Source organism: Nelusetta ayraudi, unplaced genomic scaffold (genome assembly GCF_046127955.1).
Source record: "Nelusetta ayraudi isolate G7.1 ecotype Tasmania unplaced genomic scaffold, CSIRO-AGI_Nayr_v1 ptg000022l, whole genome shotgun sequence".
Classification (NCBI taxonomy): Eukaryota; Metazoa; Chordata; class Actinopteri; order Tetraodontiformes; family Monacanthidae; genus Nelusetta; species Nelusetta ayraudi.
Window position 1 is genome coordinate 212,379 of NW_027466072.1, and position 60,948 is coordinate 273,326.

The 60,948-nt window shown below is 43.1% G+C and overlaps 4 protein-coding genes across 6 annotated transcripts; all 4 read left to right on the top strand.

Moving 5' to 3' along the window:
* The first annotated feature begins 17,637 nt into the window (after nucleotides 1–17,637).
* On the top strand, nucleotides 17,638–32,746 carry kcnj10a (potassium inwardly rectifying channel subfamily J member 10a). The gene is made up of 7 exons (XM_076027901.1): nucleotides 17,638–18,104; nucleotides 18,214–18,265; nucleotides 25,410–25,825; nucleotides 26,713–26,924; nucleotides 27,479–27,610; nucleotides 27,832–28,009; nucleotides 32,072–32,746. The coding sequence occupies exons 3-7, from the start codon at nucleotides 25,438–25,440 to the stop codon at nucleotides 32,458–32,460; spliced, it is 1,299 nt and encodes a 432-aa protein (XP_075884016.1). The 5' UTR covers nucleotides 17,638–18,104; nucleotides 18,214–18,265; nucleotides 25,410–25,437; the 3' UTR covers nucleotides 32,461–32,746.
* Nucleotides 32,747–34,098: 1,352 nt separating this feature from the next.
* Nucleotides 34,099–37,939, top strand: LOC142889274 (uncharacterized). 2 transcript variants are annotated; one of them, XM_076027903.1, is made up of 5 exons: nucleotides 34,099–34,271; nucleotides 34,500–34,787; nucleotides 36,173–36,433; nucleotides 36,547–36,668; nucleotides 37,136–37,939. In XM_076027903.1, exons 1-5 carry the CDS (start codon nucleotides 34,232–34,234, stop codon nucleotides 37,490–37,492), a joined length of 1,068 nt encoding a protein of 355 aa, XP_075884018.1. In that variant the 5' UTR covers nucleotides 34,099–34,231; the 3' UTR covers nucleotides 37,493–37,939. The 2 variants fall into 2 exon arrangements, with proteins under 2 accessions (XP_075884018.1, XP_075884017.1); XM_076027902.1 differs by having other exon boundaries at nucleotides 34,099–34,265; nucleotides 34,488–34,787; nucleotides 37,136–37,938.
* Nucleotides 37,940–45,683: 7,744 nt separating this feature from the next.
* LOC142889275 (SLAM family member 9-like) lies at nucleotides 45,684–53,286 on the top strand. The gene is made up of 7 exons (XM_076027904.1): nucleotides 45,684–45,799; nucleotides 47,982–48,278; nucleotides 48,696–48,959; nucleotides 49,822–49,941; nucleotides 50,027–50,088; nucleotides 50,485–50,550; nucleotides 52,316–53,286. Exons 1-7 carry the CDS (start codon nucleotides 45,733–45,735, stop codon nucleotides 52,391–52,393), a joined length of 954 nt encoding a protein of 317 aa, XP_075884019.1. The 5' UTR covers nucleotides 45,684–45,732; the 3' UTR covers nucleotides 52,394–53,286.
* Nucleotides 53,287–53,957: 671 nt separating this feature from the next.
* On the top strand, nucleotides 53,958–60,680 carry LOC142889276 (SLAM family member 9-like). 2 transcript variants are annotated; one of them, XM_076027907.1, is made up of 7 exons: nucleotides 53,958–54,065; nucleotides 55,438–55,734; nucleotides 56,154–56,417; nucleotides 58,164–58,283; nucleotides 58,369–58,427; nucleotides 59,465–59,543; nucleotides 60,542–60,680. In XM_076027907.1, exons 1-6 carry the CDS (start codon nucleotides 53,999–54,001, stop codon nucleotides 59,504–59,506), a joined length of 849 nt encoding a protein of 282 aa, XP_075884022.1. In that variant the 5' UTR covers nucleotides 53,958–53,998; the 3' UTR covers nucleotides 59,507–59,543; nucleotides 60,542–60,680. The 2 variants fall into 2 exon arrangements, with proteins under 2 accessions (XP_075884022.1, XP_075884021.1); XM_076027906.1 differs by lacking the exon at nucleotides 59,465–59,543 and having other exon boundaries at nucleotides 60,542–60,641.
* Nucleotides 60,681–60,948: the final 268 nt, after the last annotated feature.

Here is a 60,948-nt window from a genome sequence, read left to right on the forward strand (position 1 = left end):
CTGTTGAACAAACACTGCAGTCGCAGAGTCAACATTACCAGGAAATCTGCAATGTTGTGCGTGTGTGCGTGTGTACGTTTTTGTGTGTGTGGTTGTTGGGGGTGAGGATGGATTTGTTCATTTTCAAGAAGTCGTTTAGTCATTCATCTCAAACAGAGTGATTCACTCGCAATCCCGAGTTTCCGCCACTGACACTCGTTGAAATGCAACTGAATGGCAGTAAGTCAAAGGCAAACACTGCATTTCTGACCCTGCATTGTACCCGTACACTGCGCTCCTGACATGTTGAGTGCTGAACAAAAAAATGTGCCTGACAGTTTGAAAGTCAAACAGACGCGTGTGCACACGGACACACGCGCACACAGATCACGAGGAACTCCTGAACTCCTTCCTTAATTGATGTGCCATACTAAATATAAAACAGAACAGCACATTAAGATGTGAATGAGAAACATTCAGCAGAAAACACCAGTCACCTGTGCTGGAGGATCAACTCGGGCTGACCGCCTGTCTAATGACCTGGGTCTTGAGTCTTGAACCCGGCCACTGAGGTGGAGTCCTCCTGTGTTCACTGGCTGCTGAAGTCAGAGACTGAGGCAGAAACCTACAGGTGCTGCACAAGAGCAGCATTGTGTGAATAAACAATGTTCAGGTGGAGACTAACAACAGAGGGAAAGTGTTTGTGGCTCCAAATGCATTTGGTAGAACTCCTTTAACGTAGGCTTCCGAAGTGCCATAGGACCATTGGATCAGCGCTTCTGGTTCTGGCTGGAGCATCTCCTCTTGTGACTGTAGAGTCCAATATGGGAGCGGCAGTCTTTCTGACAGCCTGGTTTGTTCTTCTGCGGAACCTCTTCTCATCCCACTGAAGCAGAAGGTGTTCTTCAAATCTCTGAAGACCCTTGTGGGTCTGGTTTTAGGTCTGGCTTGCATAGATCTTTGTGTCGTAGCTGTGGCCGCCCTCGTGGCCTCTTTCCCAAACGAGCTCCGCATGTAGGAGGTCTGTAGGATTTCTGCCACCTTCCATACGGCACACATGACCCAGCCAGTGAAGACGTCTCTGTTTAAGGAGTGTTTACATGGAGGGTTATTTTTGCCCGGGCCAGAACCTCCCTGTTGGGTAGTGTAAACAGTAGTGCAAAGTCTGCACCAGGCATGGGCAAACTACAGTCCGGGGGACACATGCAGCCCGTTAAGCTTCTTAATACGGTCTGCCAAACTCAAAGAAATATTATTAATAGTCAGTAAGTCATAAAATAGCTGTATTTCATCAATTTTGTTCAGTGCTTTAAGTCATTTCAATAAAGAGCTAAATAACGTGGGGCTTCAAAGACACTGATTTTGTTTAAAATGCTTTTTGCTCATTCTCATTTCACATTACATATATACATATCATAACATATCCCATGATATATTTTTTCCTCCTAGGAGGTGGCTCACCAAACACTCCATCCATCTGCTGCTGCTCCAGCTCCTTCTGTCAAATTTTAAAACCCATTGTGACCCACCAGCCCATAGCAGCTTAACTACAGCACAGAAAAAAATGCCACAACTTGTTTTCTACTTGTTCCACTTTCCCACGATTCATTGCTATTGGCTTTTTTTTTCTTGTTTATGCTGCAAATATCCAAGTCCATTTGCAAGGGTTATGTAACACTGTCCCTTCTTTTTTGTTTTTTTCAAAAGGTGGCACAAGTGTGATCCCAAATGACACAACAGTAACACATGAAAGGTCCAGTGTGTAAACTTTTATTTATTTATATATATATTTATATATATTTATATATATTTATATATATGTATATATACATATATATATATATATATATATATATATATATATATATATAACCTGCCTGACAGCGCTTTTCGTATTGAGTTCACTGTCAGACTGCAAACATTAACCATAAGACCATAAAGCACCCAGATCATCTATCGTGGCTGAGATCTAAAAAAAGTTCCAGTGTGTGAAAATGTTTAAGGGAGCCCGTCTGACAGTTCCGTTCATATTTAGTTCACTGTCAGATGAGCTTCCTAAAACAATAGCAGCGCAAGATGTCAACAAACGAGGAGCTAGGCAAGGGGTGTGCAATCTGTTTGACTGGTGGGTCACAATAAGTTGCAAAATGTGACAGAGGGGCCGGAGCAGCAGCAGATGGATGGAGTGTTTTGGTGAGCCACCTCATAGGAGGAATAAATATACATCATGGGATCTGTAGAAAACATGTTGCTTTAATGTCAACTGAAAATGAACCAAAGCAAAGTTGCAATAAAATGAGTCTCTTTGAAGCCCCAAGGTGTTTAGCTCTATGTTGACATTACTTACTTACTATTGATTTCATTTCTTCACGTTCGGCGGGCCGGATTAAAAAGCTCAACGGGCCCCATTTGGCCCCTGGGCCATAGTTTGCCCATGCCTTAGCCAGAACCTTCTTTCTCGATGTATATTCTTATATATATGAGAACCATTCATAGGATAGGGGAACCAAATGACTTCTATTGTTCTGTGAGTATACACTTTTATTAATGTATTTGTAGACAGTATATTGAGCTTTTACCAACATAAAAATCATCAAAAAAAAGATTTTCCACACTGGGCCTTTCAGTAAGGTCCAGTGTGACAACACAGTGAGTTGTCACCATTGCGCAAAGCAGACAAGAGAGCATTAATTGACTCTCCTGCTTCGCTGCTCTCCTTCCGGAGGATTGCACAGGTCAACCTCAGCTCTGTCAAACTTTAACGCCAGTCAAAACACAGATAGCGTGTGCCAAAATAGGACAGAGTGACTGGATTGGTGGGCCTTGAGTTGTTTGGCACATGAAGAAGGAAGCCATCAGCCTTCAACTATGATTTGTGACGGAGTGAATTACCTCTGTGTTTGGGGTCTGGCACCTGTGTTTGATTACACACTACAGGTTATTGACACTGTGGTATCTCTCCTGGGTAATAGCTGACACTCCTTTGGCTCAGCCAATCAGCAGGGGCCGTCTCAGTGGAGCACAACAAACCAAAGTGGGACATCAGTAACGCACTGGACACCTCAAATAGGCTGACACGTGTTTTTGAAGGAGACGTTTCCCAGATGAATGTTATATTTAATAGCATGTTTTGGCCATTTTGAATTCGAGACTAGTAAGTAGATTTCCCTCAGATGTTTATTTCTCACCCTTTTCGTGTAATAATAGGAAACAACAAACCTCAAACACAAAACTCTATTATTAGATTCATATTATTTTTACACTTGAAGCTGGGCCATACATTTCTGCAACCAGATACACAAATAGTCTCCATCATTGCCATAGAGTGTTTTAACATTTGTTCCGTTCAAAAACAAGGAAGCATGCAAAAGTCATTTAGAAATAAATAAATATGTGAACCATGATTTTTATCCAAGTAATACCAATACAAAGGTGCAGCCACAGATATCTGCCCCCCCCCCTCCACCCCCCCAGCCTGCCGGAATCAGATGACGGTCAGGCACGGGATACAACGTCAGCAGACTCATCAAAGCCGGAGCCACTCGCCACATTTTCACACTAATCCAATTTGACGCAACAAGCAGAGCTAAATGAGGGCTGGGCTTGTTCACACATACTGTGGAGTCAAAGGCCGGAATCATGGCCTTTAGAGATGAAAGGCTCCCTTCACTTCCTCCTGGAGCTCCACTAACTGGTTGAGTCTTTAACAGACCGGTCCAGGCTCTTACCCACTTTACATTAGTTTAAACAGATTTAAAAAGCTCCAATTGAAAAGGAAACTGAATGACCTGTGGAATCTGTGATGATCTGTGAAAGGAGGAGAACCTATGCACACACACACACACACACACACACTTACACACAGAATATAGATATAAGATTTTCATTGATTTTTGCAAAATTATATTTTAATGCGCCCCACACAAGTTTTTATTTTTTAAATATCTAGGACCTGTATGTGGCAACAGAAAACCCAGGTACACACAGATAACATCCATAATATTGTGGCAGCTTGAGCAAGGGCTTATGGGGGTGGGGGTTACATTACAATGCCTTTGTTTGTGTTTATATTTGTGCTGGCTGTGTTGCGGGGGTGTTTGAATTGAGTGCTTGATTGTTTTTTTTTTTGTCATGTTATGTATGTGGCACCTGTGAGTAAAGTTGGCTCTGTCTGTTAGTTCTGGGCCAGTCTGATCAAATGTTGCGTAATATTGTGTTGACCACCTAAAGCTTTACTTACATTGCATGACGTCTAGTTGGCCCAACAAACCAAAGCACTTTGGCCTTAGTGTGGTACTCTCGAAAATTTCCACTACATATAAGTGTGTGTGTGTGTGTGTGTGTGTGTATAATGTATGTATGTATGATGTATGTATGTATGTATGTACTGTAGGTGTGATGCTGCCTGTACAATCAGCCAGTACTGGCTAACATTATGTCACTTTTCCTTTGAACTATGACTTCTCTGTAAAGATTAAACTATCGACGGTATTTTTATGACTTCCACTGGCCCTTTTTCATCAGAGCGTAACCTGTTGTGTATTGACTGATAACGCACTGTTATGACCTGCTAGTTTGTAAACAGTCTCGGGCTACTTGGTGTTATGGGCAAAATAACAGTTCAAACCTGTCATCCTGCCTGGATGTATTTTATGTTGTGTACTCTGCTCAGCACATGTTCGTTTGAACAAAGATTTTTTTTTTTTTCCCAAGTTTCAGTGAAAGACCTGAAACCAACTCTGATATGGCCTTGACATCATCGAGGTCGACTGACAAATGTATGTTTTGCTCTCAGCATTCCAGCAAACGTACCTTGATCTTCTGGGGTTGACCTCAGAAAGCTCAATGGCCCATTTTCAAAGTAATGGAGTGACCAGTTTGAATAGGCTAATCTCACATTTCCTGTGCACAATCAGTCTAACTACCAAGCTGGACCCAGAGGACAGAGAGACAGGGAGGAAGAGTCCGTGCATTGCTGGGAGGGATGGTGAGTAGGCCCAAATCAGACAATCTAAGGTTCCGTGATGGAGAGTGATCCTCGAGGAGGTCTGACAGGTACTGTGGGGCCTGGACATGTTTTTGAGATGGAAAAGGCAGATTGGGTAAGGGATTTGATGTGTGATTGATGAGGGAGGGTAGAGTCCAGGATGACACCCAGGTTGTGAACCTTGGTGTTTGGAGAGATGGAAAAACCATCCACATGGAGGAGAAAATCTCCAACCTTCTGAAGCTGCACCCTGGAACCCATGACCTTGAGCTCTGTTTTCTTGCTGTTGGGTTTGAGTAGGTTGATGGTCATCCAGATCTTTATTTCTACTAGTAAGTAACGCACTGCGTCTACAACTCTTTTATTCACTGTTTTCGTACTGCTTTTAACCTTGTTTTAACTTGTTTTTATGTTTCTTTTGGTTTTAATCTCTGTACAGCACTTTGGTCAACTTTGTCGTTTTAAAATGTGCTTTATAGATAAAATTGAAATTGAAATTGAAATAGTAAGTAACGCACTGAGTCCCTCTATCACTTTTGGCTTAATCGATATGTATATACCAGAGTTTCTGACAAAATAAGGTCTGGCATTGCTCGATCTGCCGCAACGGTCCGTAGCCTCACTTGGTCCAGTTGAGTTTAATGTCACTGCTTCAACTTGGCCGACTGCACCCGTGACTGGCAGAGAGCTACGGAACGCTCCGCACTCCAAAAGAACCTTTGAACACCCGAGGAACTAATTTCCTCGAAAACGTGTTTGTTGCGTCTTACTAAGAATTGCCCAACATCCAATGATCCTTTTATGATCGGACGTTGGACGCAAACTGTCGCTTATCGCTTTCAGAGCAACAGAGCTGAATTTTGTTCCTCCTCATCCACCAACTTTAGGTCAAGTGTCAGAAGAAGCTTCTACATATCCTTTGGCACATTTGCTGTTACAAATGAGTTTCAATGTTTTTTGTGCCATTTTTGTGTTCATGAGTTGAGTTAGAAAACATGCTGACCTTATAAAATATGAGTTCAAGAAACGTTGCTCGACAACCTTTATTTTAAATGCTCTTGGACAATAAAAACTTGTTTACATCATGTATGTCCTGGAGTCACAAGTCAAGGTTACATAAAACTACGGCACAGCTTCTCCTTGGAAGGTCAAAAGCTATTTAATGCATACATTTCTTATTTATTTAACCTTGACACAGGAAGTCCCTTTAGCTGACTTTGTGGCTCCATTAGCGTTAGCAGGAAGAACAATAAACAACAACAAAGGACAAAGGGACCTGACAGAAAACTAAACGGATGGAAACGCAGTCAAACATAAGGTAGGTTGTGGGTTTGATTCCGCGGTCTCCTGGGGTCCTTCTGCCTGGAGTTTGCATGTTCTCCCTGTGTCTGCGTGGGTTCTCTCCAGGTTCTCCAGCTTCCTCCCGCAGTGCAAATACATGCATGAGAGTTCTCGAGAGAATTACAGCTTCTGCGCTTTACACCATTCAGTGGAAACACCTGCAAATCGCATTTATTTTGCGAAAAACTGTCATGGAAACGCAGTTTATGTGGGCCCCGTGCTGCACTGGCCACTTGTCCAAGGTGTCGCCCTGTCTCCTCTAACTGGAGTCCATCCCAACTGTCATAGGGTGAAGGCAGGTTGACACCCTGGACCAGTGGCCACTTCATTACAGGGCCACACAGACAGACAAACAAAGACACAGCCATTCACGCCAACACACACCTCTGGACAGTTTAGAGTTCCCGATAGACTTCAACCCTCCGTAGAAACACAGGATAGAATAGTTGAACGTCAATGATTCCAAATTGGGAAACTACACATTGCACGTTCTCAGTTTTGCCCCACATAAATGACAAAAGCCATTAGAGTGTCTTTGTTAAGACGTCACAATCCTCGACCACTCCCACTGTTACATGTGCCGCAATACGGAGGAAAGACAACCTCATAACTCTTGTTCAAGATTACACATCAACTCACTTACGCAAGCACACAAACCATCAAGGGTGGTAAAATGTGAGCGAGGGGCCGCAGCAGCAGCAGATGGATGGAGTATTTTGCTGAGCCACCTCATGGGAGGGAAAAACATATCATGGGATATGTAGAACACGTGATTTAATGTCAATTGAAAAGGAAGCAAAGCAAAGTTAGAACAAAATCAGTCTTTGAAGCCCCACAGTGTTTAGCTCTTTATTGACATGACTCTGAAAACACTGGGAAACATGGATGAAATACAGCTATGTTATGACTGACTGACTGACTGACTATTGATATTACTTCTACAAGTTTGGCGCGCCGGATTAAAAAGATGAGCAGGCCACATATGGGCCCTCAAGTTACTTTCAAATATAACAGTCTCGCAAGTGCATCACTGAAAAGCTCAGCTCAAACGTCAAAAGTACATACTGGAGTAATATTATATCATGAAAGCAGTTTAATTAAGTAGACACAGTCTACTTTTTTTTTAATAAAGATAATCACATAGGTGGCCCAGTATCGCCACAATCCAACTCATATCAGCTCATTACTAAAATGATATAATAAAATAGAATAAATACCTGAACATGTTAAGGTAACATTTTAATAAAATAAAATAAAACCCAAGCATTTCATGTTCCAGAGAAAAACTGTGAACCTTTTGCAGGTCAAACTCATGAAAATTGTTGCAAGCAACAAAAGACCAGAAAACAAAAGCTCAAGTCAAACAAGGTTTGGCAGCATTTGTTCTGTCCTGCAACAGAAACAACGGCGGCTGCATCAAAGTTCAGTGTTCAGGCTGCTGACGGTCGTCTGTCTGCAAAAAGAAGCTTCAGTCTGACCAAAAAACATCATTATTCACCATTTCATACCACATTTTTTTTCAAATGAAAGAGTACAGACCAATAATTACTTTTAATAACTCATGAAATAAATAAGTGGATGAATAACTAAACAGGATAAATAAAGGTGGACTCTGGGAAAGCGGCAGATCTTTGCCCAACGGTGACAAACATGACATGACACGAGCTCGGCTCTCCGGTCGCCCTCTCCAAATGGATATTTTCCTAATCAGGTGGAAAAAATGGTTATGTAACGCGCACCTTATGTAAACGGTACGATTGTGAAAACCGTCATGGGAACAAACTGGTGGCAAATGCCAGATGGTGATTTTTTCCCCCCTCTTTGAACGTTTGGGGGGGGGGGGACACACAAAAGCAGTTAGAAGGCGAGGCGTCGTCAAACTCACACAACTTTTATTTTCCTGCTTTATCTTTAATTGTGGTGTTTTTATTTATTGTTTTGTGGTCTTTTCAGTTTGAGCTTTTAAATTGCACTTTTTTTTTACAAATTGTTTGAATGTGTTTCTTTTGATTTCCGTTGCTCTTCCAAGGTCTCTCTTCTTTTTTGAATCACTTTATCTTGCTTTTAATGCAAAGCACTTTGAGTTGCATTGCATGTGCAATGTGCTATACAGATAAACTTGCCTTGGTGCTTTGCCTCCTCTGAGTGTCAGCTGTGCTTGTGCTTATAGCGACGCTCTCAATCAGCTCGGAAATCCCAGCATCTCAGGGCCAAATTAAGGAATGTTTGATTTTACTGGACCTTATTGCACCACTATAGTGCACTGAAGTAATGTTTATATATGTACAGTATGTGTGCAAAATAATTTGCAAAGAATTTCTTCCTCACCCTGACACGCAAAAGGCAGCAGAGGTCAGTGGAATGTTGCAGCTCCATGTGAAAAGTCACTCGTGTTCACCGTCAAGGTCCCTGAAGAGGCAGCACACTGACCTCGTTGACACGATAGTAGCGATGCGACATTTACATGAAACTGTATTCAGTTACAGTCTGCATTTTTTTCTTTTTTTTGGAATAGACGATTTTCTGTGAAATACCGAAAAAATGCTGTTCAAGACAATTCCTGATTTCTTTTGGGTTTTAGTGGGAGATGGCATGACGGTGAACCCAACTGTGCCAAATACCAATGACACACTAATGATGAGGGCGTGCAGGTGAACTCCAGGTCGTTCCGTCTGGATTACGCAACAGCTGACCTGCGTGTCCACCGAGCGTCGGTGTCAAGGCTTCACATCAGCTGTGTTGCCCAAAGGCAAAAGGTCTGATGGCAGGTAAATAAGCGTGTTAACACAAACCGCCCACTAGGTGTCCATCCGTTCTTCCAATTTCTGCTTTCCCCCACCCTCGTTTCCTGCCAAACATGGACTTGGGAAAAGCAAAACAATGCAACGGGGACTTTTGGATCATTAACCAATCATGCAGGGCCACAAAAACGAAACGAAAAAAAAACAGACTTGAAAAATTTGGATACGATGGGACTTTTGGTAGTGAGAAGAAACTGATGTTCCTGTGCGCTATTCAATAAGGGACTGAGCCCACGGAAGACTAGTTTATAGGGGCGAATGACAATATTTTCTTTGCTCGGTTTATTATTATTAAGGTCTTTTCTGTGTCATACTACATTTTCAAGCCTATAGTGCTTACCATTTCAGAGCTTTATGTTTTGAGATTTTTTTCAAACAAGTGAAAATAGCTCACTTCCGGTTTGTCAGGGGTCAAAGGTCAGCATGAATGAAAATTTGGTCTCATTTGAACAAACGCGTGGGTCTTTGCCCTATGTTTCTACGACCTTCCTAAGGGGCGCTTTGGCAATTTTGGTGTTTGTGTCTATATAGGTGGCGCTATTGAGCAGATTCGTATAGTTTTTACAGCAAAATATGGGGGAAAATGAAGCATGTTCAGGGTGTTCAGGGTTGAAAGTCACGCAAGGAGAAACGACGACAAAACAGAACAAATGACCAGAATCTTTGTATGATGTTCAAGCTTCTACATTAATGGAACAGCAACGTTTCTTTGAATCATTTTCTTTAACATTTTGCTGCTTTGCCAGCTGCTTCGAACTATTTAAAAAGAAACAACTTTGCTTCATAAACTTACAAAAATAGATTACCTTGGAATAATTCAACTGGAAATGATTGCATGCCAAGCCTGAGCAAAATGCGTAAAAACTATTAATGTCTGAGTGTTTCAACACTAAAAACACACTCATCAATCTCACTCATGGTGGTTGTGAAAGACTTCAAAGTCTTGCATGGCTCTGGAGATGAGGGAGGAGGTGATGTCACATGTCCAGGTGTCCCAAACAGAGCAGCAACTGCATTACTTTCTGCCATTATCGTGTCGTTGCAGAGCTGGCTGAGTTTGGACTGAATCTCTTGATCAAAAATCCAGTCTGAGGCCCTTAAAGCGTGGTCTCCAGACCAAGACCCACCTGGAGGACTGCAACCCTATCACAACCACCTCAGTGAACTGAGACTGTCGACATGATACCAATAATACCAAGAAAGCCAAAGTCATGAGGTCAAAATGAAACTATGGATGCCAAAATGCAATGAAAACATAGAAAAATCGCTTTCTAGGCAGTTTTTCTTGGTTCGCTCTACAGCCTCTTAGTTTGTAGTTTTCCTTGCTGCAGCTGACACACTGTCAGACCAAAAAAAAAGACTTAATTTAATTTGATCTAACAAAGTTCTGACCCGATTTATCCACACACAGACACACAAGAAACCCTTGGATTCAATTTCCTAAACATAGTTATTACCGTTTGGCTGCTCCCCAGGGACATCTGCAAGTGTTTCATTAGATTATCGAATGCATGAACTTCATTTGCTGAACATCCTCAAACAAAAGCACTTGTGAAGTTCGCTGAAGGTTATCAGCAGCCAGGTGCAGAAAACAAATGTAGCTCAGTTGTACAGAGGCTTTTAACAGCAGCGTGAGGCAGCTTCAATCAAAGAGACGCACAACAAGAAGGGGCGAGAAGGAGGAGGAGGAGGAGGAGAAAAGAAAGACATGAAAATCCTAGCAGGCTGAAGATGAGACATCAATTGTCAAGTTTAATGAGAGCCTCGCTAAGTCTTGTGAGGAGAAATTAAATTAACTCTTTTCTGGCTAGCATGCTGCATCACATTAGGGGAAATGAATAAAGAGATTGCATGTGCGTCTATATGAGCAGTGTGGAGAGATAAAAATAACCCTTTCCTCCTGCAGGCTTTTGAGGAACACGAGAGTTTGTCGGTCATAAAGCCAAGAGCCGAACATAGTTTGAATGGGGGTTTTATTATTATTTTTTTTAATGGGAAATAAAAGGCCAGACTGTGTTATTGCTGACTGGTTGCATGTCAGGGGATGGTGACGCTAGGGACACGAGGACAGCAGCCCCCAGTGTGGCGGAGCTGCTGGGGAAACACTGCCCCCTAGCGGCAGTTAAACCTCACAGAGTTGGCGGCACAGTCGCACAGTGAAGTTTGCGTGACTTGTGTGTCTTGTGATGTGTCCATCGGTGTGAGTGTGAATGGTTGTGTTTCTCTCTGTGGTGAACTGGTGCGGGATGAAAACCCTCCATCATCATCTCATGCAATATACAATATTAAATTAGGAATAGATTTTTTAATTGTATGTATATAATTAGGACTGGCTTTCAAACGATTCATAATTCAGCTCAGGGAGGAAAACAACAGCATTGCAATGACACACGCACGCACAGTTTGCACAGGTTTGTATGTATTTGACAAGAAACATATAACGAAAAGCGAAGTGCGGTTTTAAATGGCCAAAATCCAATTACGAATCAATACCAGAGTACAAATTCAGTTTGGAGTTCGTATATATGCACATACATACACCAATGAATGTCTATGTATCCTGTTGTGGAAAAGAGTCGAGATACTGATGCAGAAATACTGAGTAAATAAGCAATTTAGTGAACACGGGTAAATGATGGGAGCTCGGAGACACAGGCGCAGTACAAGCAACAGAACAGATGCAACACGTGCAGGAGCTCAAGTGACTGCGAGTGCGAGTGCAAAGAGATAAGGAAGATGAAGGTCCTTTATAGCTTGGACCGGGAGGGAAGAGGATAAGAGACAAAGAGACAAAACAAAGAATATCAGACTTAGACTAAGCGGAACAGACTTACAGCTCATGTCCTGCACAGGGGACTCATGAGCTTCGACAACAAAACACCTCATAGATGTGACAAGGCACGACGGATGAGCACCCGAGTGGCGGCAGATACGACCAGGTGAATACGATGTGCACGTGTGTAGCACATAACAAAGGACTCATGGGCACGGACGCCTGGGCGTCATGTGCACTACTTGTGGTCACTACATGATGGCCACATGGCTATACTATGACCCTAACAGATTACATGCGCTAGTAGTGATCATATAACATATATGCTAAACAGAATAAAAGAATAACACAAGAATACTTATTTTCCATTACATACACCCCCCCCCACAAGTTTATATCTAAGCTACAAATCGCACGCTCAAACGACCCAGTCAGACCCGGGATTGTTTTCAATTAGCGATGGGAGTTCCGGCTCTTTTCAGAGAACCGGTTCTTTTTGACTCGGCTCACTAAAAAGAGCTCTTTTGGCTCCCACGTGGCTCCTTAGATTTTCTCTCGACAGGGCGGGGAGCCGGTTTTCAGCCAATCAGGAGCCGGCTCTTAGAACCGGTTCGTTCGCGAACGATCCGTCACTATTTACGACGCTGAAGTTGGCGCCACATTCGCCGCGGTGATTTCTTAGGTTTCGATTCCACCTTAAAAAAAAAAAAAAAAAAAAAAAAAAAATTCCGCTATTTGACCACTAGATGGCTGTGCTTATCCCAACACTGTTCAACTTTGCCATTGACATTGCGATATTTCTCATTTTTCAGGTGGATTATTTCAAAATCTATACAGTAAGATTTGACAAGTGAGGTATCATTGGAAAGCCTGGGAGCTCTATTATCACAATCAGTTGAGACATTTCACGGGAAATCATATTTGGCCTTTTGGGGGGACTTCAAAGTTTTCCATGTAGTTATTCTTCTGTGCCTGAGGCGTCATGGTGGTTGTGAGGAGCCTCCTACCTGCTTGGAAGAGAGGCTTCGCTGTGCTTCAGGAGCAGTGGCTCGCCATCGGTCTGGCCTGTGTGTACATGACAGGAACCGTATTGGAATGCACGATATTTTTGCAACTTTCATGTCGTCTCTGAACAATAAATGAAATGGCGACGATCTGTCTGGACAATAATATCGATGATGAGCTGCAGCTCGGCCAGCGTCACCCACATTAAGACTTCACCAGTTGGCGTTAACAGGTCATTGAGTCTCGGTTCATTAAAGCGAGGCAGACACAAAAACCGGTTCGGTACAACGCAACGCAACGCAACAATAAGTAAATAAATGAAATCAAACCTGCAGCAACTGCACGTTCAGCAGCCGCCAGCCAGCTGCTCCCTCCTCGCGCTGCCCCGTGCACACTGATTACCAGACCACCTGCACTGATTGGTGTGTCTGTTGACAACAGACCACCAGCAGATGGCGCCAGAGAGTTCGGTCGAACTGGTTACCGTTTTACTCACGTTTGAAACAAACTATTCACACAAAATCAAACTAAAATAAAAAAATAGAATGAATGCACGTGCACGAGCCTCACATGTTTTATAGCAGATATTATAGATATTTTTTTTTTTTAAATCAGTGGCCACTTTGGCCCGACTCACTTCAAGGCTTTTGTCATCTTTGCAGCAACCACACAGCAGGAAGTGGCTTCAACCTGTCATCGCCTCTAACTTGCCCACATTTTAGTGAGGTCATGTGACCACATTTGTCAAGATTGCAGCTATGGCAAAAAAGTGTCTAAAATTCTCAAAGATCATCACTGTTTACGAGATGCAGCCAGGGTGCATGTAGTACCTTTTATCACCACAAAAGATAACTAACAAGTGGAAAACACAACTACTCTCAACTTCTGTGTGAGAAAGAGGGAGACAGACAGACAGTGTGTGTGTGTGTGTGTGTGTGTGTGTGTGTGAGAGAGAGAGAGAGAGAGAGAGAGAGAGAGAGAGACAGAGTGTGTGAGAGAGAGAGACAGACAGAGTGAGAGAGAGAGAGACAGAGAGAAAGACAGAGTGTGTGAGAGACAGACAGAGTGAGAGAGAGAGAGAGACAAAGAGAGAGACAGACAGACAGACAGAGTGAGAGAGAGAGAGAGAGAGAGAGAGAGAAAGAGAGACAGACAGACAGACAGACAGAGTGAGAGAGAGAGAGAGAGCAGAATAAAAGAATATAATGCCTTTATTGATCCCACATTGGGGAAATTTGTGTGTGTGTGTGTGTGTGTGTGAGAGAGAGAGAGAGAGAGGGAGAGAAACAGAGAGAGAGAATCAGGGTCATGTGTGACATGTGACGGCGGTGGAAACACAAACTTGGCGCTGCTGGACCGCAGCAAGCACATCAACAAACAGAGGGGCGGAGAAAAGAGAAAGTGAGCGAGGAGGGAAGAAATACTTCCGACGGATGTGTCCATGTTTTGACACCTTGGACTCCCCCCCCCACCCCCTATCCCCATCCTGCCTCCTCTCTCTACGTCTCAGACATCACATTTCCTCTACTTGCAACTCCTTTTGCTTTCACATTTGACTCACTTTGTGCTCTGATACGTCTCGTTTCCTCTGTGATGTGACATCTCGCCAGCTCCTAACCCCCACGATGCAGTTTATTTTTAAAAGTCCCTCCTAACTGAAACAGAGAGTGTGTGTGTGGTTCTGCAGATTAACCGAGGTCCTCCAGAGTCTCGCTGGTTGGATGGTTGGATCTGGGATGCTGCAGAGCTTGGAAAGGTTCCAGGGTCAAGGTCAAGTAGGTGGTTGGCGGCCCTGGTGTGAACACTCAGTCTGGACTGGTGGGGTCCTCTACACCTGGGAGGTTCTGCTGGTCCCGACCTCCCAGGCGGTCCGTCTGCCTCACTGGTACTGCCTCGCTGGTACTGCCTCGCTGGTACTGGCTCACTGGTACTGGCTCACTGGTACTGGCTCACTGGTACTTCACGGCTGGGATCTTCAGGAACTTTCTCTTCCATGCTGACAGCTTCACACACATTCATCCATGATCTAAAGCAGTGTTTTTCAACCACTGTGCCATGAGATATTGTCAGGTGTGCCGTGAAAGATTATCCAATTTCACTTAATTGGGGTCTAAAAAACAATGAAAACATTGCATTGTGTGTGGAGTGACTTAAACAGGAACGTGAGCCTGTTTTCCTTCCAGGATCTCAGCTTTGTTTGCATCTAAACAGGCCCAGGTTTCACACTGGCTGAGTGTGAATAAATGAAGAGACGACATTGTCATTATTAGGTGCAACAGTTTCATTTTGTATATAATTGGTTTGTGGTGTACCATGGGATTTTCTTTCTCAATGTAAAAAAAAATGTGCCGTGGCTGAAAAAAGGTTGAAAAACACTGGACTGTTGGAACCCCTGTTTTTTTCTCCTTGAAGAGTCAGAATCTTCTCCTCTCAATCTGTCCATCATCTCAATCTGAGTCTAATCTGAGCGATCGCATTGTGACCCCTGGACTGGACCGCATTGCTGTGTGTGTGTTGCTGTATGATTTTTCATATTCTATCTGCGGTATTTTGTCTTTCAATCGTTTCCGTAAGGTGACTTTAAGTGTTGTGAATAACAAAATGTGCATGTATTATTATTGATATGGTTGTTGTTGGCAGTGTAACCTTCCACTATAGACTGAATTATGAATGTGATCTAAGCATGAAGCTCTGGAGCTCTGGCGACACCTCGTCCTGCTATTGGCTGATGAGGCGGACGTAATTGGTCCAACTCTGTTGACTGGAGCGGGTCAGAGTTCGGCCTTTGTGCAATTGTGTTTGTTTTTGTGTTGTGTTTTTTCACTGTTTAGACAGCAGTTATTTTTTCCAACTCCAAGCCTCTCACTAACCAGAAACTATTTGTTTTTGGGGGCTCTTCCTGGTCATCAGCTGCAGCTCGTTTCCAGGTGAGGCTCAGGCCTCCCAGCAAGGCGGCCAGAGGACGGCCCCGATTGGACGGCGGAGGAGCCTCTTGACTCGACTTGACTTTGCCACTTGCACGCAAAAACAGTCCCATATAAATGGGCCCCCATGGTCGCGGGGCCCCATTGCTGTGGTTTCGGGGGAGCCCCGAGCTCCGCAGGACCAGAGGGGCTGTTGAAGAGGAACAACACTCGCTGGCAGCTTGCAGGGGCCCCACAGATTGATGTTCGTGTGAAACCGGCCGCGGCTGATATTGCACAGCGCCGGGCTCTTTGTGTCGTTGGGCACAGCTGTAGATTCATGCGTCTGCGCCCCCCACCTGGGGGCGCTCACCGAAGCGTACAGTCAATTTAACCACCGTCAAAACAAGGTCGGAGGGGCGGCTGAGAGAGGTCACCTGGCGAGCCCATCTTTCACACTTCCTTTGGCTTTAGAAAACTTGATTAAACCTTAGAGCAGGAATGGGCAAACTGTGGCCTAGGGGCCCATATGTGGCCCATTAAAGTATTTTTATCCGTCACACCAAATTTGGGGAACTTATGTTAGTAGTCAGTAAGTGATAAAATAGCTGCATTTCATCCATTTTTCCCTGTGTTTTCAGAGTCATGTCAATAAAGAACTGAACACCCTGGTGGTCCAGGGGTGGTTCTGGATGGTTCTGGATGGTTCTAAGAGCTGAACACCCTGCTGGGGCTTCAGAGACACTGATTCTGTTGCAACTCTGCTTTGCTTTATTTTCAATTGACATCGAAGCAACGCGTCTTCTTCACAATAACCCAGGATAGATTGTTTCCTCCTATGAGGTGGCTCACCAACACACTCCATAGTAGTGTAACTACTTCAATGAATTTATCAAAGTAACGTAACTAATAACGTTTGATTACATTTTGATGATTTTTCCAAATTTTGAATAAATAACAACAACAACAACAACAACAACAACAAATAACAGCCATAACAAGGTCATACTTCAGTTTTTTATCGTTCTGAGATGCAAAATCCGGGCAGCTTAACTTTCTTTTAACCGAGCAAAGTCACCGACTCAGTGTTATTTTTGTCTATTGATTGATTTGTGCCACTTGCATGTATTGCCTTTTTTAGTTGGTTTATTTTTATTTTATATTCTGAACAAAAAGGTTTGGATATTGACATTGACATCAGACTGAGCTTGGCAGTAATGCAATGTTTCCTACAAACCCCCCCCACCCCAAAAAAAAAAATCTGGATTTTCTGTGATACAACTCCAACAACCAACTTGCCATTGTTGTGCTGTGCCGTTAAGAGGCTGCAAACTGTGTTCCGCCACCGCGCCAGCGTGATTCTACTTGAATACTCTCCACCACTCTTTTCTTTCTTTCTATGCTGAATTAATTCATCCCGCGGTGGGCATTCACTGCAGGGCCAGTGACCACTGACTCCCTCTCCACACAGCCGGACATGGCACAGCCTCACAGACATGCAGCCTCAGTAGCCATTCATGGCAACTGGAACAAAACTGCAAGGTGCACAGAGGCCTGCTGTGTACACATGCATAAATGCGTATATATTATTTTTGCCTTTCTCTGATTTGCAAATTCCTCAATTTCAGCGCCGCAATTTGCAGGCTTGAATCTTACAAACATCAAACGTTTACAAGAGAAAGTTGACAAAGGCTGAAACAGCGGAGGAGGCCTCGCAACAAAGAGCCCCATTTATAGCTTACAGTCGGGGAGCGACCCGGGGAGGGAGGGATGGAGGGATGGAGGGAGGGAGGGAAGGAGAGAGTGAGGGTAGGAGGACCGGCTGGGAGGAGAGTTGAATTAATGAATTAAAAATGTCGCCATCGGACAGCGGCGGTCCGAACGCGCTGGGCTTTATATAGACGCTTCTCTGGGCCGGAGGTGGAGGAGCCGAGGAGCCGAGGAGTCGAGGAGGAGTCGAGGAGGAGGTGGACAGACAGCAGCTTCACTGACCGGACTCGGGGACGCAGGACTGGACGGGTCGGGTCGGGACGGGACGGGACTGGACTGGACTCACACGCAAACCAGAAGTGAAAAACTGCGCTCATCTGTTTACATAATGACCCGGTAACAGTAGAGCCAGAACCGGACCCACCAGTACCAGCGTGCTGGGAGACACCGACTGACTGCTGGCTGCTTTTTTTTTTTGTTTCAACTCCCCAAGATTTGTGTGATTTTTTTTTTCATTTCATTCAATTTTTTTTATTTAGAAGATTCACGGGACTGCAACAACATAAACAAACAAACAAACAAACCATGTGATGTGAGTGAGAGAGGTGATTCAGGACACTCTAGCACTGTTTGTTCACCTTTCTATGCTTTTGCTGAACGCTGTCTGACTCATTTTTTCTTTCTTTTTTTCCGTGTCTTTCTTTATGGTGAAAGAAATCAAAGCGCCAGTTGTTTGGTACAAGTTCTTTTAAACGTCTGCAAGAAGGTAAGAGACACAGAAACTACTGCATCTATAACTGTACTCCACATTTTCTACTCAAGTCAAAGTGTCAGTAATTAAATGTGTATCAGTAGGAGTTGTGTTTAGTGACTTGCACTGCGGCTCTGAGTCTCTTTAACGTTAAAATATTGGCTGCAGTCGCTATATTTCCTGCTTTTTGCCTCCGCTAATGAAACTAAAGTGGAACCAAAGTCACTGATCCTTGAATCACAATGGCAGCACTGCAGCAGGTGCTCTGCGGTGTCTCCACGTGTTGTGTTCACAGACCGCAGGAGAGTGTGAAGAAAAAAAAAAAGTTCCATTGTCTGACGTGTTTTTTCTTGGTTTGTGACGTTTATATTCCGAGAAGCTTGTGTGATGTTACCGCCACTGTGTTTTGCAGCCAGACTGCACTAAAGTCTTCAGTAACTGCATGGCTTCCTGTTGCAAACAAATGCAGCTTCTCCGGTGGCCGTAGATGAAGGTTTTGATTGCAGGACAGCTGAGAGAAAAAAAAATGCTTCAGGTGGTTTGGTTTTGTAATGACCTGAATGATGAGAAAAATCACTATTTTTGGTTGTTATTGTTATTGTTATTGTTGTTTGTTTTTTTTTAAAAAAAAAAAGAAATACTATGGAACACCCTGCATCTCTGCACAAAAAGCAGCTGTTACAACAGGAACTAGAATCCTTTACTGTCATTTGTTACCAGTGTCACCAACATCACCTGTGAAAATGAGTTCAGCGGCTCAACGTGGCAGCGGGAAGAAAAACATTTGAATGTTTGGACTCCATTTAAGCGGCTCAACAACACCTTTGGTCAAAGCTAAGTGACACCTAATGGGGTGAAAAGTGGAGTCACTGCAGTGTAGTCAAGCAGCTCAGATTTACAGCAGAGAAACGGGACGTTTGAATGCTACTGAATTAAGCGAGGATTGTAAAAGTCGGCCCTAACTCACAGCCGTCGGCGGCTACCTGCTGCTGGCCGTTGTTTCATTCAGGTCAGAGTCGTAACTCTGCAGCTACTAAATCTGCTGGCAGGAAGTGGAGTGGAGTGGTCCTGGCAAAGTCTCAGACTGAGATGCAAGCAGAGGTGGCAGAAGGATTCACACTCGGAATTTAAGTGAAATGATAGATAGTTGGTTACAAACAAATACTCTGGTAAAAGTAAAAGTACTTATTCAACTCCTTTACTGAAGTAACAGTAAGAAAGTACAGGTTGGCATATGTTCTAAGTAAAAGTTATTGTTTTTTGTCCGTTAATGAAACAATACATTTGTTGATAATTTTGGAAATGATGAAAAAGTTGTGACTGAATAATCTGGACTGACCAAACCAAAGTGATCCCCAAAGCCAAGACAGTACTCTAAAATATCTGAATATAAAATATCATAACAACAACAACAACAACAACAACAACAGCAACAACAACAACAAACCCTTTTAAACACAAAAGCAATAAGCGTGTTTTTCTAAAGTAAGGAGTAGAAAGTACAGATATTTGTGTGCAAATTTAGGGAGTAAAAGTTGTTACGTTATCTGTTAAGTACAGATATCTGAAAAATCTATTCAAGTACAGTAACAAAGTATTTCTACTTCATCACTTCCCACCTCTGGATCCAAGTTTGGGGCAGAATGCTGAAAGCAAACAACAACTCACAACATCTTTGGCCGCTGTTTCTGCCTGTTGTTAACTTATCAATATAATCATGAATGATAATTTAACCACGATTCAATAAATTAGATAAGTAAAAAAAAAAATTGAAGCAGGTGCAGCAAAATGCTTCTACTCTAGGTCACTGTAAATCACTGTATCCCAAGTGAATCAATTGAAAATTTCTTGAGTGACAACATCAGTGACTAAGTTGTGAATATCCCTGAGGTGAGAAAACGAGTTGCAAGTGCAGCACTTGGCTGCGTCATTAACCTCCACGCTGCTGCCCTGATTACCACCAGCCAGGTAAATGTTTGTCCCAAGGAATCAGAAAATATTGAGGAACTGTTCTGCACTGTTCTGCTATATACTGGTGTACGTATCTGTGGCCAGATTGTGCAGACAAGGCTACAGAGCCCTCAGGCGGCGTAGAGCTGCTCTCCTCATGGTGGCTACCTGCTACCTGCTACCTGTCTGAGTCGGTCGGATTCTTGGCTGTGACTGACTGAAAGTTGGTCCAGTTCGTTTTCCTTTTTTTTTGTTGACGGTTTTCCCACATAGACGGGTTTCCTATCAGCTCTTCAACACCTGTTTCACTTGGCCTGCTGGGTTAAAAGCCCCTATAGTTGACCTGTTGGACTCTATAGTGGTCATGAGAAGTAGAGGTGCACTGATACTGATACCAGTATCAGGTATCGGTACCGATACCTGGGTTGAGTACTTTACTCATACTCGTAAAATATGTGCCGATACCACAACACAGATACTAATTGTGCGTGTACTGTATGTATATGACAATTTTGTCGTGTTTGTACTGCAGTGAAACATGTTCTTCAGAAACATGCTGAGGATTGTTGTTCAAGTAACGGAACATCTGTGGAAAAATGAAAAATCCAAGTAATTCTTTCTTGTGTAATGGCCCGATCAAGTACTCAGTATTGGTATGGGTGAGTACCAAAATGCAAGTACTCGTTCTGTAAAAAAAAAAAAAAAAAAAAAAAAGTGGTATTGGTGCAATCCTATTGTGAAGGTAAATCAATATCAACAACAGGAATTCATTATTTAACAGAGGGGGGGTCATGTGACTTGAGGAGGGGGTGGTGGGAGGGTGGGGGGGTTCTAAACCAGGGGTGGGTTAACTTTTTGACTGGTGGGGCCACAGTGGGTTCTACAGTGTGCCAGAGGGGGGTAGCGGAGCAGCAGCACCTCATAAGAGGAAACAATCTATCCTGGGACTTGTAGAAATCATGCTGCTTTAATGTCCATTGAAAATGAAGCAAAGCAAAGTTGCAACCAAATCAGTGTCTGTGAAGCCCCACCCGGGTGTTCAGCTCTTTATTGAAACGACTGTGAAAACACTGGAAAATAGACGGAATACAGCTGTTTTTATCACTGACTGACTGTTAATATCATCTCTTCGAGTTGGGCGTTCCGGATTAAAAAGCTTAACGGGCCGCATATGGGCCCCCTGGCCATAGTTTGCCCATGCCTGGTGTGGACAGAACAGCAGCTCATTAGTATGGCAGTGTGTGGACTCTGCGGGGCTCCTGTGTTGGCTGAGCAGATGCCTTCTTGGCGCGACTGCTGCTGCTGCTGCTGCTGCTGCTGCTGTTGCTGCTGTTGCTGTTGCTGTTGATGATGTTTGGACGCTTCTTTCACTCCAACACTGAGTCTCAGTGGCCGCTGTGCTCAAGACGGCGGTCCCTGCCATTCAAATTGAGTTTGTATTGAGTCTTTTCAGTGGCGGTGCTGGCTGCCGGGGGCTTCTTTGTGGCGGTGGACAGTGGACGGGGCCGCTGGGTGGAGGGGATTACGCCCTCCGCTGGAATACCAATGAGCGTCTTTTGTCAGGGATCCGTTTCCTCCACTTTTCACTCCACATTCCTCCCTTCCTTTCCTCGCCTTCCTTCCTTACCAGCCGTTTCTCAACCTCTTTCTCTTTCACTTCTCCTGTCACCCGAAACCAATTACACAGTGGTGGGCTGTCAGGGCCAGCAAGGTCTTCTCTGCTGGCCTAAACATACTTAGAAAAGCAAGTTTGCCCATAAATATGATAACAAATTTATTCTCTATCCACTTGGTGGCGCTGTTTTCATTGTTGTATTTTACAGGTCCAATCATATTCAATCATATTCCAGCTAGCTTGTGTTGGCCGGTTCTATGAAATCGGGTCCTTCAAAATCAACATTAGCTGTTGGCCGTCAGTGAACGCACCACCGTCAGTAGCGACAGCCAATCAGATGTGGAGCCTGCGATGGTGAGACCAGCTAGCTGCTTTACGCTCAGCTCCACTCGTAGGCGTCCTGTGATTGGATAAGAAGCCCTGAGAGCCTCTCAGACTGAACTCCACCTGGAGGTCCAGTTGCCACCACCACCAACCCACGACGGCTGAAGGAGAAGATGAAGCTTTAGTTGGCCAATCATCTGCAGTTTAGAATGGAAATAAGGTGGAGCATTGGAGCAGCAGCTGCACCAACATGGTCAACTGCTTAATAACTCAATAGTTTGGTTCGTTATGGTCTCGTTGGAGTATAGGAATCGGTGAGAGTGAGCAGTTTACTGGAGCAGTTTGGAGCAGAGTTTAAAACTCCCTGTAGTTGTGGTGGACTTATTCAAACCGTTGTTGTGGAATCTCCTGAAATCTCCTTTCATTTGTAAGTGTTCAATCAGAATCAGTGGCCTTAGTGACCGAGTCATAATGATGATTTGAATGCTCCAGAAACAAATTGTTGCTCCTCCAGGTCTCCTAAATGAAGGAGATGTGCTGTGCTAGCGCGATTCTCTATGGATTCTCCAGCCGTGGTGTCACATTGAGGATATTATGAGGTGTATTCATTTAGGGTGGAGGAAATATGACGTCACTGGTGGCCTAGATGTGCACGGCCTGCCACTGCAATTTATGGCTCCCTTCTCTGCCTCCTGGTGGTGTCGAAGTGCACTGCGTAGCACAGGCACTCACACGATGGAGCCGGAGCAGCAGCAGCAGCAGCAGCAGCAGCAGCAGCAGCAGCAGCAGCAGCAGCAGCAGCAGCAGCAGCAACACACACTCCCGCACGCTCCGCCCCTTCCACTCACTCGCTCAGCCAGTCGTGGATTTCAATGTTGCCTTTTGTCCCTTTCATCTCGGCAAAAACAAAGGATTTCTGTGCACACGGGACAGCGGAAAGACGAGGGACGGGGAGCCAGTCGGAGAGGAAGAGATCCGAGTCAAACTCACGGTTCATCCCTCAACACCGACGGTGGCGTCAGCCCTGGCTGCCCTCACTCTCTTTGTCAATGAGGTCATTCACAATTTCAACTTTCCAATAAGAGGTCAAAACAGGTACAAAGACAACATCTGAAATATTGGTGTGTCTGTAATGGAAGAGAAACAGTAAGAATCGTATGTCATATATTTTATTCTGAAGATGAATTCATCTAAATGAATTCATCTTCAGAATAAAAGTAGTGTTAGAAAGTTCCAACATTAACATAGTTTTGTGCATCCGACTAATAAAAAAATAACAGATTATTTATCACTGTTGAATTTGATGCGCATTAAAAAAGTTGAACGTTGGTCTCGTCGGTACAGTCTGGGTTTGTGCGGTTGGGTTTTTTTTGCCTTTAAATCAGAGCAGTAGCAGAATATGCAAGCGCCACACGTACACAGTTCAGTCCTTCTTTGACCATGAATGGGACAGTATTGTGTTGCTCTGTGTATCCAGTGTACGCATGTGTGTTTACTGTAAGTGTAGGCTGGAGTTCAGAGTTCAACTGGAGATGGACATGGTCAATCACGTGGGCCTCCTCTTGATCCCGCCTCCTACCCGACCCCCCCCATTCCCTCCTCCCCCTCCATATCTTAGCATTCAGAGCACAGACATCAACACAGATCTCTATTCATTCGCTGCGTGTGAGCTTCAGCCTGCAAAGAGACGAGAGACGGGTCAGAAAGGACAGGAAAGGACTGAGCGTATCAGATTGTCGTGGCTCTCCGCCTTTTGTTTGTTGCCGTTTTGTTTCTGCTTCTCATAACGTTTGCTCGGAGAAAAAAGAGAGGGACGGCCGTTCTGCAAATGAATGGGTCAGCACGAGTGAGGAAAGAGAAGAGAAATTGAGAAAGTGGAGCCCAGATGAGTGTAAAAAAAAACAACATGAAGGAATTCTTTTGGTCACAATAGTGTCCATGACACCCAGGGGGCTTTTATTCTTTTTTCTTTTTCTTTTTTTTTTTTTTTACTATTCAGCACCGATGACATCACCACAACACTGGTCACCACCATCATTGCACCCAGGCATGAACATCAAAACAACATAAAAAGCAATTTTAGGAGAATATTACACTGAATTCATCCATTTTTAACAAGCTGAATAAATAAAAAAATAGAAATTTGGAAAAATAGCATTTGAATATAACAGCATTTTGCAATTCTTTCTACGTCTTTACCTCATTTATGCTTTGATTTTTTTTTTTTTTCTTAGCGATGGCTCTGAGCATCGGTGAAGTGTCCAAGTGATACTGGCTGATATTTTAGTGAGATGATTAGCAGCACATTTGGCATTTTGTTAACTTTTAAATTGGACAAACAGCAGTGTTTTTACTCACTGATAAACTTCATCTTCAGTGCAGATCATTATTTTTCTTTTGTGTCATTGACACTGAAAGATTAAATCATAAATATTGAATAAAATGAAATGTTTATTGTTCTAGATTGTTCTGAGGACGACGTCACCTTTCACCACAGTTTGACTCCTCACACAGACTAAACTCACTGTCTCAGTGTACTCAGTGTATTGTGGTTGTGATTCGGAGGCTGCGGCGGCGGTGCAAAGCCAACATGTGAAGTCACATAAACTGTTGAGCTTTTAATGTGAAAGAGCAGCTGTCCCTTCAAGCTGAAAGGGGGCTTTTACTTTGACACGGGCAGCTGCCGCCAGTGAAAAGAGTGACGGACCACCCTGATCAGCTGCAACACCGGCCACTTCTGCTGCTCGTTGGTGCCGCCCCAGTGGACTTGCACGCGCACTGCAGCACTTTTTCCACTGATTTTTAATTTTTAATTTTTTTTTTTTTTTATCAGGGGTGCACTGATATCGATACCAGTATGAGCTATCGGTATTGAGTACTCTACTAGCACTCCTAAAATACGTGCCAATGCAAGGCCCAACAAAACATGTTCACAGAATGTCAAAACTATGATTAAGGCTGTAAACAAAGGGCTAAATATGCAGCATTCTGGAGATGGTGTCGATTTTCTATATTAGAGTCCAGGATGAAAATGAATGGGGATGAAAAGGAAGCTTTAGTGTCATCACTACTGTTGGGATTCATACTGTTGTCGCGGCTGACAATGCTATGTTTGTGTAGCAAATAGAATCATCATTACTTGTTTCCGATACCGGTTTCAGGTATCAGTACCAATACCGGGGTTGAGTACTGTACTTAAACTACGTGCCAATAACACGAGACAGCTCTTCGTACAACCGCTCATCTTGGTCTCCATCTTTGTGTCTCCAGTTCCAGCCCTGCTGAACACCAACCAGCCATGACCTCAGCCACCCCGCCCTCGTCCGAGGGCTCGTCCCCTCAGAAGGTGTGCCACTCCCAGACGCAGACCGACATCACCAAGCCTCTCCTGGGCTCCGCGGGGGTCAACGGAGGCACCGGCGCTGTCGATGGCACGGAGCCGGACGGCGGGGGCACCGGCGCCCTCCGGAGGCGGCGCCGCGTGCTGTCCAAAGACGGGCGAAGCAACGTCCGCATCGAGCATGTGAGCGGGCGGGGGGCGCTCTACCTCCGCGACCTCTGGACCACTTTCCTGGACATGCAGTGGCGCTACAAGTTCTTCCTCTTCTCGGCCACCTTCGCCGGCACCTGGTTCGTGTTCGGAGTGCTGTGGTACCTGGTGGCGATGGTGCACGGAGACCTGCAGGGTGAGAGGCTGGCGAAGGGACACGTGTTACAGTAGGGACGCGTAGAGACCCGTTGCACTGTTAGGGCAACTGGACTTGTTCTTCTTCTGGGACTCTCCAACCCCTTTTCAGAACTGAAGAAGCCTTTCGGATGAGAGGCTAAACGTCTGCAAGATCACAGGAACAAGTCCAGTTGCCCAAACTCAATATTTCTACCTTGAGATGACCTGGATGACTGAGAACCTTCACAGACACAGAGGACGAGTTCTTAATAAGGCCATAACACATGATAGGATCAGTTTGATTGTTATTTTTCCACACATGTTGTGTTATTTGAACAACATTCCTGAGCACGTTTTACTAAAACAAGTTTCACTGCAGTACAAACACAAATTTAACAAAATTGTCACATACATGCAAATAAAACTGGTACTGGTGTCGTGGTATCGGCACGTATTTTACGAATACAAGTAGAGTACTTAACCTTGGCATTGGTACCGATACCCGATACTGGTATCGGTATCGGTGCATCCCTATTTAATATTGTTGAGTAAGCATCCACGAAAAGACAGAGAAAAAAGTAATGACGATTCTATTTGTACAAAAAATAGCAACGTAATAATATTTTGTTATATATCGAAATAGTATCACTCATAATCATAGTGATGATAATAAGTGTCCCATATTATCCACATTTTCTGATTTTCTTTTTCATCCTGGACTCCAATATAACAAACTTTGCACAATCTCCAGAAAGCTACATATTTAGCCCTCTGTTTACAGCCTCCATCGAGTTTGCATAGTTTTGACCTTCTGCTAAGATGTTCTGTTCAACCTTGAATATGTTTGGAAGAGAAACCAAAGATCTTACAAACGATGAGGACGCTCTTCTCGTTTGTTACTTCCAGAGTTCAACCCCCCGTCCAATCACACACCGTGCGTGATGGAAGTGAAGACCCTGACCGGAGCCTTCCTCTTCTCTCTGGAGTCCCAGACTACGATTGGCTACGGTTTCCGGTGCATCACTGAGGAGTGTCCTATGGCCATTGTCCTGCTTATCTTTCAGCTGGTCATCACAATGGTCATGGAGATATTTATCACCGGGACCTTCCTCGCAAAGGTACCAGAGCCACATGCTTTATAATTGTATACATGACATACATGTAAATGTATGTACGTCACCTGTCATTGGGCCACCTGTCTTCCAAAGGAGGAGGAGCCTCGTCTTTTCTTTTTTTCTTTTCTCGTTGCTTTCTCCTGGTATTTTTAACCTCTTTAGCTGACTTCATGATGCAAGGGAAACAGCTTTCTGTGGAAATGTCATGTACAACTGGTGTTTTATATGGATCCCATGTCCCATATTTGCGACTGTGTCAGTCCAGCTTTTCAATCGGCTGATCCTCACGAGCCCAGGTGTGTCCTCCAAAGACCAGGTGCTGAATGGCCTTTACATTTTACATTTTTCTGTCTTCTCAAACTGTAGCTGGTATACTGATTCTTCCTTAGCTGCAAAATACAAAAAATGTTTTTGGATTGTGTTTAGTGGAAGTCGCAGAACTCTCATCAGACTTTGACCAATTTATTGCGATCACATGGAAAGAGGGATGATCAAAGTTGAATTTAACTTTGTATACGTGTATATTTAAAATGTAATAATGTTTCCTCCGCTTGCAGGTCGCTCGTCCCAAGAAGAGAGGAGAGACAGTCAAGTTTAGCCAACATGCGGTGGTGTCAAACTACGAGGGACGGCCCTGCCTCATGATCCGAGTGGCTAACATGAGGAAAAGCCTACTGCTAGGATGTCAGGTGCACAATCAACTTTGAAATTGGATTCAAAAATATTTTTATGCTACTAATGAGCTGCATGTCATAGTAAGATGAAAAACAACAGTAAAACCTGTATGATCGTCAGTAATTGCTGCAAATGCATCACTTCTGATGATACTGAAGCTCCTCGAGTTATTAAAGCTGAGGCCTCTCTACGTTGTATTAAATTCAAGCGCTTGTGACTCATTGTGGGCTCCCAGGTGACGGGGAAGTTGCTTCAGACGTCTCTGACAAAGGAGGGCGAGACAGTACGACTGGACCAGCGCAACGTGCCCTTCCAGGTGGACACGTCCAGCGACAGCCCCTTCCTCATCATCCCTCTGACTTTCTACCACATCATTGATGGCGACAGCCCTCTCCGAGCCTGGGCAGCAAAAGGTAGACAGTAGCTCTTGTGCATCAGAAATGTGGCAACAATTTAACAACACTGTCTTCCATCATAACCCCAATGACTGCGTTTCCATGAGCCTGAGGCTCATTTTATTTATTCAAACAGGTTTAATAAAAAAACTTAAAATAAGTTAAATATGTAAGCACGCTTAAGCAAGAAAAACCAAAAGCGAATGTGAAAAAGCAACTCTGTAACAATATAAGTAAGCATTCCATGTTCAAAAGAGTTTCGGATGAAGTTCATAAAAACTTATCAATGTCCTACCTTTCCTTTTTATTTTAAATTGTAATCAATCAAAGCAATATCATTTAGTACTAATACTTTCATGTCAGTACCTTAAGACACACGTACTCCCAAAGATGTACGTATTTCAAAACCTCGACTGTCACAGTCCAATCCACTGCAGTCATTACAATGGTGGCGGTTCAAACGTGACTTTTCCTTTATAAACTTCATGGAGGCCAAAGAGCTGCTTGTCCTTTGGTTTGATCAACCCACTGAACAAAAAAAGAAAAAAAAAGAAACGCTTCCAAGACCAACTATGATTCTGCGATGGAAAAAAAAAAAAAAAGTTGTAGGTTTTTTCCGTGTAGGTGTAAATGGTATTTATAGTCATGTGCTGCTGCATGCTTGGCTGGCCCCTACTGCACTGTTGTGCTAGAAAAGAGGGTTTCTCTGGCTTGGAATGTGTGTGAGAGAGATTGCCAGAGACACCCCTCATTAGAGCACAATGCTGTTCAGTCCGGTGCGGTCCGAGGTGCTGACACAAAGCCTGTGCAGATCCACTTACAGTAGCGCAGACCTCTCAGCGCCGGAAGCCTCGTGGACATCAATACTCACCGACTGGGACCATGTGTGAGATTCTTCTTTGCTCTCGCGTGGCCTCACTTTTCTGCTTTGACATTTATTCTTCTGTAAAGATCCAACACTCAAATTGAATGAATGGTTCCAGGAGAGAAGTTCTGTTGTTCATGTTTCCCGCCTTCCGACTCTCTTCCCTTTCCTCTTATTTCACTTCTCTAAATTTTGGGTTTCATAAAAAATCTGAGATTCTTTGTGACTCAGTTCAAAATAATCAATGCAACAGGTGCAGCTTTTTCTTAGTGCCAGCTCAATTTGGTTTTCATCACCAACGCTTTCGGGATGTGGTTTGGCCTTCAATCTTTGTGGTCAGCACGACTCACAGCAAGAGTCACAGTTCATGTTTGTCAGCCAAACAACCCATCAGTCATCTTGTGTGACAGACACCTACAATATCAAATTGTAATTTTAATAAACAGCTCTCGAAAAATCAGCCAGCCAAGTTGATGTGGGTGCAAGTCATGTGGTTTGCCATATGTTAGATGACGTTCAGACCAAATCCAGTTTGTATGGAAACAGCACAGACTCATGCAAAGATTGGGGAGTTCTAGTTCAGTAGCATCAGGGGGAATATCGGGTAGTGCAGCTTGCTCTGGTTGTGTTGGGTGATATGAGCTGCCACAGAGTAGCTTGGTCTGAAGTTATTTTAAATTAACCAGGAGGTAGTCAGTGGGTGGGGTAAAGTTAAAGTTGAAATAATTGAAACAATCACATCACTGCAGAAGACTTTTAGACGATGAACGAGAAGATGATGGGAGCTCTGCAAAAGTTCTCTGCAACTCTTACCTCAGTATGGATGAAGACTGAGCTGCTAAATATTTAAAAAGCTGTCTGACCTTTGGTGGAGTGGATCTTGATTGTACGTGATGGTTCAAGTAGAGTGGAGAAAGTGATAGAAGCTCCACCTACGCAGAGGGACAATCCCTTTAAGGGGAGAGGAAGATCTACCTCAGCAGTCTGGGCCTTCAGCAGCTTAACTGGCAGTGAGTTGATGCTAACTCTAGAACTTGATTTGATTCTAAGTTTTATAGAAAAACTGTCCTTGATAAGTTGTTACGAGGGAAGTTGAAGAACAATGCCTGATCAAAAACGACTCCAAGGTTTCTTACTGCGTTATTAGAGGCAAAAGTAGTAACATTTCAATTATTTGGACCATTGGAGAATTTGTGTTTCAGCTCCCTTGTACCCACAATAATAACCTCAGTTTTATTAGTACAAAGTATTAAGAAATTTTGCAATGTCCAGGATGTGATGTAATTTAGGCAAGTCTCCAGTTTAACTAATTGATCTGCTTGATGGGGTTTAAATGACAGGTGCAACTGGTAATCGTCTGCATATAAAATAATGTTATGCTTTCTGCCAACATTACTAAGAGGTAACATGTACATGCTAAAGACAGTAGGTCCAAGAACTTGAGGCAGCCATAAGCATGACTTCACTATGAGTCACCCTCAGCAGGACAGCAACCTGTGGTGGTGGTCTACACAACAGAGGCTCAAGTTGTCCAAGTCACTGAGCCAGAAACTCTGCACATCTCTTCCAAGCAGGGGACCCAGGGGGCCACACCAGGCTAAAAGGTTAAAGTGCGAACACGCACACACGCACACTTTGACTAAACTTATTCAGTGGGTTTGCTGAGGCCCGTGACTTCTAGAAACGACCAGTTGGTCAAGGGAAGAGAGCGATGGGAATCAGAATTCACAAGATAATTACTAAATATTTCAAATGTGGTTGCTCTTGTGCAGTGTTCCAGGGAGTTCTAGGATATTTCCAAAGTCATTTCTGTTTTGACCAAGTTCAGTGTACTGGATGCCCAGACATCTTCCCCAAGTCAGTCGTTACCACATGAGTAGATGAAATAATGCACTCGCCAAATGACCTTCATAGCGCAATGTAGAGAATTCTTCAACCAAGTTTATGGCAGCGTGTACAAGTGGTTGCGAAAGCTTGTGTTTTTTCCCTGGGTGAACGATACTGGGTCTGGGTTGGGGTAAGAACTGTTTAGACAGATGACAGGCTCTACATTCTGAATGAGGCCTGTTGACGCAGGTGTGGACGAGCGCATACCGGTGGCTTCTACTGTACGTGTGTCATGTGAGACGTGTTGACATGTGTGACGTTTTCCTTTTTTTTCTTTGTTTGAATGTTTGCTTGGAAGGCTTCCAACATTAACCATCTTCTCGTTGTGTGTTTGTGTGTTTTCACTTTAGGATGGGTTCTCTAAGTGTTTGTCATCCGGTCCATTGTTTTGGAATCAGTCTTGGAAGTGGGGAGTTTTCATGTTTTGGAAAATTCTGGACATGTGGGTGCTTTTGTGTGTCACTGTGTGTGTGTGAGTGTGTGTGTGTGTGTGTGTGTGTGTGTGTGTGTGCGTGTGTGTGTGTGTGTATGTGTGTGTGGTGCCTTAATTAAACCACACATGCCGTATTTGGTTGAATGAAACACTCTGTGGCCCAGTCTTACATTCTTTAGCTTGAGGATGTTTCAACTGAATTATTGGAGCTTCTTCAGACCACATACCATTGATCACTGATAAACTTTGTGATTCTTGTAGTTTCCAGTGGTTCAATATTCTTTCCAACGTTTAAAGGGGTGTGTTTTTGCTTCATAAACCCAGTTGTATGTCGATGACTTCATAGTCCTGTTTCAACCTAAACAATACGACGAGAAGCACAATTTCTTCCAGTTTCAATGAAACTAACTGAAGCTGTTTATTCAACCATGAGTTCTTGACATTACAACATACTGGAAAATGCTATTCATGTGGATATTTACTACATGAATTAGATTTTGGGCACATTCTAATCATTGTGGGCATCTCAGCACACATTTGGGGAAAGACATTAGAGGGTGATTGTCCAAAACTTGTTGGTGTGAGGGCAACATTGAGCATTAGCCACCACCCTGTGGTGAGCCACTAATGAGATGTTGAACTTGCCTCCTGGAAGGGTCAATAAAGATTGAAGCTCAAACGTAGCACCACATCATTCTTCCTCCTGAAATGTTTACTGGGTCTGAAGAAATGGACGTTCAAGACTTTACAAGTGAGAAAGCCTGCAGATCCAAATGCTGTTGCAAGTTTTTTTATCCTCTGTCCAATTCAGGAGCATCATAGAAAGTACCGTACCGTGTTTCTGCTCCTCTACACGGGGCACAAAACTGATGGTGCAGTATTTTCTTTCCGCCAGGTGGCGGCTGGACGGACCCGGAGCTGGCTGACTTTGAGCTCCTGGTGATCATGAGCGCCACCGTGGAGCCGACCTCGGCCACCTGCCAGGTCCGAACGTCCTACCTTCCAGATGAGATACTCTGGGGATACGAGTTTCCGCCCGTTGTCTCACTGTCTCCTTCAGGGAAATATGTGGCTGATTTTGCATACTTTGACAAAGTGGCCAAAACAAAGTCCCCCATCCTCTTTAAACAGCCCTTGACCACAAGCCCGTCCTCTCACAAAGACGACGGGACGGACAAGGAGAAGATGCGACTGGAGGAGAGCTACAGAGGCGAAGGGAGGGGGAAAGAAAGGGGACGCGTGAGAGATAGCAGCCCGCTGAGTGTACGCATCAGTAACGTGTAAAGAAGAAATTAAAGAAAAAGGAAGAGGTTCTGAAAGGTTGATATGAAACTGAGATTGTGCGAGGAAAGAAACAAAGCTGCTTTACCGAAGAAGTCAATCTGTCATTAACTCCATCGTGGGCAGACAGAGCGAAAGAGGACGTACAGACGGCATAGGCAGCGAGCCACTTCCCATGTTTAAATGTACTTTCACTTAATCCTTTTTCGGTACATATTTGTCAAGATTGGATACATCTGTGATCTTTCTTGTCTGAGGAAGTCAATTATTTTATTAATGTAAAAAACAACAACAACTGAATAAGTATTTTGTAGTTAAATCAAGAGGAAAGTTACATGTACGGTTTTCAACCAAAATGTTGAAGAGTTGACATTTTCTATACTTTCAATATTGGAATGGGTAAATGACAGACAAGTGAAATTTTGGCAACGTTGTTTAGTAAAATAATCTGATAATAAATCAAATCATAGTACTGTTTATTTCTATTTCTATATTAAAATAAAATACCTGTAACAGGTTGCAAAAAACTCCAGCCATACTGTTTTGTTAACAATGGATGTAAAAGGGATGTATGATATTTTTTTGTACCCAATGGTCTCCAACAACCGTACTTCTTGTTGCAGCTGGATTTTGCGTTCTTGGATATAAATCTTTATTCTTCATGTTTGATTGTTTTCTCTTGGGGGAGAGATAATGTTCAGTAACATTACTAAAGGCACTTTAAATGAAAAGAAAAGTGACGTTTTACTTCAGTTGTATAATTACACTAACTTTGGCGCTTGACGCACCGTAACACTTTATTAAATCTTTGGTTTCGGGTTTCGGGAGTTTTGTCCTTAAAGTTGCAAAAGGCTGGACAGTGAGTGTGACAATAACAGTTTTAATAAAGCATTTGAGGAACTGACATTTATTTTGGCCACAGCATCTGTGTCTACTTCTGTACAGTGCTTTTATTTTGTGGTTTGTGCTGGCAACGGTATCCTGGTTGTTTGTGTTTATTCGTATACACTCTGTAGTTTGGCAAAGATTCAGTAGAATTCTCACAAAACCCAGTATCAGTACAAAGGCAACGGCAGCAGAGAGAGGCCAATCAAAATCTGGTGCACAGAGAATTTGTATCGGAGCATCCTTCACATACTACTGTTATTATGTATTATTATTATTATTATTATTGTTTAAAATTATATTATGGTATATTCTATTCAGTCAATCATTTAAAAAAATAAATAACAAAACACAAAATAAATGAAACATTTTTAAAACTTTTGCCCCAATTAAAGAAAAATAGAATAGATGAAAATATTTGACTGGCAATATGTAGTGGGGCATTGTTTCTATAAATGCTGTTTTTGGTTTGTCAGCTGGAAACCACTTCCGATAAAAACAACAGTGAGCGACGAGAACCAGAAATGCACTCAACCAACAACTGTGTTCTGGGCAGGCAGGAAGTCTGTTTGCATCTTTGAATGAAACTTCCTGAGTGTTTATACAAAACATTGACGAATATAAAGAGTCACTATATAAAGAGTTAATCTTAATTTCACTTTTGGAATAAAAATACATAGTATGGATTGTGTTAACATGCATTCAAAAGTGGTTTAATTCAGTGCAGCATTTAAAAAGAAAAGAAAAGAAAAGAAATTCAGACTCACACCTGTGCTTTAGCTTCCTGTGCTTTGCAAGTGACACTCTTTGCATGTGCAGCTCTCACTTTCGTATATGACAAACATTTTTCCTGTCGAACGACTTCCAGAGTTAACTGAGCGGCTTGAACATGTTGCCTCTTCTGTTCTGTGTACTTATTGGAGGTAAGAGTTCCTATTTGCAAAATATTTTGTAAGTGCATTTTTAATTATTAGGCCATCATTTAATTACAGCCATATATGTACTAGAAATAAATGCCCAGTTGGAATTATGCCACATATCTTTTGTGTCTCACTACGTTGCTGGATGCATTTTCTTCTTTTTTTTTTAATTTATTTTAGAACTGACTTTCTTTTTCCCCGTCTAATTGAATGGTTTTCCATCAGGTATCACAGCAGAGGACACGCCGCCGCCGCCGCCGATGCACTATCGTCTAAAGAACGATTCGTTATGTCTACAAGTCAGCGTGCCTGCAAAAAGTTATGTCAACTGGTTATTTAATGAAAACAAAGTGATTGTCTATAATAACGTGGTCGCAGACAGCTTCATTAACAAAGTGGATTACAAGCCAGAAAACAATTCATTGTGTATCAACGAGCTGACGAGCAATGACAGCGGCATCTACACTATTGCAGTTTTTAATTTGGGCAATAGGATAACTTATAATCACAGACTTCAAGTGCAAGGTAAGTGTTTTCACTAAACTCCTCAGTCTTTAAGATTATAACGGCAGCAGTACAGAGAGACCTTGCAGTATTTATCCGTCGGGACATATCAGGATTCTCTCAAACCCTTTAAACGCGTGTTCACGATCAGTAATGTGCTGTTGTCCTTCAAGGTCACACTGCAGATAAAGATCCACGTGCAGTATTTAGTCAAATGATCTCACCACAGAGAATAACCTGCTGCTGACCTCTCGGCCAGGTCACCCTTGTAATGAGATCTCAATCTTAACATGCTTCATCTGGTTGATCATGTGACAGTAGAAAAAGGGTTACCTTGTTGCTTTGAACCAAGCAGTGCTAAGCTTGTACTTCATGTTAGCTTGGAGCTAGCTGCTCCAGCCTATTGCCTTGACTCGGAGCCAAACTCAGAGGGTGATTTACATTCTCTGAATTATGCCGACAAACACAGAGGTGAAGAAGCAAAAATGAATTCATTGCAAATAATTACCTAAAGCTCCAGCTACATGAGAAAATGTCCATGAATATTTGAAATGCATTCATGTTGTACAGGTCTCAAGACTGGAGTAGTAGGGCAAGTTTACGTTGAATGATAGTCTCAGTCATCAGTGCATGCCCAATGAGATCAAGGGTGAATTCCAATTCCTCCCTCAATCCTCAATCTCAACCCTCAATCTCAAAAATGCGCGCTCCCGCGAGGTGCAAATGCTGTCCCGATTCGAAGAAGGTCCAGTTGAGGGAGGAGTTTAAGGGCTGTATCGCCCTCAATATTGAGATTCTCCGGCACCACCCTTGGCAGTCAGGGCTACCCAGAAGGCATTGCGTATTTTCGCCAAGACATCTTCGAAAAAGATTGCGATGTAAAAGCGAGCTACAAATGGAAGTATTTTCTTAGTTAATAAAGATATAAATATTACCAAACCATTTTATTGTCTTAGTTTAAGACTTTTTTATGGATTATTGACATCGTTGTTGCGTAACATTTTTTTTTTTTTAATTTACGAGGTTTGTCAACCGGACCGGCGGGCCCGGCTTCACGTTACTTGTGTACCTCGTTGTGTAGCGAAGGAGGACTTCTTCCTTTTTCGCCGTCTTTTTCTTTTTGTCCTTCTTCTTCGTCGTCGTCGTCTTCTTGACAGACTGGACGTAGCTTTGGCGTAAGACCGCCCCCCACAGTCTGAAGACGTAACTGCACTTAAGGGGTGTCCCATTTCTAAGCCCTTACACTTATTTTTGAGGGCCAAAGATTGAGGGCCAAAGATTGAGGGTTAAGGGCGAGGGTCGAGATTGAGGAGTTAAGGGAGGAATTGGAATTGGCCCCAAGTCTCTTTGAAATTTGGGGTTGAATTGAAATCCAAATTCTGATCGGTCATTTTTGCTGTTTCCAGACGCAGTTCCCAAACCCGTCCTCAGCATTTCACCACTGCTCTCAAACCAGTCCGCTCAATTGTGCAACATGACGGCGAACTGCTCCATCCAGGAGGAGTGGGTGATGTCCGTCTGTGGCCAGGAGAGTTGCACGGTGACTCACAGGTCACTCCATCGGTACAACATCACCGTCGTCGCTGCAAACAACACAATCATCTGCATAGGCAGCAACCACGTGAGCAACAGCAGCGTGTCTGCAAGCACTGACCTGTGTCAATCTCGTAAGCGGGTCCATGTTTTAGTCCAATCCAATCTTTTGGGCCATGAGGGAATCATTCTGACCACGCTTGTTTTCTGCTCATCGTCCAGTTAAATATTGTCTTGTGTCTTTTAGCCCTTATTCCAACAGTACCTCAGACGACACAACTTCCTGCACTGATCAAATGTGGAATAGTAATAGTAGTAATTTTTGCCCTCGTCCTCGTCATACTGCTCCTCATATTCTTCATACGTAAGGTAAGCCCAGTTACAAAAGTGCGACACAATGTTTAGTGTAAGACCCTCAGCAGAGTGTGATGAGCAGCAATAATAATATTATTATTATATTATTATTGATGATATTGATCTTTCTGAAGACACTGATCACGTTAACGATGACTTGACAAGGTTGAATACAGTCGAATTTTAGACGCAGCTCCACGAGTTTGCCATTTGTAGAGCAGGCCTGCAGGCGTCTCATGCGGTCCTTGAGGGAGACCCGCTGTCCTTGGGCACCACGTTGGTGACCCCTGACCTGAACCAACTGTAGAACTGAATGAAGAAGCCGAAACATCTCTAAAAAAAAAAAAAAAAACAAGATCGAAAGCACAGTCGCCTACAAATCAGCAGACGCTGGAAGATTTGATCAGAGTTGTGGATATTCATGTTCATTTGCAAAGACTTGAGTTTAACTGTCCATCCAATGTTTCACTGCATTCTCTCAGCTATACAAGAATTCTGCTGGTGCAACACAGCCAGAAGAACCACCGGGTCCGCGTGAAGGAGCCTGCGGTTCTTCCGCCGTCTCTCGTGAAGATGCTACTGCAGCTCAGGCCAACCAGCTCGGCAGAGGAAGCCCCTCCGGCCCCTCCGGCCACTCCCACCCCTCCGGCCCCTCCGGCCCCTCCGACCCCTCGGATCCTGAGCACAGTCTCAAAACGGATACTGTCTACAGCTTTTTAAAGGCACCGAATGCAGCTACCTGCGTGGACAAGAGAGCAGAAGCTCCGAGTGAGGCGGAGACAGGAGTTGACACGGTGTACTGTCTGCTGCAGAAACCCCAAACAGCGGCTCGTAGTTGAGCCTGTGCAGCGCCGTGGGTGAACTCAGGTTAGGAAATGTAGCATTGTGTAAGGTAATATACATTTATTTTTTTTAAATACATTTACGAAATGCATTGAACAAGTTGTGGTGTAAAACATGAGTTCCTTTAATGTATGTTTTCTGATTTAAAAAAAAAATATATATATATATTCTGAGACGCATAAGAGACTGCTGCTATATCAAAGCTCCACATGATGAATCTTAATTAAACATAATGTTTGGATTATAGAAAGGACTTGTACGTACGGGGCGACACGGCGGAGCAGCGGTTAGTGCTGCCGCCTCACAGCAAGAAGGTCGTGGGTTCGATTCCGGGCCTGGGGTCTTTCTGTGTGGAGCTTGCTTGTTCTCCCTGGGTCTGCCGGGTTCTCTCCGGGTTCTCCGGGTTCCTCCCACAGTTCAAAAACATGCATGTGAGGTGAATTAGGAACTAAATTGACCGTAGGTGTGTATGTGAGTGTGAGTGTGAATGGTTGTGTGTCTCTGTGTGGCCCTGTGTGGCCCTGCGGTGAACTGGCCACCTGTCCAGGGGGTCACCCTGCCTTTACCCTATGACAGCTGGGAGAGGCTCCAGCAGAGCCCTGAGACCCTGAGCTCAGGAAGAAGCGGCTGGATGGCTGGATGGATGGATGGACTTGTATGTACTGTTGTGTATTGTTCTGCAAACCCTCCCAGCGTCCTGTTTATCAGACACTTTTAATCCTTCCTGTTCCTAACGTGGTCCGTCTTGGTTTCGGCCCAACGCTCCTGTTTCACTGCAGCGCTGAGACGCTTTAAAGGTTAAAAAGTAAAAACGTGCAAGACTGCAGCCTGCTCGATCTTTGGTTTGTCGCCGGATCGCAAGTGAAAACACAGATTGTGCATGAGACAAAAGTAAAGCGAGAAGATCGCAAGGAAGGAAATTGCAGGAAGGAAATTGCAAGAGAGCAACTGAACATGAAACATAAAAGAGAGATTTTTCTGCAGATGCTGACTGGATGTGGCCCCTGAGGTTCTGAGACTGAGCGATTACAGATATGCTTTGACCAGTAACACACATCACTCAAGGTTCCTGCTGGTCACAAACACGCAGTGCTAGTCAGCAGACACACAGCCAAACAGCCAGTATGTGGAGGAATGCACTGCTTTGCATTTCTAAGTTTGGACAGGAGATTTGATTTTTACACTGTTTGATTTTTTCACAGCAACACGGCTTAGTTCCTCTACGGGGAGGTTGCTTCTCTGTCAGTAACATTTTCATACCTCGCTGACTTGTAACGTAAGAGAGTGGCCTACCTGCGCCCCCAGCTGGCCATGGACTGGGACTGTATGACATGTGGTTGCCTGCCCTGCACAAGTTCTCAAAAACACAGCAGTCCTTGTCCAGAGCCTCGTCCAGGTTTCTCATCTTCCGTCTTTCTAATCATCGTCATTTCCACTGCAAACATCTCCACTGGTAGGAAGCCCAAGCTTCACTCAGAAGAAGAGGTTCCAGTAGCAGGGCGGTTGTTTAAGTGCAAGTTCCTTCACTTCTTCAAAGATATTTCTTGTAAGTTTGCACCACCACCTCTCTCCTCTGACCCTTTACAAGACCAGGTATTATTTCACAGGTGCCACCCGAAAAATGAGAATATCAAGTAAAAGTTGTTTTATTTTGGCAATTTAACATAAAAGATGAAAGCAACACCTTTTATTGAGCCATTCCACACAAATTGACATCTCAAGCAGTTCCTTGTTGCAACTTTGCTGATGAAGATTTTCATAAAGGTTTGACTTTGTGTAATTCTGATTCTAGAATTCTAATTTTCTGAGGGTTTTTTTTTTTTTAAGCTGCAAGACCTGATCAGCAAAATGCAACGAAATAAAAACTTGAAATATATTGATTTGCATATTATTCCTTTATATAATATGTCACATTCACCTTTTAAGTTGAATTGCAGAAATACAACAACCTCTTCAGGAGATTCTAATGTTCTGGCTAGCACCTGTAGGTGTCAACTTGGTTTACTGAGAGTTAAATATTCTCCTTTAGCAGCGACCATCCACTGAAACAGTGGGCAAACTCAAGGTAATCATAAATCTGCTTTCCTCCTGATCCATTTTTAATTTATTTTTTTTTGTAATTTTTGTAAAATCTTTGTAAAATTCTCAGCACCATGTTTAAAACTTCTAAAATATCGCCGATGAAGCTGACAAATCAGTTGTTGGCGCTCACGCAGCATCGCAGCTCCACAGTCTCCTGCTGAGATACACAGACGCTAGATGGGACATGGACGTGTCGTTTATAAACTAGCTGGACAAAAAGTCACCTTTGACCCCACCCCCTCCTTTCCAGTCCCACATCAAGCCCATCACCAAATCTGCTTTTCCACCACCTGAAATACATTTCCCGTCTCCGGCCGTCACTGTCACCGACTCTGTAGCAGAGACTCTCATCCGCTGCCTTCATGACATCCCAGCTGAACGACTGCAATGGGGTCCCGTCTGGACTTCCCAGTAGAACCCTGGACCGGCTCCAGAACCTGCAGAACTCAGGTGTCAGGGTTCTCACTCGCACCAAACTCTGGCAGCGCATCACCTCCATCCTCATCCACCTCCACCTCCACCTCCATCCTCATCCACCTCCACCTCCATCCTCATCCACCTCCACCTCATCCACCTCCACCTCATCCACCTCCACCTCCACCTCATCCACCTCCACCTCCACCTCCATCCTCATCCACCTCCACCTCATCCACCTCCACCTCATCCACCTCCACCCTCATCCACCTCCACTTCATCCACCTCCACCTCCACCCTCATCCACCTCCACTTCATCCACCTCCATCCTCATCCACCTCCACCTCATCCACCTCCACCTCCACCTCATCCACCTCCACCTCATCCACCTCATCCACCTCCACCTCCACCTCATCCACCTCCATCCACCTCCACCTCATCCACCTCCACCTCCACCCTCATCCACCTCCACCTCATCCACCTCCATCCTCATCCACCTCCACCCTCATCCACCTCCACTTCATCCACCTCCACCCTCATCCACCTCCACCCTCATCCACCTCCACCTCATCCACCTCCACCCACCTCCACCTCCACCTCATCCACCTCCACCCTCATCCACCTCCACCTCATCCACCTCATCCACCTCCACTGGCTCCCGGTCATCCACTGCAAACTCCTCCTACTCACCTGTGAGTCCCTTCACGCACTCACCCCCCAATACCTTGCTGACCTCCTGCACCAACAAACCTCAATTTTAACCAGCACGTGTCTGCAGTCAGTCTATCGAATGTTGCTGCCTGACCACTTAGAATCGCGTCTTCAAGAGATTTCAAGTGGAAACAAACAGGCTTCAACAGTACAAGCTGTGCTGCCAAGAACAGCATTGTTACAATAAAGAAATAACCTTCCAAACACAAGTGTTGCTGGTTTGGTTCCTTTATCTAATACCCTGCTACCAAACCGCGTGTTTGTTTAATGGAGAAAAGAAGACAAGGAAACTCTCAAACAAGACGTTTGTAACAGAGATCCTGGCTGTCGCTGGAGTCAGACTCACAACTTTCTCCCAGGAAAGTCCTTCAATGCACAGACAAACAATCTGACTCCTAATTTGAATGTCTTCTCAAGTGTCGTCCTCTGATTGGCCGTCCATTCTTCTCCCTTCAGTTGCTGGGTGTTAATGTTATGATTTGACAATCAGGAAGCAGGTCCTTATTTGACCGTGAGCCAAATGGTCCGTGCTTCCTTCCGCTGTGACCTGTTGAAACCAAGCAAGACGAGCTCAGGCCATCAAGTTCCCCTCCCTGTGACTGGATAGGGTCGCGAAGGCACTTCCTTCAGCTGACCACTCTCTGGTCCCCCCAGCTCGCTGTTTATGAAGACTTAATGAGTTACAGTTACAGTCTTTGCTCACAGGGTTTTCAACACCCCCAGGGCACTGATCACGATCATCAAATATACACCAAAGCACTGCATATGGCAACATTCAATACGTTTATACATTCAACTCAATGCAATAACTCCAACGTATAAATGTAATGTTAGCAATAATAAAGCACAATATGCAATGACGCATGGTGTTAAATGTCTGATTCCAACCGTTTCCTTCCCAGTGAGGAGCTGCAGCGGGGGGGTCAACGTCTTGTGTGAGACTCTCTGTGTCCCGCTATTCTGCCTGCAGACGCAAGTTTCCTTTTCTACTGCGTTGTGGGAGGGTTTGCCTCAGTTACATTAAGAAGCCGCCGCGCAGCATTTCCTGGTAGATTTTCACTTCTCCTTCCTGGGAAATATGTTGGTGTCACGCCTCTCCATTACTTGAGAATTTGACGTGAATCATTGCGACATGAGAGTGGGTGCAATACACAGTGGAAATGACACAAACAAGTGGAACACATCACTCAGATTAATAAGCATCACATGTGTCCCAGTGTGTGAAATACAGTGGGGCTCTCACAAAGCCTCAAAGCCGCTCTTCCGCCGGCCAAGTGTAGAATTGCCTCGAAGCCTGCATTACATTCGGATTTCAGCAAGGGGGCAGCACTTCTGGTTTCGCGAGGGCTATTTTTAGCTGAAAACTTCTTCACTTGAAAACCCTGTAGTGCTCCACGACGCTCTCTGGACTGGGCAGGTTTTAACAGGTCATGCTCTGCTATGTGAACGGGTTTTATTGAAAGGGATTTTTGTCAATCACCAGGTTGGACATGGACAGCGATGTCATTAAACAAAGTAAAATAGTATCAAATGAAATAGGAATACGTCTTAAAAGTATTCATATATCTTTTTTTTTAATACTTGAGAAATGAAACACTTAAAAACAATCTGAAAATATTTTTTCTATGATGTCACAGAAACATTATTTTCTACTTGATTCCGTCATCCAATTTCTCACTCAAGTCTTTCTTTGTCTCAGGTAGTTGCTGCAAAGGAAAGGAAATAGAGTGGTCTTTTGTTTTGGAAGATACTGATAAGGTTTGTTATCATACGCCGATGATCTCGCCGTTATTCCGCTCGTCTCAAGGTTTGTAGTGTGAAGTGTTCACACTTGGCATCTCTGAACAAGAAATCATGCCACAGTTTAAAGGAAGGAAGCACGGGGGCCACTGAGGTACACACACACACACACACACACACACACACACACACACACACACACACACACACACACACACACACACACACACACACACACACACACACACACGTGAGGTTTTGGCTAGCAGTCAGAGCTCAATTCTCGCACCCTGAGAGGTTATAAAGAAAAAAAAAAAAACCCCACTCTCTTCCTCTCCTCCATGCTATCATTCTTCTTTCTCGGAACACAGTCACATGCACGTTCACGTCAAACCAGCGGATTTGGCAACCGATTTGAATGCTCTTTGTTTAAAGTGATCCTCTTATTTTGGCTTGTGCACACATTGGACATGATAAGTGTCCATTCAAGGGAACTGAGAGACGGTAAATATGATTGAAGGACAGCTTGCATAAACTGTTGCGACCCCCTCGAACAGCTCGCAGCCAATCAGATCAAACACAATTAAAAGTCAAGAGTTCAAAATAAAACACTTGGTTGCTGCTGCTGCTGCTGCTGCTGCTGCTGCCGCCAACTGGCTGCGTTGCCAGGACCACTAGAATTACACAAAACCTAAATATCACAATAAAGAGAAATTGGTGGTGGAAACAGCTCAACTTGGAAACACCTCTCAAATGTGACAAAAAGCTTTTGACACCCTGATGAGGTGGTTTTTTTCACACGCGTGTCTATAGAGGTACATCGCAAAAGTGTCATGGAAACCCTTTTTTTTTTCTTTTTTTTTTTTTTTGACCAGTTGACTGACCATTGAAAATGGCGCGTTACGATTGGACGGAGGAGGAGACGGAATATTGTTTACGGGACATCAAAGAGAAAAAACATAGAACAACCATTCTGGACAGCAACACAACATGGAAATGCAGATTTGTACAAGAAATGCAGTACCTGCATCCTGCTCACAGTGGGCTCTCGGGATTTTTTTGGCGGCTTATGCGCTTCACACCATTCAATGGAAACACGTGCAAATCCCAATTGTACTTTTGTCGAAATTTTTAGAAATATCGCTTTCATTTTTGCGAAAAAAAAACAAACAAACAAAAAAAAAACAACTGTCATGGAGGCGCAGCTCCTGCTGCCAGCCAGACTGAGGAACAGGAAGCGAGAGCTGAGCTGCAGGCCCCACCCCCTCTTTAATAGGTGCTTGATTACTGTGCAGCCACACCTGTGGGAAAGGGAAGCGACACAGTGAGCGCAGAGTCATCAGGTTGATCAGCAAGAGGGAGGGGCAGCCTGCAGCTGCAGTGATGAGATGAAAACATGGCAAGGATCCTTCAACTGTAATCAGCGTGAGAAGGTATTAGGGCCATTATTTTGATGGGGTTTATGAAAGTTGAATGGGTTACGGGTATGTATGAGTTCATGTATGTGTTTGTACTTATATCATATATATCATAATATTACATATAATTCATGGTACAATATTAGTTACTGGAAAAAGGACTAGAAGCATTTTTGAACTTCTTCCTGCTCCTTTTTTGAACACGGGAATCTTTATTTGAACTATTCAAAAAGACGTGTTTGATAATTCTGAATTAGTTTTTTGTTTCCTGGATGTACCCGTGTGTACATGTCCTTGTTTACGTTTTATTTCTATTCTTTTTTTTTTTGTTGTTGGATATGCTTAAAATCAACGAAATCAACAAGAACTGAAAACGAGAGTGAGAGACTGACTGTTGTGCTCTTTAACAGAGAAGCACTATTGAGTGACATTGAACAGTAATGACGCTCGAGTTATTTCCCCCAGCGTATCGCCGATGCCAAGATAAGAAGTTGCACAAGATGAAGATGCACAGCAGGCATTGCGCACGCACTCCCTCTGTATCTTGCACAATCATCGGCCCTGAGGAGTTTTCAGTTTCAAATGAATCCCACAAAGGTTTTGTTACTCTGACTGTAGTGTAGCGTTGTGTCTCAGTCTTTCACTCGCAGAGTTTTCACATTGAAAAAGCCTTCAATCGTATTCTGATAGAAAGCAGATGGGCAGGTAGATAGATATTAGATAGATAGATAGATAGATAGATAGATAGGTAGATAGATATTAGATAGATAGATAGATAGATAGATAGATAGATAGATAGATAGATAGGTAGGTAGATAGATATTAGATAGATAGATAGATAGATAGGTAGATAGATATTAGATAGATAGATAGATAGATAGATAGATAGATAGATAGATAGATAGATAGGTAGGTAGATAGATATTAGATAGATAGATAGATAGATAGATAGATAGATAGATAGATAGATAGGTAGGTAGATAGATAGATAGATAGATAGATAGATAGATAGATAGATAGATAGATAGATAGGTAGATAGATAGATAGATAGATAGATAGATAGATAGGTAGATAGATAGATAGATAGATAGATAGGTAGGTAGGTAGGTAGGTAGGTAGATGCTTCTTTCTCTGATGTCCTCCGTGTGTGAAAGGTGCAGTTTGTTGTTGTTGCTTGGTCTGACAAGGTCTGCAGTGTCAACAGTTTACCTGGTGGTCAATGTCAAAAATAAAACTCCATCCAACTGCTCTTAGGAATGTTTAAGTCTCTGTTTAAGGAGTGTTTACTACTACCACTACTACTACTGCTACTACTACTGCTGTTACTACTACTGCTGTTACTACTACTACTGCTACTACTACTGCTACTACTACTGCTGTTACTACAACTACTACTACTACTGCTACTACTACTGCTGTTACTACTACTTCTACTATTACTACCACTACTACTACTACTGCTACTACTACTGTTACTACTGCTACTATTTTACTGATGTTATCATTATTACTATTACTAGTGATCATATTATTATAGACTAAATGGTATAGTGTCATACTTTGCATCTATACTAAACTATACTTTACAACTACTCATATTATATTATATTGTATTGTATTGTATTGTATAACACTTCAAACACCCTTGTCCGTACTTGCCACATGATATGTGACAAATGAGAATCTCCAAGTCTTGAATATTGGAATCTTCAATGTGTTCATATTGATGTGGCTTCCTTCCAAAATGGTGTCAAACCTTCTTCTGCTTTAGTTGCGGCCACCCAGAGACACTCCCCCCCCCCCGCCATCTCCCTTCTCCCCTGCTGCGAGCGAGCAGACGAGGAAACACACTCTTCCTGTCGTCACAGAGATGGTTGCTGGCTGCTTTGCCTGCTTTATTTGCGCTTGTCTGCTACATCTCCTGGTTGGGCTCCAAGGTACGTAGAGTTTTTCTTTCATCACACCGAGAAACTTCCATTATTACTGATGCAACAAAAACTTGTCTGCGTGCGCTGAATGGACGGCTGTTTTTTTCTGGGAATGCGTCTGAACGCTGTCACACCTGTCCCAAGACGAGAGCCAACCAAATGATAGCAAATCAACTTCTGCCAGAAAGTCTTGTCTGCAGCAGCTCAGTGGAGGTCAACTCCATTGATTTGAAGGGACGTGAATTTGCTTCACTTTGCAGGAGTTATTTTGTCATGTCAGCAAAGATTCTGCTTGTCTTGGAAGTGCACTCTGGAGATGGCTCCCCACCCCCTTCCTCTTTGACATTTATTTGTTTTTTATTTATTTTCTAACAGTTATGACTCAAAGCCTGTAGACCAGGGGTGGGCAAACTCTTTACCGTAGTTTGTCCATGGCTGCAACAGAATAACCAACACAAGACACTTGAGAAAATGAAACATTTTTTTAAATTTTTTTTTTTAAATATGGTTAGAACTTTATTGAACTGAGTGGTATTTCTGCAGACAGTTCTCACCACAGCAACATTCATGATGATGTTACTCTTTTTTTTTTTTTTTTTTTTGCTCATTGCAATGCAATGACTGTGATCCAATAAATAGAATAGTCAAATTCATATATTTATTGGTTGTCGCTGTGGCCTCACAGCGAGAAGGTTGGTTGTGGGTTCTATTCCCAGGGTCTCCTGGGACCTTTCAGTGTGGGCTTTGCATGTTCTCACTGTGTCTGCGTGGGTTCTCTTCAGGTTCTCCGGCATCCTCCAGCAGTCTAGAAACACGCATGTGAGGTTTCCAATGGCCTTCAGTTCACCACATATAGGGACAGCGCGTAGACTGACTGAAAACAACTCAAATCAAAGGGGCTGCAGCAGTGCGCAGGTCTGCGATTGTGCAGACCAACCTGCGGTCTTATAAACTGCGCTAATATAGAAACATGGTCCGGGGGTTTTTGCATCTTTTAAAAACCGTCTAAACCTCACAGCAGAGGCGTCGTGCGAGCGTGAGAACGAAACACTTGTGGTTTGGCTATAATAATTCCACTGTGGGTAAGTCTGCACTGTGGTTCACTACAGGGAGCTCCATCAGCTCTCCTCTCTCAGCAGCCCACACTCAAGGTCAGCTGGACTGTTGACGTACTAGGACTTGAGATCTGGGAGGCTCCTCTTGGATTGATGTCAGTGAACTGATTGGCTTCACACACTGGTGTTTACAGACTCAAAGCCACGCCCCCATCATTCTGCCCCGCCCACCATTGGTGGCAGGAGAAGGGACATAAAATGAGGTCATCTTGTGAAGACTGTGAAGACTGTTGCTACCAGTGTGAGACCCCTCGAAAAACCAATGAGACCCCCTAGAAGCCTCATAGATAGCAAAATTTGAAGGGGTTCTCTTATTTTTTCATATATGTATATATATATATATGTATATATATATATACACATATATATATATATATATATAGTCACATATATAGATATATATTAATGACTATATATATATATATATATATATACCCTGATATCTATATATGTGACTATATATATAGAGAGAGAGTCATTAATAGTCACTAAAGGTATTTAAGATCATCTAATATTAAATATTTTGCCAAGTGGAGCTTGTGTGTGTGTGCGTGTGTGTGTGTGTGTGTGTGTGTGTGTGTGTGTGTGTGTGTGCGTGTGTGTTGTCATGTAGACTGTCATGGCTTGCATCGAAATTGAGATTGGTTGATTGACTAACAATACCAAATATTGATGGCTGTTTCACACACGGGTTGCTACACAGTAAAGGTTTTCAGCGGCACATTGGATAGAAGGCAGAAGAACTGAATGTTCCACTCAAGTGCCCGGGTTCGTAAATTTAGATGCAAGAAAGTCACCACCAGCGCCACTAAGAGGAAGCAGAGGAGGCTCTGAAAGCTTTTATTACACCTCCAAGGAATTGAAGCAATATCAGCGGGTTTATTGGTTTTCTGTCTGTTCAAGCCAATGCTCCATGCATGCAGCGTGAAACGTCCTTCATTTGCTTCAAGTCATGATGCTCAGATGTCACGCGGTGCCTCTTGAGATACTGTGATGTTTCCAGGCAGCGATGGTCCTGGACCTTGTGTGCAGTTTCACACTGACCACTGAGAAACATGCTTGCTCTCATGTTTCAGATGCAGAGGCGTCGGCCTGCCAACCTGTCATTCATAGAGAAGTCGGAGATGCCGTGGAGTTTTCCTCATGTTCATCAGCTGAAGGAATCAGCAGAGCAAGATGGATGCATGGAAACACACGTATCACAGATATTACCGTAGATCAGTTTGAGGGCAGACTTTACTTCAACCCCACCAACTTCAGTCTAACACTGAGTGACCTGACTGTCCAAGACTCAGGCAAATTCATGTTCTTATCAGATGATAAACAACATGGACAACAGAGAGAAACAATCACTGTTACACTGCAAGTACATGGTGAGACAAGACCTCATTGTATTTTTATTTGTTTGTATGTTTAATGTATTTTCATTGATTGATTAACGGCTTGATTAATTGATTGTTTTTCATTGTTATTGTATCAGTTTGTTAATTGCTAATGTTTTGCGCACTATAACTTGTCTTGTCAAACTGGAAGTAGAAGAGGTTCAGTTGGGCCCACTGGACTTGGTTCTTGCAGTCTTGAAGACGTTTGTCCTTCTCATTCAAAAGGCTTCTTCAGTTCTTCAGTCCAGTTGGCCCAACTGAACCTCTTCTACTTCCAGATCACCTGGATGACTGACAACCTTCACAGACACACGTCTAACTTGAACCAAGCCAGTGGGCTGACTCTCTCTCTCTCTCTCTCTCTCTCTCTCGCCCTCTCTCTCTCTCTCTCTCGCTCTCTCTCTCCAGAACCCATCACTGAGAAACCAGTGCTGACCTCCATCTCCGGGCTCTTGGCCAACGGCTCGTGCTCAGTTCACCTGCGGTGCAGTGATCCTTCACACAACAAAGTCACTTACAGCTGGACAGTGGGGAACGAGACCACTGACGGCTCATGGCTGAACTTCACCATGAGGCCTCAGGATGAAGAAACCAATTTCACCTGCACCACCAGCAACTTTGTCACTTCCATGTCAGCGTCGAAGATGATCTCCTGCAGCGCTGTGCTGCGTGGTACGTCTGAACACTCACTGCTGTGACAGCAATCCCACTATTGAATTATTTTTATTTATTTTCTTTGACTTGATAACAACAGTAACACTCACTTTGATTAACTCAGTTTGAATTCTAATCATTACCGTAAATGATTTTGTAAATCACTACACTAGAAAAAAAACTAAACAAAACAAAACAAAAAAAACCTTTCACGTTTTTTACGTGATAGTTTTCACGTTATAACGTGAAAACTACCACGTTATAGCACGGAAGTGATCATGTAAAACAGTGATAATTTCTTGTTTTAACATGAAAATTATCATGTAATAAATTATCACGTAAATACATGATAAAACATGCAAAAACATGATTACTGGAAATGATCATGTTTTTACATGATCATTTTCTTGTTATAACGTGAAACTATCATGAAATAACTTATTATATATACATATATATATATATATATATATATATACATATATATACACACACACATATATATATAGATACTTATATTTAAATTATCATGTCAAGACGTGATAGTTTCATGTTGTAACTTGAAAATTATGTAAGAATATGATCATTTTCACACGTATGTTTTTAATGAAAGAGCGTGAAATGATCACATCAATCATGCTAATATTCACTTTATTTCATAATGGTTTATTATAATATTACATTATATAATATTAAACATTATAACGTGACACTGAGCACTGTTTTTTTTTCTAGTGTGGCAGCATTGCACCTCCGTAGCCAGGATATTTGTGACAGAGTCATTGGTGTACTACTAATGCCAGTTCATGCGTGCGTGTTAATCTTCCAATGTGATCAATGGCAACGAGCCATAATGAATAAAGACTGATTGGTTGTGTAGGTGATGATCATCAAAGCTTTCTCATAATTCTGATTGCGGCTTTGGTGAGCTTCCTCTTGGTCATCACCATCATCATCACCTCCATTCTCTGTGTGCATTGCTGCAAAAAAGCACACCCAGGTCAGACGATCGTCACCTGTCACTCAAATTCTTCCCTCTGTGACCTTCACACGTCTGATTCTTCTTTCTTCTGATCCACCACCAGGTGCTGAAGCCACTGATATGACTTTGTACGCGGATATCACTGAAATTATAGGTGCAGCTGTTGTAAGTATTATTGAAGTGTCTGCGGTTCTCAACTGCTGGGTGGCAACCCAAAAGTGGGTTGCGGAGCTGTTTTTGATTGGGTCATGGCTTCATGGGCAGTTTCCCTTTTTTTTAATAAAAAAAAAAAAAAGGATTTTAAAATATCTTGTTTTCCTTCCAACACTATAGATGTTATTTTAATTCATTTTTAATCAATAAATAAAATGTTCCTTCTCTTTGCACAACTTGCTGTAATTCTGCAAATTCCCAAAGATTAGTAAAGCCGTTTTTTTTTTATTCGATTATATATGTAGACAGTTGAGAAGCAGTGGTCTCGAGGTTACCACTGTGCCAGAGGAGCATTTCTTTGTCGTGTTCCACTCTGTTCATTTCCTTTCTGTGTCTGTCAACATTAAGGAAACAAAGGTACCAAGCTCCTTGTATGAAACCATCGATCACAGAAACGCCCCAGTGACAGTAGAGGTAAGACACATTATATTTCATTTTAGTTTACAGCTGAGAAAATAATGTGTAACACTGGACTGTTTACGGACACTACATACATTTTTATATGGTGGTGGGAGCTGAAGAACACATTGACATAAACAAATACACAGCAAGTCAAGCAACGCTTAGTTTCCAGAGCATTTAAATTACAATTCAGACTCAGTAACTAAGGCCGCTGATGCTGTCATAACTTCCAAATAAAATTGATTTTTAAGAGATTCCTCAACAAAGTTTTAATGATTCCACCAAAACTACAGTGAGTTTAAACTCTGATCCAAACTGCTCCAATAAACTGCACACATGAGAGACCAACAAGACGATAATGAACCAAACTATTGAACTATTGAGTTATTAAGCAGTTGACCATGTTGGTGCAGCTGCTGCTCCAATGCTCCACCTTATTTCCATTCTAAACTGCAGATGATTGGCCAACTAAAGCTTCATCTTCTCCTTCAGCCATCGTGGGTTGGTGGTGGTGGCAACTGGACCTCCAGGTTGAGTTCAGTCTGAGAGGCTCTCAGGGCTTCTTATCCAATCACAGGACGCCTACGAGCGAAGTTGAGCGTAAAGCAGCTAGCTGGTCTCACCATCGCAGACTCCTGGTCTGATTGGCTGTCGCTACTGACGGTGGTGCGTTCACTGACAGCCAACAGGAGGCTGCAATGTTGGACTGGCAACACAAGCTAGCTGGAATATGATTGGACGAGAACTCTACCGTAATATGCAACAATGGAAACAGCGCCACCAAGTGCATTTTATATGACGTGGAATAAGAACTATAACTTTATTATCATATTTATGGGAAGATGTACTTTTCTAAGAACATTTAGACCAGCAGAGAAGACTTTGCTGGCCCTGACGGCGCCCCCTACTGTGCCGATGACTGAAAGCTGCTTCACCTGGCTGCTAAACATTTGTATTAACACACAAGCGGAAGTGCTTTGCTGCTTAGAGGTTACCAACTGTTGAAGTGAGCTGAAGGTGGAACAGACGTCCGCCATCAAGGAAGGTTTGAGCCACAAGAGAAACTTTCAGTTTGCTGTGTGGCCTTGGCTCTGACACACCTGCTGCTGAGCTCTGCTTGGAGACACATGCAGAGGTCTGCTGGGGTGAAGAGTTCAGAGCCTCTGGAGGGAAGTCAGAGTAGAACTGCTGCTTCCTGTCGTCTCATGCAGCCTGGTGAGGGCGTTTGGGCTCGGTTTGATTGGAATGACAGCCAGCTAGTTTTCTGGACAGGTCCCCAAGGAAGGTCCTGAAATCACCAGACGATAAAATGTTATTTATCAGATGACAAAGAGCCACCGAAAGAAGACGTGCGAGAAGTAGAAATGACCAACCAGGAGAAAGAGTTATCGCACAGTCACAGGAAACGGAAGAAGAAAAGCCACCCAGCAACAGAGAAGGCTTTTGAAACACAAGCCATGTTGACTGCATTTACCTTTGAAACAAAGACAAGGCGAACAAACAAAGTTAATCTCTCTTGTATAAATAATATAAATACATGTACTAATCAGCATAGTGCTATATAGTAATATAGTAATCATATATCCATATACATGTCCAGCTTTACTGATGTCAGTGTTCTGGACTGGAGAGCTCAAGGCTCAACGTATCGTTATTATTCTTGGTGACCTAAAATAGCAGCGCGTGTCAACAGTTTTCAATGCTTCTACTGCCAAAGCAACAATGTAACTCAGACACTGATGAGCACAATTTGTCTCTGTCTTTCTCGTCCTTGCAGTCCAGGACTGTGTACGACCAGATCCAGCTCAGTCGTCTGAGTGATGCTCCGCGGTCGGTCTACCAAGAAATTCCCTGAAGGATCTGGGCTGGCGCCTGGCGGTGCAGTTCTGGGCTGGCGGTGCAGATCTGGGCTGGTGGTGCAGTTCTGGGCTGGGCTGGCGGTGCAGTTTTGGGCTGGCGATGCAGCAGCATGCAGAGGCAACATTTCACTCTCAAGAAGCTTCTACTGTCATTTTCCTGCAGTTTCCTCATTCAAGTGTACTGATAAAAAAGTGATGCTTCATTTGATTAAGTCTGTGGTCAAAAGGATGCAAATGATGTGAATAAAAATGTTATTTGCTTTGGGCTGCCCAAGTATGAAACACTTTTGTTTCACTCCTGAAATCTGCTTCAGTTTTGTTTCTCCTCACAGCATCGCAAAGATCACAATGATAATTTAGCTGTGTTTTCTGCTTCTTGAGGTTAGCAGTGTAAATTAAGCGTGGGCAAACTATGGCCCGGGGGCCATATGCGGCCTGTTAAATTTTTTAATCTGGCCTGCAGAACTTGAAGAAATTATACTAATATGAAAATTATTATCAGTTGTGGGGAAGTGAGGTTGGGGCTGATTTTTATATTGTGACTTTTCTTTTGAATCAATTCAGCAAAAACAAACAAACAAAAAACAACCAACATGTATTCTGGAAATTTAAAGGGGAAATTCTGTGCTGGTTGTTTGAAAATGTTTTTTTTACTTTGGCTAAATTTATAGAAAAGGCCTGGTGGCATCCATGACACAGTACTTTGTATCCCGTTTGACAAATTATTTTATATGTATGTGTCCCTATTTTTATAGGTTGTTATTTTCTGTTTTTCTGTAGTGACGTGCAAATTCGAAACAGACTGTTCTGAATCACGTGGCTGAGTAAGAAATTAGGAGTGCTTGTTTGCGTGCAGTTGATGTGCCGAATGAAAATGTTGCAGAAGAAATTTGGAGAGAAAAGGTCACCAGGCCAAAAAATGAGGGTTTGTACCGTATATGACGGCCTGGCGATCCACTTCCTTTGGACTGAGCGTGGCGAGAAGCTGCGGGGAGACCGCGTTCCGCCAGTTCTGGGGCTCGCCGGCCCCTTCCTCCTCCAGGGCCACAGGATCTGGCAGCAGGGCCAATGGATAAGAGCACAGGAAGAAGTAAAGCTGCAAGCAGCGTTAATGGGGCTGAGCCTCGTCACGACCGCCTCCCCAGACAAACTGCGCACCCGATTTTTTTTTTTTTTTTTTTTTTACCTCTTTTCTAAATATTTTTCTTATTTGTTTAAGGGCCCGTTTACATGGAGACAGATTTTTTTGAAAGCACACATTTTCAAAAACGTTCTCGAAAAAAAGCGCGTTTACACAAAGTCGTATTCCAAAAGAAAATCCTGATTACACACATACGCTAGGAACGCCTGGTGTGGCACCACGAGTTTACTCCCTGAATGCGGAAGAAGAAGAAAATTAATAATTATCATTAATTATATTATTATTATTATTAGTATTATAATAATAATCTTCAATGTGTTCATATTGATGTGGCTTCCTTCCAAAATGGTGTCAGTCCTTCTTCTGCTTTCGTTGCGGCCACCCAGAGACACCCCCCCCCCCACTTTCCTCCGCTGCGAGCGAGCAGACGAGGAAACACACTCTTCCTGTCATCACAGAGATGGTTGCTGGCTGCTTTGCCTGCTTTATTTGCGCTTGTCTGCTACATCTCCTGGTTGGGCTCCAAGGTACGTAGAGTTTTTCTTTCATCACACCGAGATGCTTCCATTGTGACTGATGCAACAATGCAACAAAAACTTGTCGGGGGGCAGCAGCAGATGGATGCAGTGTTGGTTTAACGTTAATTGAAAACGAAGCAAAGCAAAGTTGCAACCAAATCAGTGTCTCTGAAGCCCCCAGCCAGGGTGTTCAGCTGTTCGTTGAAATGACTCTGAAAACACTGAAAAAAATGGATGAAATGCAGCCAGTTTATGACTGACTGACTGACTATTAATATCAATTCAAGTTGGGCGGGCCGGATTTAAAAAGCTTAATGGGCCGCATATGGCCGAGGGTTTTCGCGTCTTTTAATCACCGTCTAAACGCACAGCCGAGGTTTCGTACAAAAAAAATGTGTGAACAAAAAACCTGTGGTTTGGCCGTAACAACTCTGCTGTTACTAAGTCTGCACTGTGGTTCAGCACAGGAAGCGTCGTCAGCTGACCTCTCTCACCAGCCCACACTAAAGGTCGGCTGAATAGTTGACGTGAGAGGTGAACTATTCTCCAAGCACCTCGGCGTCACTCCCTTCATTCAGCTTGCCAGAGAGTCGATTGGCACCAGCCAGGAACACCTGTCACACCTGAGGGGGGGGGTTTACATAACTACTAGCCTGCAATAAGACTGCACCAGCCCCAGTGGCACTGGCGTCCACCTCCAGGCTGAAGGGACCAGTGAAGTCCAGTGCCACGAGCACTGGAGCGCTACAGAGGTTGGACTCAGCAGCAGTAAAGGCCTGGTCACACTGCAGTCTGCAGGGCTACACAGCCTGGGTGGAGGAGAGACAACTGTGGAGAAGCTTCTGCAAGAACAACGACAGCAGCCTGAAGTGGATGGTTTTGAGTTCAGGGGTTGGACCCTCAGTTATTGGACTTCTGCTGTCGATAAAATCCCAGATTTACGTTTACCTTGCTGCTGTTTTATTTCTTGAATTATGTTACTCCTCTGGGCGTGATTATATATATGTGTGTGTGTGTGTATATATATATATATGTATATACACACACATATGTACATATACATATATATCATTATTGTCACAAATAGTCACTAAAGGTATTTAAGATCATCTAATAATAAATATTTTGCCAAGTGGAGCTTGTGTGTGTGTGTGTGTGTGTGTGTGTGTGTGTGTGTGTGTGTGTGTGTGTGTGTGTGTGCGTGTGCGTGTGTGTTGTCATGTAGACTGTCATGGCTTGCATCCATGAACTACAAGGTTAAAGCATGTAAAAGAAATTGAGCTTGGTTGATTGACTAACAATACTGAATACTGATGGCAGTTTTGCACACTGGTTGCGACACGGCTGACCACTGAGAAACATGCTTGCTCTCATGTTTCAGATGCAGAGGCGTCGGCCTGCCAACCTGTCATTCATAGAGAAGTCGGAGATGCCGTGGAGTTTTCCTCATGTTCATCAGCTGAAGGAATCAGCAGAGCAAGATGGATGCATGGAAACACACGTATCACAGATGTTATCGCAGATCAGTTTGAGGGCAGACTTTACTTCAACCCCACCGACTTCAGTCTAACACTGAGTGACCTGACTGTCCAAGACTCAGGCAAATTCACGTTCTTATCAAATGATAAACAACGTGGACAACAGAGAGAAACAATCACTGTTACACTGCAAGTACATGGTGAGACAAGACCTCATTGTATTTTTATTTGTTTGTATGTTTAATGTATTTTCATTGATTGATTAACGGCTTGATTAATTGATTGTTTTTCATTGTTATTGTATCAGTTTGTTAATTGCTAATGTTTTGCGCACTATAACTTGTCTTGTCAAACTGGAAGTAGAAGAGGTTCAGTTGGGCCCACTGGACTTGGTTCTTGCAGTCTTGAAGACGTTTGTCCTTCTCATTCAAAAGGCTTCTTCAGTTCTTCAGTCCAGTTGGCCCAACTGAACCTCTTCTACTTCCAGATCACCTGGATGACTGACAACCTTCACAGACACACGTCTAACTTGAACCAAGCCAGTGGGCTGACTCTCTCTCTCTCTCTCTCTCTCTCTCTCGCCCTCTCTCTCTCTCTCTCTCGCTCTCTCTCTCTCCAGAACCCATCACTGAGAAACCAGTGCTGACCTCCATCTCCGGGCTCTTGGCCAACGGCTCGTGCTCAGTTCACCTGCGGTGCAGTGATCCTTCACACAACAAAGTCACTTACAGCTGGACAGTGGGGAACGAGACCACTGACGGCTCGTGGCTGAACTTCACCATGAGGCCTCAGGATGAAGAAACCAATTTCACCTGCACCACCAGCAACTTTGTCACTTCCATGTCAGCGTCGAAGATGATCTCCTGCAGCGCTGTGCTGCGTGGTACGTCTGAACACTCACTGCTGTGACAGCAATCCCAACAACACACAATCAACTTCTTTTCTTTCACTATATTTGCTTGATAACAACAGTTACACTCACTTTGATTAACTCAGTGTGAGTTCTAATCATTACTGTAAATGATTTTGTAAATAAAGAATGTGTAAGGCATGGAAGAGCATTGCTGCCACACTAGAAAAGAAAAACAAAAAAACAGGGTTCAGTATCATGGAATAACATGAAACTTTCACTTTTTGACGTGATAATTTTCATGCTATAACGTGAAACTACCACGTTATAGCATGAAAATTATGATGTAAAACCGTGATAGTTTCTTGTTATAATGTGAGAATCATCGTGTAAACAAATTATCATGAAAAAACAGAGGAATGGAGTTGTGACCCCAAAGCGAACTCAGTTTACACACAGAAAGTCATCAACAAAGTCTGACAAAGTGACAAAGCAACAAGGAGAAATTAAAGCTGCAAGCAGCGTTTGCGGGACTGAGCCGCCGTGGCAGCCGCCGACCACCGACCTCTGCCGACGCCCCCCATGCTCAGCGACATCTGCCGAATTTTGGCAATTTTAAACAACTTGAAATATCTCACTTCCTGTTTGTCGTATCAAAAGAATTAGAGCAGACACGACGTAGAGCTTGACGAGACAAACGCGTGGGTTTTTATAGCATGAATTTGCAATGTTCCTAGAGGGCGCTATGGGCATTTTTAGTTTTCTGGTGGGTTTTTTTGGGGGGTTTTTTTGGGTAAATTTTGACAAATAACACAAACTAAACTAGTCGCTGCGATTCTTCCAGGCAGGGTGAGGAAAAAGACAAAGGAAACAAACAAAAGGCGCTGGGAAAAAAAACTCAGGGCAGGGAGGAAATAATTAAAAATCACCAGTTAAACTAGGAATAATCTAACGAGGAAGTAACTGAAAATCACGAACAACATTAGGAGCAAAAGGTCAAAGTAAAAGACTGGAAAAACACTACAGCGGAAAATCACTGGGAAAAACTCACCTGGAGGAAGTAGCAAAGGAAATCACAAAGTACAAACAGGGATCAACAGAGGGTCCTGGGTCAGAGTGGTGATCACAGGGAGGTGAGGAGTCCGCACACAGGGAGCAAAGCTCTGACCAAGAGGGGAACGGTTTGAGTTCTTCAGTAGCCTGCTGGTGGTAATTACAGTGGAAGCACCTGGGGGACTGAGTGAGCTGAGCCACCCAACCTGAAACACAGGGTTAAACAAGACACACAACACAGGAAAAAGAAACCAGAAAGCTACCAAAATAAAAGATAAACCGAAGATCCTGACAAAAACATGATAATGTGAAAACGATCATTTTCATGTTATAATGTGAAACTATCATGAAATAACTTATTTTATATATACTTATATATACATTATCATGTAAAAACGTGATAGTTTCACATTGTAACTTGAAAATGATCATGTTAGAACATAATCATTTTCACAACTTCTTATGGAATCAACACGTTAATCTTGCTAATTTTCACATTATTTCATAATGATTTATGATGATATTACATTATATAATATTAAACAATATAACGTGATACTGAGCACTGTTTTTTTTTCTAGTGTGGCAGCATTGCACCTCCGTAGCCAGGATATTTGTGACAGAGTCATTGGTGTATTACTAATGCCAGTTCATGCGTGCGTGTTAATCTTCCAATGTGATCAATGGCAACGAGCCATAATGAATAAAGACTGATTGGTCGTGCAGGTGATGATCATCAAAGCTTTCTCACAATTCTGATTGCACGTTTGGCGGGCTTCCTCTTGGTCATCACCATCCTCATCACCTCCATTCTCTGTGTGCGTCGCTGCAAAAAAGCACACCCAGGTCAGACGATCGTCACCTGTCACTCAAATTCTTCCCTCTGTGACCTTCACACGTCTGATTCTTCTTTCTTCTGATCCACCACCAGGTGCTGAAGCCACTGATATGACTTTGTATGCGGATAATGCTGAAATTACAAGTGCAGTTGTAAGTATTATTGAAGTGTCTGCGGTTCTCAGTTGGTGGGTCGCAACCCAAAAGTGGGTCACAGAGCTGTTTTGATTGGGTCATGGCTTCATGGGCAGTTGCTGTGTTGGTTCATTGTTTTACCTTGTTGAAATAATGCGATGTATAGTCTTTATTGTACATATATACATATATTTATATATATATATATATGTGTATATATATATATATATATATATACACATATATATATATATATATATATATATATATATATATATACATATGTACACATATGTATATATATATATATATATATATATATATATATATATATATATACATATGTGTACATATGTGTACATACATATATGTATAGTCTTTATTGTACATATATACATATATTTATATATATATATATGTGTATATATATATATGTGTGTGTGTGTATATATATATATATATATATATATATATATATATATATATGTATGTATATACATATAAATATATGTATATATGTACAATAAAGACTATACATATATGTATGTACACATATGTACACATATGTATATATATATATATATATATATATATATATATATATATATATATATATATATATATATATATATATATATATATACATATACATATATATATACACATTATATTTCATTTTAGTTTATTGGACTGTTTCCAGATACTACATTCTTTTTTTCTGGTGGTTGTTGGAACTGAAGAACACATCGACATCAAAAATATACGGCAGTTCTTGGGATTCAGAATTGTGGGTCGCAACCCAAAAGTGGGTCACGGAGCTTTTTTGCTTGGGTCGTGGCTTTGTGGCCATTTTAAAATATCCTGTTTTTCCTTCCAACTCTGTTATTTTTAATTTATTTTTTAATATATATTTTCCCAATGTGGGAAAGGAGGAGACCATGTATATATACACCACTGGTCTCGAGACCTCTGTGTTGGTTACCACTGTGCCAGAGGAGCATTTTCTGTTTTTGTTCCACTCTGTTCATTTCCTTTCTGTGTCTGTCAACATGAAGGAAACTTCACCAACCATCAACAGAAGCAGACTCCTCGTATGAAACCATCGATCACAGAGCCCCCCCAGTGACAGCAGGGGTGAGAAACATTATATTTTATTTTAGTTTATAGCTGAGAAAATAATGTGTAACATTGGACTGTTTATGGAAACTGTTATATGAAAACTCCACCGTAATATACAACAATGGAAACAGCGCCACCAAGTGCATTTTATATGACGTGGAATAACAACTATAACTTTATTATCATATTTATGGGAAGATGTACTTTTCTAAGTGTGTTTAAGTCAGCAGAGAAGACCTTGCTGGCCCTTCGGCGCCCCCTACAGTGCAGATGACTGAAAGCTGCTTCACCTGGCTGCTAAACATTTGTATTATACACAGAAGCGGAAGTGCTGGTTAGAGGTTACCAACTCCTTGGAGACACATGCAGAGGTCTGCTGGGGTGAAGAGTTCAGAGCCTCTGGAGGGAAGTCAGAGTAGAACTGCTGCTTCCTGTCGTCTCATGCAGCCTGGTGAGGGCGTTTGGGCTCGGTTTGATTGGAATGACAGCCAGCTAGTTTTCTGGACAGGTCCCCAAGGAAGGTCCTGAAATCACCAGACGATAAAATGTTATTTATCAGATGACAAAGAGCCACCGAAAGAAGACGTGCGAGAAGTAGAAATGACCAACCAGGAGAAAGAGTTATCGCACAGTCACAGGAAACGGAAGAAGAAAAGCCACCCAGCAACAGAGAAGGCTTTTGAAACACAAGCCATGTTGACTGCATTTACCTTTGAAACAAAGACAAGGCGAACAAACAAAGTTAATCTCTCTTGTATAAATAATATAAATACATGTACTAATCAGCATAGTGCTATATAGTAATATAGTAATCATATATCCATATACATGTCCAGCTTTACTGATGTCAGTGTTCTGGACTGGAGAGCTCAAGGCTCAACGTATCGTTATTATTCTTGGTGACCTAAAATAGCAGCGCGTGTCAACAGTTTTCAATGCTTCTACTGCCAAAGCAACAATGTAACTCAGACACTGATGAGCACAATTTGTCTCTGTCTTTCTCGTCCTTGCAGTCCAGGACTGTGTACGACCAGATCCAGCTCAGTCGTCTGAGTGATGCTCCGCGGTCGGTCTACCAAGAAATTCCCTGAAGGATCTGGGCTGGCGCCTGGCGGTGCAGTTCTGGGCTGGCGGTGCAGATCTGGGCTGGTGGTGCAGTTCTGGGCTGGGCTGGCGGTGCAGTTTTGGGCTGGCGATGCAGCAGCATGCAGAGGCAACATTTCACTCTCAAGAAGCTTCTACTGTCATTTTCCTGCAGTTTCCTCATTCAAGTGTACTGATAAAAAAGTGATGCTTCATTTGATTAAGTCTGTGGTCAAAAGGATGCAAATGATGTGAATAAAAATGTTATTTGCTTTGGGCTGCCCAAGTATGAAACACTTTTGTTTCACTCCTGAAATCTGCTTCAGTTTTGTTTCTC

Coding starts and splice junctions, on each gene's coding strand:
- kcnj10a (XM_076027901.1), top strand. CDS start 25,438: ATGACCTCAGCCACCCCGCCCTCGTCCGAGGGCTCGTCCCCTCAGAAG. Junction 26,925..27,478: donor CCGGGACCTTCCTCGCAAAG/GTACCAGAGCCA, acceptor CTCCGCTTGCAG/GTCGCTCGTCCCAAGAAGAG. Junction 27,611..27,831: donor GCCTACTGCTAGGATGTCAG/GTGCACAATCAA, acceptor GTGGGCTCCCAG/GTGACGGGGAAGTTGCTTCA.
- LOC142889274 (XM_076027902.1), top strand. CDS start 34,232: ATGTTGCCTCTTCTGTTCTGTGTACTTATTGGAG. Junction 36,434..36,546: donor CACTGACCTGTGTCAATCTC/GTAAGCGGGTCC, acceptor TGTGTCTTTTAG/CCCTTATTCCAACAGTACCT. Junction 36,669..37,135: donor TCATATTCTTCATACGTAAG/GTAAGCCCAGTT, acceptor GCATTCTCTCAG/CTATACAAGAATTCTGCTGG.
- LOC142889275 (XM_076027904.1), top strand. CDS start 45,733: ATGGTTGCTGGCTGCTTTGCCTGCTTTATTTGCGCTTGTCTGCTACAT. Junction 45,800..47,981: donor TCTCCTGGTTGGGCTCCAAG/GTACGTAGAGTT, acceptor CTCATGTTTCAG/ATGCAGAGGCGTCGGCCTGC. Junction 50,551..52,315: donor ACGCCCCAGTGACAGTAGAG/GTAAGACACATT, acceptor TCGTCCTTGCAG/TCCAGGACTGTGTACGACCA.
- LOC142889276 (XM_076027906.1), top strand. CDS start 53,999: ATGGTTGCTGGCTGCTTTGCCTGCTTTATTTGCGCTTGTCTGCTACAT. Junction 55,735..56,153: donor TGTTACACTGCAAGTACATG/GTGAGACAAGAC, acceptor CTCTCTCTCCAG/AACCCATCACTGAGAAACCA. Junction 58,284..58,368: donor CTGCAAAAAAGCACACCCAG/GTCAGACGATCG, acceptor ATCCACCACCAG/GTGCTGAAGCCACTGATATG.